Source organism: Urocitellus parryii, assembly GCF_045843805.1.
Source record: "Urocitellus parryii isolate mUroPar1 chromosome 13 unlocalized genomic scaffold, mUroPar1.hap1 SUPER_13_unloc_10, whole genome shotgun sequence".
Lineage (NCBI taxonomy): Eukaryota > Metazoa > Chordata > Mammalia > Rodentia > Sciuridae > Urocitellus > Urocitellus parryii.
Genome location: NW_027551762.1, coordinates 1,760,970 through 1,833,058, shown reverse-complemented (window position 1 = coordinate 1,833,058; position 72,089 = coordinate 1,760,970). Strand labels below are relative to the sequence as shown.

The 72,089-nt window shown below is 39.1% G+C and overlaps 4 pseudogenes; 2 read left to right on the top strand and 2 right to left on the bottom strand.

Annotated features, from left to right (window-relative positions):
- The first annotated feature begins 4,186 nt into the window (after nucleotides 1-4,186).
- LOC144251323 (NGFI-A-binding protein 1 pseudogene) lies at nucleotides 4,187-5,613 on the top strand (annotated as a pseudogene).
- Nucleotides 5,614-32,195: 26,582 nt separating this feature from the next.
- On the bottom strand, nucleotides 32,196-34,006 carry LOC144251324 (coiled-coil domain-containing protein 120 pseudogene; annotated as a pseudogene).
- Nucleotides 34,007-34,140: 134 nt separating this feature from the next.
- Nucleotides 34,141-67,870, bottom strand: LOC113178272 (guided entry of tail-anchored proteins factor 1 pseudogene; annotated as a pseudogene).
- LOC144251318 (PCI domain-containing protein 2 pseudogene) lies at nucleotides 67,758-69,272 on the top strand (annotated as a pseudogene).
- The last annotated feature ends 2,817 nt before the right edge of the window (nucleotides 69,273-72,089 follow it).

The window sequence follows — 72,089 nt, the reverse complement described above, 5'->3', positions numbered from 1 at the left end:
AACAAGTTTTGTAAAAGAGCAAGAGTTTATCCATGAGGTAGCCAAGTATGAAGATGGTAAATCTAAGTCTCACATCTGCCTCCTGGAGGATATAAGGCTTGGAGATATTTATGGGATAAAGAAGCAGAGTATTTAAGGCATGGGTGAAGGCCAAGTAACGCTTGGATTTCATTGGTGTAATCAATCGTCATGGCTCTCCTGAGATGCATGTTCAGAAAATGTCCCCATTAGCATGATCTGAGGATGGAGGTTTGGCTTCCTGACATCAATAGCCCCCACCCCACTCCCCATTGCACATCTGCACAGGCCCAGAGGAAACAATCCTTGCTTTCAACAAAAATAGCCTTCATAAGCCTGAAAAGTAATCTAGGTAACCATTATCATTACAACCCCTATGTCAAAACTCAACTCAAAGTGGATCATGGATCTTGGATTACTCCACAAAACCTGCATATACTAGATGAAAAAGTAGCCCCAATGCTCCAACATATTGAGGGCATTTTCAAAACTGATAAATTTAACTAAATAATAATATTTCAATAAAATGTAGCTAAATATATTAGAATTAAAATCAATAGCTATAAGAACAAACTGGGAGTCATCTAATGCAACACACAGAAAGATCCTGGAAACACATCCCAGACACACCTTTAGAGAGAAAGGTGCTTTCTATGAGCGTGAAACAGTTTCCCTTCAAAGCCTGCTGCTAGATGCTGGGTGTGTGCAGTGTACATCAGTCACTCCAGTCATTGTCCAAGTCTTGACTTGTGTCCTTGCTTCCAAGACACTGGTCAGGAGAAACTGAGCTAAGTACAAATTGAAACATGAACCTTCATAATTTTGAGTGTTATCCATTCATCAGCCCCTTGTTTATGAGATGATCTACTTCCATTTCCAGTAGGTGGGGTGCCATGGATTAAATGCTTGTGTCTCCCCTCCAACATTTATATGTTGAAGGCCTAATTCCCAAAGTCATAGCGTTAGGAATTTGAGACTCTGTGTAGGTAATCTGGCCACAGAGGTAAAACTCTCATGAATGAGCTTAGTCCTCATGAAGGAAAGAATCTGCTTCCCCTCTCTTTCTCTCTACTATTTGAGAAAAGCTTGGGTCTACAATCCAGATGACAGTCTTCACCAGAACCCAGTCATGCTGGTGCTCTGATCTTACACTTCCATCCTCTAGAAAGGTGAGAAATGTTTAAATATCTGTTGCTTCAGCTCCCCAGGATATGGTATTTGTTGCAGCAGCCTGAGCTGACTAAAGCAGGGGGCAATAACAGCACATCAAATAGACCACTTGAGGACAAAGTGTTGTAGGAGCCTCAGCTTGAGCCCACACGATTCTAAAGACAAGGGAGAGCAGAGCAGGGGTGCTAGCCAGGTGCTGATTTCATGGGTGACAGTTGCAGGGGAGACAATATTCTCTCAAACTGTTGCCCTATCTGCACCATACCCACCCTCACCCTCCAAGAGGGCCTTGGTGCCAAGGCTCTTGCAACTGTTCAAGTGTGAATGACAAGAGAACACTTTGTCCCCAGCAGGGAAGGAAAACCCAAGGTAGGTCACCTCTATGATAGGTCTTACTGGGGCTTTGCTTTCTGGTGGTGGCAAACCCACAGAACACTGCAGATGTGTTTTGCCCTGGAGCTCATCTTTTTTCTCTGCAATCAACTGATGCACCTTGCTTATTTTTGCTATTTTCTTAGTCTCTACAATTTTGGGACTTCTTCGGGTGATTTTTTTTTTTTTTAAAGAGAGAGTGAGAGAGGAGAGAAAGAGAGAGAGAGAGAGAGAGAGAGAATTTTTAATATTTATTTTTTAGTTCTCGGCAGACACAACATCTTTGTTGGTATGTGGTGCTGAGGATCGAACCCGGGCCGCAGAAACGCCAGGCGAGCGCGCTACCACTTGAGCCACATCCCCAGCCCCTCTTCGGGTGATTTTCAATGATTGAATCCATTTAGTTTTTTCTTTATCCACTTCCCTGTAAATCCTTTAAAAAAAAAAAAAACATTCTTTTTATACGTACATGATAACTATACATAATAATGGGATTTATTATGCAGTATTCATATATGCACATAATTTGATCAGTCTCATTCCTCAATACCTTCCCTTTCCCTCCCCTTCTTCTTCCCCTGATCTGCTTGCTCTACTGCCCTGATTTTCTTTCTATCATCATCATTAGTAGTGGTGGAAGTAGTAGTAGCAGTAGTAGTACATTATAATAAATATATAAACTAGATTCATCATGGTATATTCATACATGGATATATCATAATTTGGTAGACTTTGTTACCAAATACTTCCTCATGCCCTCTTCTTCTCCTCCTTCTCTATCCTTTTCCTTTACTCTGTTGGTCTCCCTTTTATTTCCCTGTGATTCCTTGTTTTATTTCTTTTTTTTTCAAATTTTTCATTTTCAAGTCCGTTTCTTCCTTTGCACTCCTACTGTGTGTCCCACCTCTACCTTTCAATTAGACTTCTGCAGTAATCAATTCATCCCAGTACATCCTAAGCATTGCTAAAGCAGACAAACTTTTGCATAATGTATGGTTTGATCGGCTTATTCCCCTGGTTCACACTGCAATGCCCCACACCATCTACCAGAGCCCTTCTAAATGCCTCAGTGCATGTGTCCAGCCCTCCATTTCATAATCTCTAGCATTCTTCCCAAACTGATTTGTCCTGCTTCTCAACCTAGTTCAAGGTCACCTAATTTAAGGGAGCCACAGTGGGGAGCAGGAACTCTTTAATTACCTCAATTTTATTTGCACTATTTTTTTTTTTTTTTTTTTTTTTTTTTTTTTTTACTTTTTGTGTTTTCTGGAGAAATTTTTTTTTAACTCTTGGAGAGAGCCCCCCCCCATTGGCATTTATTTTACAAAATGATGAGTTTAATTAGGTATCTATGCAAACAATTTGATTAAATTCACTTCTCAATGCCTCCCTCATCCTTCCTCCCCAATCCTCTTCCTATACTATCTAGGTCTCTCTTCTACTTTTATGGTGTCACCTCCACACACCCCGCTAGCTTACATATGAGAGAAAACATATAATATTTTCTCACAGTATGACTTATTTAACTCAAAATTATATTCTTCAGTTTCATCAGTTTCCCCGAAAATTGTAGAATTTTGTTCTTTATGACTAAATAATACTCCATTGTGATATATATATTTGTCTTTATCAATTCATCTGTTGATAGCCACCTAGGTGGACTCCATAACTTGACTAGTGAATTGTGCTGTGGCAAACATTTTATTTGTATGCATTTGTTTTTAAAGTATACTCACTTTAATTCTTCTGGATAAATTCCAAGGAATGATAGAACTTGATCATACAGTAGTTCTACTTTTAGCCTTTTGGGGACACTCCATACTGATTTCTACAGTGACTAAAATAATTTAAATTTTCACCAACTGTGTGTATGTGTTTCTTTTCCCCACATCTTCACCAACTTATTTGTTATTTGTATTTTTCATGCTTGCCACACTAAGAGGAGTGAGAAGGAATCTCAGTGTAGTTTTGATTAGCATTTTCCTGATTTGTTAAAGAAGTTGGACTTCTATGCATATTTCTTTTAATAAGTGCCTATTCAGTTCATCTGTACATGTATAGGCTGGGTTATTTTTTAATGTTGAGTTTTTTAAAAATTCTTTATTCAGGAATGGGGGAGGTAGGAAGAGGCCAAGCCCGGGCGTCACCCTCTCCCCTGCCCCGCGGCGGCCCACTGCCTGTATCTGAGTCACTTGGCCGCTAGAGGACCTGAGCCGGAGCCTGAGCCGCCAAAGTAGCAAGAACGGAATCTCCCAACCGGAGGGCGCTCTGGGGGTGCAGGCTAGGACGGAGGTGGGAGGGGGACCGGAAGGTGCAGCGCGCACAGGGAGGGCGAGGGAGGTGTCACCGCTGCCGCCGCCACCGCCGCCACCGCCACCGCAGCAGAAGGAGCGTCGTCTGGGCAGGCGGGTGGGCAGCAGCGGGCAGGAGCCAGCCCTGCGCGGGGAGACCGCGCCCACCACCTTCCCTCCCCCCTACCCCAAGACGGGAGCGGGGCGTCCAGGCCACCGCAGCCGCCTGAGGGAGAGCTGGGGACCGCCTCTTCGGAGTTGAGGCTGAGTTGTCCTCCTGGGAGAGTGCGCCAAGACTGCTGCAGCTGCGGGCCAAGTTAAACCCATCCACAGTAATGGCTGCAGCTTTACCCAGGACCCCTGGGAGAGTTGCAGCTATATAGAATACTGCAGAAAGGCAATCTCCTTTTTTGATGCCTTTATCCAACAAGGTGGCGATGATGTCCAGCAGCTCTGTAAAGCTGGAGAAGAGGAATTTTTGGAAATCACTGCCACTCCTTGGCATGGCTAGCAAGCTCCTTCATGTTAGAAGACTATAGAAGGCTTTGAGAGACTGGATTACAAACCCTGGCCTTTTCAATCAGCCACTGACTTCCCTTCCTGTCAGTAGTATACCTATCTAGAAAGTACCAGAGGGATCACCAAATTGCCTGGGAATATCCTGAAGTAGTAATGAAAGGAACCTCATTTAAAAATTCCCAAATGTGCTGCCACTACTTGTGTGCAGAGCTTGGGACAAGGGAAGTCAGATGTGATGGGAGGTTAGCACAACAGACTCTGGCAAGGCCACCATGCTACTGAGAGGGAACACAGTCTGACCCCAGCAGACCGTGGCTCTCCAGCTTTCTCCAAGGAAAGCAGTGAGGCACTGGATGCTGCTGCTGCCCTCTCTGTGGCTGAGTGTGTGGAGCGAATGGCCCCCACACTGACAAAAAGTGACTTGAATGAAGGGAAAGAGCTGCTAAAAACCAACAAGAAGTTGGCCAAAATGGTCATGTTTTTGAAATGAGTGATGATGATCCACAAAAAGAGGAGGAAATTCAAAAATACAGTGCAATGTATGGCAGATTTGATTCAAATAAAAAGGATGGGAAACATCTCACACTTCATGAGCTCACTGTTAACGAAGCAGCTGCCCAATTCTATGTGAAAGATAATGCCCAGCTTACAAGAAGAGATGAACTTTTTGCTCTGGCTAGGCGTATTTCTGGAGAAGTCACCTATAAATATACTTACAGATACATCAAGTCAACATGTAGTGAAAGAGATGAATTATCCCTAAAGAGAATTAAAGTAGAGGGTGTGTTTCCAGATTTCCAGGATTCTTTGCACACACTCTTTCAGCAGGCTAGAGCCAAGAGTGAAGAACACGCAGCCCTTAGTTCACAGCAGTCTGAAAAGGTGATGGCAAAGCAGATAGAGCTCCTCTGTGCCCAAGCTGGCTATGTTATGAGAGACTGCAGCATGCTGAGAGAAGACTGTCTACAGGGCTTTACCAGGCAGAGCTCAAAAGAGCAATCCTGATGGCTTGCCTTCTGATAACTCAGATGGACAAGGAAAGAGACCTTTGAATATCCAAATGCCTAATTTGCAGAACAGACAGCCCCATCATTTTGTGGTGAATGGGTAGCTGAGTCAACTTTACTCAAGTGAGGCCAAGTCCCACTCCTCAGAGAGCCTTGGGATTTTAAAAGACTATCCTCACTCAACTTCTACTTTGGAAAAGAAAGTCAACAAAACAGAACCTGAAGATTTGAGATAGCTCTGATTCTCCTACTGTTCTCTGGAAATGGCATCAGATTTAAGGATAATGCTCCATCATAGAAATAAGGCTTAATAGCCAATGTTGCCTCATTAAGCTCAGATTTCATAGCCAAAGCATAAGAACTCCTGCATCAGTCTGTGGGAACTGGGAAGAAAAAACAACAGCCACAAAAGAAAAGAATTTAGAGTTGCAATTTATATCACAAATATTGATCCATTCACATTCCTGTGTAAGTTATTTTATGTGGAAAGGTTACAAGTTAATATTGTAAGCATTCATTGTTTCAGAATGTACAATGTAATTGTGTAATTTATAAAGTAAAATCTAGATGTTGAGACCTGTTTGGTCCTAATAGATTTGGATATAGTTTATTTTATTTGAAATTTTATTGTCTGCTTTAAGTGTATTTAAGTGTAAATATTATTATCAGAGTTTAAAATCTTTACAGTCATAAAATAGAAAGCTTAAGTAATATAGTTATTGGCAAGGTTGCAATGATTATAGAAAAATTAAAAGCAAATTCTCATTTTAAGCCAAAGAAAATAGTGTGTATTTAATATTTAATGAAACTAATTTTACCAGGAAATGTATAGCATTTATTCAGTAACCTTTTTGCTGTTTTATTGAGTGAACATTTACACAATTAATTAGGGAAAAGTTAAAAAGAGAGCAATAAAGTAGAAAATCTCTCTTACCTAGTTGGCTCAGATTGGATTACAGAATTGCTGTTTAAGACATAACAAATATAGGAAGCTATTTCTTGGACAGATCTTAAAACAAGTGGACTAATGTGTAAAATCTTTGATTTAAACATTGGTATTTCAGAATGTGTTAAGTAGATTAAGATGTAGTACATTAACCCTAAATGTGATAAAGACGGTGACTTAACAAAGGCTATAATAGATTGTTAGATTTTGTATTCAGAAATTCTTCTCCATGTATAAGAGTCAGACTAGGTGGCTCTCACTGGAGAATGTCTTCCCACCCAACTGTCACAAGAGTGGAATCACTGATCCATATTTGCAGGCATATTTCTATGGAAGTTAAGTTGACAGCTTTATTATTTATTTTACAATTTTATTTGTGTACACCTTTCAGATTTTTGAATGCAGTTTTTTTTTTGTAAAATTCATTTTAACTTAAAAGTATATTTTTAATTTCCCTATTAGTAGACTGCGTGTTCATACACATTATTAAATGTTAATAATATATTGGCATACTTGTAAGGATTTCACATTTGAATCCATAGTGGGTATTAAAAAAAAAAAAAGGAAAATCCAATGTCGGCCAATATCCATTTTTTCTGCTGATTAAAGAGAAGATATTTGACAGTTTATATACTTATTACACATTCATCTAAACCCAGATATTGCTAAGAAGAGAATATGGACATGGAGTATATGTTTTTCTGTTTTTAGTTCTGCTTTAAATTATAACTGTGTAACAAATATTGTCATACTCTGTTATACTAAAATTTGTCAGCCAAATGTTAGATGAAATGTCTGCCCTATAGTCTCTGATCACTGTCACATATATAATTGCTTTTTTCATTTTGATTTGTAGAAGAGCTTTATGGTAGAAAACACCAGTAAACAACTTTTATACTATTAAAAGACTTTTTTTCCTTCCTAAATGCTTTACATGTACCCTGGTATTTTGCCAGCTGAAGAAGCTTTTTATGGACCTTGCAACTTCTTTGCTAACTTGAGGTTGATTATTTTATTATTCACTGCGTGTAGAACTAATGTGAGTACAATTTAAATAGAATTTTCAGTTTTTAATATTAGCCATAGCACTGGTTAGTATCTCAGTAGTTTCATGAAACATTTCCTGTATTCTAATATATTTTGAGAAATTTTGTGGTCTTTTTTTTTAATTGTGTCTTACAGTTCAAGTTTATAAATTTTAATAAGCAATCATTTTTAAAGATGCAATAATCTCCCAACTATTATTTATCCATCTTTCATGAACTCACAAACTGCATCTTTAAATCCATAAGTAAGAGTCCTTAATCATACTTTTCTGCTCTTTCAAGCTTAGTGATGAAGAAGCACAAAAATTTCAGTAGAAAACAGGCTTTATTTTGTAAACATTAATGTATTAAAAATAATATATATAATATACATATATTATTTTTATTTGAATTGTATATATGAATTGGATGTTATAACTAGTTTTCTTTTTTAATTGTGTTAGGGGTATTTTCACTGAACAAGGTTGATTGGTTACCTCAATATTACAGCCAAGATAGTCCAAGGGAGCATTAAAAAAAAAAAATCTTTATTCATTTGGGATATTTGTTTTCTGAAGAGTGGCTGGCAAAGATTTTCTGCCATTCTATAGGTTATCTTTTCACTCTACTAATTGTTTCCTTTGTTGTACAGAAGCCTTTAAATTTGATGTTAGTTGATTTATTGATTCTTTATCATATTTCCTGAGCGATTGGTGTTCTATTCAGGAAATCTTTGCCTATGCCTGTATGTTGAAGTGTTTCCCCAATTATTTCTTCCAATAGTTGCAGAGTTTGGATCTAGTATTTTGGCCTTCAATCAATTCTTAAGGCTAATATATCTGGATCTAGTTTTCTTCTATGTATGGATATGCAATATTTCCAGGACAACTTGTTAAATAGACTTTATATTCTCCAGTGTATATTTATGTTAGTTTTGTCAAGAGCCAAATGTCTATAGGCATGTGGAATTGCCTCTGTGTCTTCTCTTCTGTTCCTTTCCTCAATGTGTCTGTTCTTATGGCAGTACTCTGACTCTGTAGTATAATTTGAAATCAGGGACTGTGATGCCTCTAGCATTGCTCTTTTTGCTCAGTATTGTTATAAGTATTCTGAGAGTTTTGTTCTTCCATATGAGTTTTAGGACTGTTTTTTTTTTTTTGTTTTGTTTTGTTTTTAGTTCTGTAAAGAATGTCATTGGTATTTTGATAGGTATTACATTAAATCTGTAGATCACATTTGGTATTGTGGCCATTTTAATTATGTTAATTCTGACTATCCATAAACACGGGAGATCTTCATCTACTGTCTTATTTCTTTCTTTTCTGTTTTATAATTTTTATTGTAGAGGTCTTTCACTTTCTTGGTTATGCTTATTCCTACGTTTATTTAAAACTATTGTGATGGGAATTGTTTTCCTGAGTTTTTTCTCAGCCGATTTTACTATTCATGTACAGAAAATGTTTTGCATGCTGATTTTATGTTCTGTTACTTTGCTGAATTTCTTTTTATTGCATCTATAAGTCTTGTTGTGGAAATGTTAGGGTTTTCTAAGCATAAGATCATATTATCTGCACATAGGAATAATCTGAATTTTTCCATTTCTAATTGTATCCCATTTATTTCTATCTCTTGCCTAATTTCTAATTTTTGTTTGTATCTAGTATTGCTAGTAAAGTATGTAGGGCTTAAAAAAAAAGAAGCAGGAGGAAGTAAAAATAAATGAATAAAAAAGGGGAGGGAGAAAGGCTGTTATGCAGCAGCTAGTAGAAGAGAGGAAGAACCAGGGAGTGGTTCTACTTGTCATCCTAATTTTTCTTGTTTTCATCTTGTCATGGAGATTTAGTAAGTGTCTTGGAACAATATTGAATTTTTTTTAGCTTGTTTGTGTGTTACTTTAATATTTGAATTCAACTGGGATTTAGAAGACTATCAAAATATATGTGTCTTTTTGGTTTCAGGAAATTTGACCTGCCATTAAAAAAACAAAAAACAAAAACAGGGGTTGGGGGGCGGGGCAGAAGCAGATAATGACAGAAGAAACTGGAGGAGGAGGAACATAAGATGGCAAGGGATATAATTCAGTGGTTGAGTGCTTGCCTAGCATGAATAAGACTGTGGGTTCAATCCTCTGTATGGGGTGGGGAGAGAATGTTAAAAATTTTTTAAATAGAAATTAAAACATTTTATAAAATACATGTATTTGGATTAAAGTATGCACTATCAAATAATTGGGGGAAGAACCTATCAAACACAGGAGACAAAAAATGAACATGAGGGAGTACAACATTATTCCAAGACAAGCTATTTGAGATGGAAAGGTTTCTTACTGGGCTTTCCAGATTTGATTTCTGTCAAGTGTTTTTCTCTCTTCTCTACTTTGGGGGGTGTAGTAAATGCCCATGTCTCCTTAGCTTGTTCTTCAAGTTTCTCTGGGTACAGAGGTAGTAATAATACCAGCTGTCCCCATGATGGAACAAGGAGCTGTTTGTTTAGTTTATTCCCCCTTCAGCTCATCTTTCTCCTTTGAGAACTGCACAGAACTCAAGTCATGACATAAATATGGTCACAGACCTCAGTCCTTCCACTTCTGGAATGAACCTAACTGGGTTCTGTACTTCCTCAGCATGCCTGAGATTGACTAGCTCTCTGAAAAGTCAGAAGAAATGGCCCCTAATTGTGACAGAGTGGACAGGTCTCTCACTGCCTGGCTTGTGGACATGCCTATAGAAATGTGGCATACACTTGGGGTTATCTAAACAGCAATAGAGTTTCAGTGCATCGGGTGCAGTGGCAGAGGAATGGGACAGCCTGGCAACTGGGGAATGGGTTGCTGAAGAAAGGCTGGGTGTGTAGTGGTGGCCAAGAGCAGAGATACCTGCTGCTTTCTAGAGGCTGCACCTCCTGACAAAAGCAAAAAGTGGTGGCCTGGGGCAGAAGCAGAGGCATGGGACAACCTGGCAATGGGCACATGAGTTGGTGAAGAAAGGTTGGGTATGTGGTGGTGGCCAACAGCAGAAGTACTTGCCACTGGGCTGGGGATGTGGCTCAGCGGTGGCGCGCTCGCCTGGCATGCGTGCGGCCCGGGTTCGATCCTCAGCACCACATACCAACAAAGATGTTGTGTAAGCCGAGAACTAAAAAATAAATATTAAAAAATTTTCTCTCTCTCTCTCTCTCTCTCTCTCTCTCTCTCTCTCTCTCTCTCTCTCCTCTCTCACTCTCTCTTTAAAAAAAAAAAAAAAAGAAGTACTTGCCACTTTCTAGGGGCTGCAACTACTGGCAGAAGCAAAAAGTGGTGGCCTAGGGCAGAGACATGCAGCACACCATAGGTGCTGCACTCCCTGATAGTGTCATGCACTCTGTTCTGTTCCACCTCACTCAATGCAGAAGCCAGAAGGAGAGGAGGGGTTCAGGTGTCTTCATCTCATAGATAGTGATCCCACTACATAGGTTGCTCAGCTGGCTCATTTTAAAGGTGTTCCCTTTAAAAATATTCCCTTTAAAAATCCTTTTAAAAAATATTTGTTGTGATCTCTAGGTAGAAAGCCTTTCCCAAGCTCTAAGCTGAGGTATAGTCTCTACAAATGGGCTGCCTGCTTCTCTTTACTGGCAAATTCAGAGAATAGAACACTTCTTGCTCAACTTGTGTCTCTGTAACTCCTGCACCAGCTTAACTCTGTTTTTCTCTCTCTTCTACTGCTTTTTCTGAAGTAAGCTTGTCAGCTTTGCCTCTCCTTCTTTCTCCATGTTGTAGCCCTCTCCTTAGTCCTGCCCTGATGCTGCAGGTGCTGCTTCTGGGGTAACAAATACTTTTCTGTTTTGTGTTCCAGTGTCTAAAATCCTCTGATAGCTCAGTATTTTGAATCAGTGCATTCCCTCTCTCATCCACCTCTCCATTATGTGATTCTATCACTGCTTTGGTTCCAAACTGTGGAGTTGAAACCTGCAGCCTCCCTCACTTCCACCATCTTGATCCAGTCCTAAAGATAGTTTTGAGAGAATTCTCTAAGGGCTGCATCTTCAAAGCAATTTGAGACTCGTTTGCCTGCATGCACACATTGCTTCTATTAAAACTTATCTGTTAAACATTACTTGATCATGTCCAAGTCTTGGTGTGTGAAGACAACCAGGGAGCTTGGATGCCTGAAATATGAACTACCTCATGGACGTGTGGGCCAGAAGCATGTGGGAGGAGTAGGACATCAGTGGTTGGAAGGAAGCCAGCTAGAAAAGAATTGAACTAAAGAGGGTTTCATATAACATTGAAATCATAGATGTTCTTCTCTGTGGGCTAGAAAATGTTAAGCAAGGAGAATGTTACCAGATAATTATCAGAATAAAGGTAAGAAATAAATTACACACACACACAAACACACAATTAGCTAAGAAATTTGTGTGGGAGTTAAGTGGGCACAATGCCCAATCTATTTACATAAAACAAATAACATTTTGGGGACTGCTACAATTTGAAACCTAAAAGGCCCCTTCAAAGGCCCATATGTTAAAAGCTTGGTCCCCAAGTTGACATATTTGGAAAGTGGTGTAATCTTAAAAAGGTGGGGCCTTTTGAGAAGTCTTTAGATATTTGGAGTGTGCCCTGAAAAAGATTATAGGACCCTGGTATCATCCTCCTCCTCCTCCTCCTCCTCCTCCTCCTCCTCCTCCTCCTCCTCCTTCTTCTTCTTTCTCTCTCTCTCTCTCTCTCTCTCTCTCTCTCTCTCTCTCTCGTTGGTTTTAGTTGTAAATGAACACAATATCTTTATTTTATTTATTTATTTTTACGTGGTGCTTCACAGTACTTGGCAAATCCTCTACCATTGAGCCACAATACCAGCCCCTTTCTCTCTGTTTTTATTTCCAGGTCATGAGGGACCTGTTTTATTTCACCACCTGCTCCCATCAGTATGTGCTAATTCATCACAGTCCAAAACAATGATGTCAATGGATTATGGACAGGAACCTATGGCACTATGAGACAAAGGAAACTTTTTTTTTTTTTTTTTTTTTTGGTACAGAGGATTGAACCCAGGGGTGCTTAACCACTGAGTCACACCCCCAGCCATTTTTTTATTTTATTTTGAGACAGGGTCTCACTAAGTTGCTTAGGGCCTTGCTAAATTGCTGAGGCTGGCTTTGAACTCATGATCCTCCAGCCTCAGCCTCCCAAGTTACTGGGATTACAGGTATGTGAAAGACCCCCCCCCAAAGACCCCCAACCACTCAGTGAGGGAGCACACCAGGTCGTCCAGAGATCAGTTTATTCAGCATAGGCTACAGTAGAGATGGAAGGGTCTGCAACAGCAGCAGTGTGGTTTTAAGGACTTAAATCATCCCCCGAGGGAAGTGCGTGTGGTTATGACTGGCATACCTGTTGTTAGTTTTTTATTGGGCTCCTGGGCTGGTGATGGCCCTTTGGTGGGCTCTTTTGGTGGGCCCCTTCTCTTAGATAGGAAGAAGAAGCCAGAAGCCTAAGGCCCTAGGAGTGGTCGCCATTGTTGAATGGTGACCTGGTCCTGTTCTGGTTCCGTGCACCACCACACCCAGATAAAAGACATTTTTGATCATGGTAAGTTGAATTGCCTTGAGTATTTGCTTAGTAACATAAAGCTGACTAACAGAGGGACTGTGCATAGATTGTCTTCTACCTCTCCCTGTCATCCTTTATATTTTTTCTCAATATTTTTCCTCAGTCAGTGATTTTTCAGGATGATTCCCAGAGCCAAATGACCCATGCAGTTTGCCTTGTGGTCATGGAATGGGCCTGGATGACACAGACTTCACCTGATTCAGCTAGAAAAACTTCATGTTCATTTCCTTTTATACTTTTGAGTTCTGCAGAGTTTCAAGCTAAAAACAATCAGAAAAAAAATCAGTGGCCCTAGTGTTGAGAGCCACCAGAGTTCGGGAATAAAGACTTGCTGTTTGAACCAACAAGGCTATGTGGCAGCTAGGTTATTTTGTGCGCAGCCAGACTGCGGCACCCTAGGTGGTCCCATTCTACTTTGTTCTCTCAGTTACACAAGTGATTCTCAGGATCAAAAATTTGCATTTGTGTTGTAGAGAAAGATTTCTGATTCTTCAATTCACCTCAGGAAATTTTATTAAGGAATGAGATGAGTGTTCAAACGTGGAAACAGCAGTTGAAAAATGACTGGTTCTGTACCTCAAGGATGACTTACAAAATTGCTTTTCTTCCTGTTCAGCTAACCTTTTTTGATTCTACACTGGTAGCTCCAGGACAGAGAGCAAATGAACTCATTCTTCCAAGGAGTCAGGTGGGGCTTTCCAGACATGAAGCCCACTCTTCATCTGCTGCTCCCTGGAAACAGGTTGTTGCTTTTATGTATGCCAGTGATCCATTCCTTGCGTACCAATTACTGTTTTTGTTTGTGATACTGCACTAAAGGCATAAGGGATTAGCGGATGAGGCACACATCTGTGCAGTTCATTTGTGAGTTTTACTGCCCATGGGCAACTCCAAATCAATTTCAGGGATCAGTACTGACATTCATTCAACTATCAGAATGTACTTTTTAAATCAATCAAATTTCAAGTGCACATTTGAGGGGAAAAGTCTTCACCATGACATCATGGGTTCACCTTTACATGAAAAAAAAAATGTTGGAATTCAATATACAAAATGGATATTTAAAATAAACACACATCTTATAGTATAAAAGATATGCCTGCCATTTAAAAAACCCATTTGAGGTAGAGGTAAAAATTTTCAACATTCAAGTTATATATATTTACCAGAAAGTCATGTATGTTATAGTTAATATAATCAATAAGATATAACATAATTAGTATAATTCAATATTGCTTGTGACTTCTTTGAACATAAAATTGTGGAAATTTATACAAAATAAAACCAAACAAACAGTACTGATGATAAAAACCATAAGAGCTCCCATTTATTGAGCTCTTGTTCTTGTCAAGTGCTGTTCTAAGTACACACCTCTACGAAAAGTACCTATAATCAGGAGCAGCTTAACAGCTTGTATAATTATTCTATAAACAATGAGAGGGAAACAGAGGTTTTTTTTTGTTGTTGTTTGCTTTTTTTTTTTTTTTTTTTTTTGTATCTGGGATTGAACCCAAGGGCACTTAACCACTGTCACATCCCCAACCCTTTCTAAATATTTTATTTAGAGACAGGGTCTTGCTGGGTTGCTTAGGGCCTTGCTAAGATGCTGAGGCTGGCTTTGAATTTCTGATCCTCCTTGTCTCAGCAGACATGCACCACCACGCCCTGCCAGAGTGGCTTTTAAATTGCCAAATATACACAGCAAAATAACCATGTGCAAGAGCAACTGATAAGTTGTGGTATGTAGGTGTGAGACAGGATATGAGGAGCAGGCAAAAGACATGGGTCAAAGGTGGCTCTGAGGTTTAACATGGGGAAGTAGAGGGTACTGCAGCAGCTGCAGCAAGGTACAAAGCAAAAAGGAGTGATTTGGAAAATGAGGTTTATGTCACACAGATGACTGAGCTGATGCCAACTTTAGGGGAGAAGACATAAAACATTTCTAAGTTTATTTTTTAAAGTGTTTACTTAACAGGGAAGCAGTTTGTTTACTAATTGGCCAAATCAGAATTCTCTTCTTAAGATTTTTAATGAAAAAAAAAATGTCTAGGGGCCAGGGATGTGGCTCAAGCGGTAGCGCGCTCCCCTGGCATACAAAGATGTTGTGTCTGCTGAAAACTAAAAAATAAATATTAAAAAATTTCTCTCTCTCTTAAAAAAAAAAAAGAAGAGAAAAAAAAGTCTATTTTTACTCATTTAATAGAGCATGGCCTATGGATACATATTGAATAAATTTGCTAATGTGTTCAATTTATATTTAATTTGCAATATCTCATTCACTACAACTCTGAAGACTTCTCTAAGTACTTTTAAAAATTATATTAGCATAACTGAGTCAAAAATTTAGAAGTACTTTTTTTTTTTAGTACCGAGGATTAAACTGAAGGGTGCTTGAGCACTGAGCCACATCCTCAGCCCTATTTTGTATTTTATTTTGAGACAGAGTTTTACTGAGTTGCTTAGTGCCTTGCTTTTCCTGAAGCTGGCTTTGAATTCTTGTTCCTCTTGCCTCAGCCTCCTGAACTGCTGGGATTACAGGTGTGCACCACTGCACCTGACTAGATGTATTTTTTAATACATTTATTTATTTATTTATTATGTGGTGCAGATGATCGAAGACAGTGTCTCATATGCACTCTACAGTCCCTGGCTAGATGTTTTGTTGTTGTTGTTAGTTGTAATTGGCACAATATCTTTATTTATTTTTATGTGTTGCTGAGGAATTAACCCAGTACCTCACATGCACAAGGCATGTTCCCTACCACTGAGCTACAAGCCCCAGCCCCTAGATGTACTTTTAATGAAAGATCCTATGTGTAATGATCTTATGTTGTCTTCCATTATTGCTTTTTATGGCAATAATAGTCTATGGCATTTCTTACTAACTTTTTACTTCTCATTACCCTGTACCAAACTTTATTTATTTATTTATTTTTTAGTTGTAGATGGACATGACACCTTTATTTTATTTATTTATTTTTATGTGGTCCTGAGAATCAAACCCACTTGCTTTCTACTATTGAGCTGTAATCCCAGCCCCCTTGTATCCAAACTTAATTCAAGAAAATATAGCTTCTGGGACAGCACATTTTATTTTGAGGAGGTGAGGGATATATCAAAAAAGAGTTTCTCTAAAAGGTAGAAGTCAAGATTGACCAAGACATGCCTGCAAACCAGTTCTCAAGGTCACCTCTAAGACTTCTCTCTGCATCTAACTCCTAAGCTCTTTTTCTTGTCATTTACAAAGGAAAATTCAACCTTCACCTTTTGATATGGCCTTCAGTGCTGGCCAGCCTCAGCATGGGGTCTCAGAGGATGACTGGATGACAAGGAATTGGGGAGGAATAGCTGAGAAACAACACAGACAGAAAAGTGAAGGTGCTTAATCTGAATCTTATGTCTTGAATCATATATACTGTTCTTTTTGGAATGATTACAATACTTTGTGGTTACAAGGCAGGAAGCACAGAAGTTGTTATTCAAGGACATACAGTTTAATTTTTGAGTAAGCCTAATCAGACAAAAATAATCATTAATCCTAAGCAGCAGTAAGCACTTTTAACTTTCATTTCGTGTTCTGCCTTGAGCTGTTCTACTTAGCTAAGCTTAATAATATTTAGCTACAACACAGACATTTACCCTATCCCTCAAGCTGATTTATCATATTTCAAACCTGGACCTGCGCTGCGGTTATAGCAAGTGGTTAACTTGAAAGTATGGGCTACTATTTTTAATCACTCTAATGGCAAAAAATCACACCATTCAGCCCTGCTAGCTAGCTGGTCCCTGAGTCCAATACCATCTACTTATTTGTTTTCTAATGATTAACTTTTCCTCTCTAGTTTTTAAGCATCAAGGGGTCCTCCTATGTCTGATTTATTCCCAGTTACTTAAATCTCTATAGCGTACCCATTTATTATTAACATTTACAATCAACCCTACATTGGGATCATATTTTCCTGTCCAGGACCAAGGGGGCAAGGTGGGAGTTGGCTCTGGTCCAGGACTATGAGGGGGATACCAAAATCTACCTCCAATCATGTAGGCTGGCCATACGGCCCCATGACTATTGGCATAGGCCTATATTTTTTATTATTCTTTTCCTTATGACCTACTTTAGCAGGAAGGGTTTTTGGACTTTCAGGAGTAGTTACTTGAGGTTTATTTAGATTAACTTTGACAAGGTTTTCATAAACTTCCTTAACTATTTTTTCCTTAGAGAGTTTTGCTGTAATGCTTAACTTTTCATGAGAATCGGCTGAATTATTGCAGTTGTTGCAAGCTGACCGATTTTCCAGGATTGTTATGTTTTCCTGGAGAGTAATGTTAATTCGCCTAGACTCAAAGGTCATATGAGAGGTGAGTAATATTCCAATTACAATAAAAGCCAAACAAAAACCATTCAATTTCCAGAAACATGCTACACTCCCCCAGAGTTTTGTCGCCTTGTGCCATCCACCTCAGGAAGGTCTTGCCGTTTCATGAGTCAGGGGAGGGGGCAGCACTTCAGTACATGAGTAGTGAGTGATTTTGATGAAATTCCTAATTTTGTCTCCATCCAGCTTTCTAGAAACATCTGCATTTTTTTCCTTGGGGAAAAGAAGCATGTAAGATCAAGACACATTTCCCTTTGTCTATCTTCCTGCAGAGATTTCTGATGGACAATATGGCCCCAAGGGGAAAGCAGGGAGTAAATGAACTCTCCCTTCATTTCATTTTGTGAATTAATAAAAGTTACTAGTTCCCAGGGAAGTTTAACCGAATTCTTTCATGATTTCAAAAAAAAAAAAAAAATGAAAACAGTACAGATATCAATGAACAGGTGAATGAATTAAGAAACTGAGATATTCACACAATGAAACAGATATACACATAATAAAATACTCATTGATGAAAAGAATAAACTATTGATTCATGCAATGTAGATGAATCTTAAAATCTTAAATCCATTTTACTATGTGAAACAAAACAAAACAAAAAAACCCTCCAGACACTGAATGTGATCTATTTCACACATTCTGAACATGGAAATACTATAGTGATGGGGACCAGACCAGTGATTATCAGGACTTGGGGCCTGGGAAAGGTGTGGTGACAAATGCAAAGCCCAGTGGAAGTTTATAGCAATGCCACCATTATGTACCACAAGTTGGTAGTAGATACCTTCTCCTGTGCCTTGTTAAAGTCCATAGCTGTCCAACATACTAGTTCACAGCTGATCTATGTTAACTCTAAAATGACCTATGTTAATTCTAAATAAAGATTAGAGGGGTACAGAGATGACCAAAAAGGCATATAAACAATAACAAATGAACCTAATTATATCACTGATAAACCACATAACCACACAGACAGGTGAGGAAAAAAGTAATTAACCTAAGTAACTTAAAAGAATGTTGGACGGGATATTATAAAACCTAAGACAAAGGGAAATAAGAGCAAATATTGATATTTGCATGACTTGTTCTTTCAGCAAGTCCAGTTTCCAGCCTGTTGTGCCTGCTGAGGGCTTCCTTCCATCCCTGGCTCCCTGAGAGTCCTGGCTGGTCCTCCCTGGGATCACTGCCAGAATACCCCATTTGCCCTCACATGCTGCCATGGGCTTGTGAGAATCCCACCCAGTAAGGGTCACTCTTTCCCTGGAGGAGCTAGCTAATGCAGCCGCTTCATTGGTCAGAGTGCTTCATCTCTTAGCAGTTCCATTGAATCTTTCAAGGAGAGAATCCTTTTGTGTTTTAAGATGTTTCTAAGGAAAAAAATGCTGAATAAACTGTGGTTGGTGATGGACTTTATCACCACCCAGCACATGTGACCAGTGGCATTATTTTTTATTTTTTTTAAAGAGAGAAAGAGAATTTTAATATTTATTTATTTATTTATTTATTTATTTTGGCGGACACAACATCTTTCTTTGTATGTGGTGCTGAGGATCCAACCCAGGCCTCATGCACGCCAGGTGAGTGCACTACCGCTTGAGCCACATCCACAACCAACCAGGGGCATTATTGAACCAGAATAACTGAAAGTCAAGTGGTGTTGGGATTATGTGGAGAGAATAAAAATGTAAGCAAATGACTAATGATTGCACCTTGGTGAGTCACAGCCCACCTTGCTTTTCCACAACTCATTCTGTTTGTTGTGGTGAAACAACAATTAGTTCATTAGCACCCCACTGCTAGCTAGACTTGTCCTAACCAGGGAACTGCTGGGGCTTCTTAGAGGTTGGACTCTCACCTGCTCTGGTTTTAAATAATGAAAACAAACATGGTTTTCTCTTTCTGTTAGCTGGAGATTTGATGACTTTTCTTACTACAAAGACTCATAATTTCATACTTCACAGCATACAAATGTGTCTGCAGAGTAGACAACAAGCTATTGGTATTATTTATCCCAATCTCTGTTATTTATGCTGTTTACTTTCAACTAAACTGTATTTTAATAATCAAAAGCTATGATACACAAAGCAGATTAACTCTATTTGGTCCCACATCATGTTTGTTCATACGGTAATAGAAACAGTTGGAGTTATGAGTCTCATATTTTCCTCTTACCATCCTAATTTCTCCCATTTGGATGAGCTGATTTCTAATTTTCTAGTTACTCTATGAGAATGTCTGTTGTCTTCCAAAGTCACAGGCAAATGGCTAGTAATCATTTTCTCCAACAAGATCTAAACAATCAGTGGTCATTAAGGTTTAACGAAGGACTGATTAATTCCTTGTATGAGTGAATGGATAAATTAATAATGGAGGAATTATTTGTCTCTAAAGTGACCTCTGACATATCAAAGTTGTTTTAAATCTTTGTACTTCAGAGTGTGTATTTCTTGCAGTCTACTCTTCATTTAATCTGTATAGGTGATTATAACTTGTTAAATATATATAAAAAATTTTAAGCTATTTTAAACCATGCAGCAAAATTTTTATTGCAAAATAGTATCACAGACATAACAAAAAATAACTTAGGATGTTATCATCACATTATAGAATTCCTCCTGCTTGATAGGAAAAGAAAAGTAATCCTCTTTTTTTTTTTTCCATTTTTTCACGTCCCATAAGGAATCTGTAAACAATTTATTTATAAACAGAAAAAATACTTGGCTGGAAAGTTGTGAAGTGTACAATGTCACAGAGATTTGTGAATTGAGGTCCCTGTGTCCAGGATGGAAATGAAAGTAGATAGAAACTACCTCTTTTCAAGATAGAGGGCACTTTGAGCAAAAGGAAAGAACTTTTTTTTTTCTTTTTCTTTTTTGAAAAACTAATAGTTACAGATTACTGGAGAATTATGGATCACTGCATTTTGTGACCAGAAGACAAGTTCGGTGTTAGAAATTAAAGCTGAGGCCTTATCAAACAATCTGAGAGGACCCTTCTGCCCACAAGCATATCCCAGCACAGCATGGGGGCACCCTGCCAGCAACTAGGAAAAGTTTTCCATGTCAATGAAGCCAGATTTACAGATAGGTAAAATGTAGTTAGGTAAAATGGGTCTAATTTGGAGTAACATAAATAAAATGGAGGCCATTATTAAGAATGGAATCCAGGAAAGCAGAGCAGCACTTGGGGAAATTGAAGTGTTAATGTCCCGAAGGCCCAGAGCCCATCCTAAGGAAATGTTAATGAAGTAGCTCCCAGCAAACAGGGAGGTGCTAATCAAAGCTGCCCCAGGCCCTTCCTGCCCAGATTACTCCTCCAGCCCTCCTATCTCCCACCTTTTGGGCCTTCCCAATTGCATCCTATCACTGAAGGATAATGAGAAATAAGGGCAGGAGTGTGGGAAAGGTAAAAGAAGACCTTAACTTTAAAAGAGGGAAGAACTCCCCCTTCCATGGATTCCACTTTTTTTTTTCTTTTTCTTTTTTTATTTATTTCTTACATACATGACAATAGTGGAGTGCATTACATTCATAATTATCCGTTCACAGCACAATTTTTTGTAACTCTGTATATAAAGTATGTTCACACCAAATTATGCCATTATACATGAGCTCTCTCTCTCTCTCTCTCTCTCTTGCATACAATTCTTTATTCCACCTTTTGGGTCCCCTTCTTCCTCCAGGAGAAGTCTTTTCGGCTTTAATAAAGCTTCTACTCTCCACTCTAAACTTGCCTCGGTGTGCTTCTTTGGTGTTATACTTCAGCATTCCCCAAGGACTCGTCACAGGTAAACATCAACACCACAAACAATGTAGTTTTTAAAGGTGTTAGAAAGCCACAGAAACCAGAAAGACCAGGAGAAGTAGAATTTTCAACTATTATGGTCATTCCAGGGCAAGCTGGGGGCAACTGTTGTTCCCCAGTGAAGCCAGATTTAAAGTTAGGTAGTCAGTGTAGTTAGGTAAATCGGGTCTAATATCGAGTGAAATCTAAAATGGAGGCCATGCTGGGAATGACTCAGGAAAAACAGGACAACTCATGGAATGTTAATAAAGTTCCGAAAAGGCCCTAGGCCAAAGTCCACCTGGAAGAAATGTTAATGAACATCCCCCAACAGATTTGAAGACAGCCCATCCCAAAGAAATGTTAATGAAACCCAGGATACAGCCCCCAACAGTTTTGGAAATAGCTCATCCCAAAGAAATGTTAATGAACAGCAAACTTGACTCGGAAATGACCAGATTATTCCTTTGTCCCAAACCCTTCCAACCTACATTCCATTATTGAAAGAACTATAAAAAGGGGAGACAACTGCACTTCCGCGGATTCCACCTTTTGGGTCCCCTTCTTCCTCCGGGAGAAGTCTTTTCTTCTGTCCTTTAATAAATTTCTAATTTCTACTCTGACCTTGCCTCAGCGTGTGCTTCTTTGGTGTTATTCTTCAACATCGAGGAGCAAGAACTCACCGGTCAACAGCGGTAACACCAGGGTTTTTGCCAGTTCTGAGCACTGGCTGAGGAGCAGATCATGGCCCAGCCAAAGATCACTGGTAGGGAAGAGAAAATGGACAAAACTTTCAAAATAGGACTAGAGTCATAGCTGATGGTGATACTGTCGATTATCAGTGTTATGCTCGAATTCAGAATCTCCAAAAGACCACCAGAGACCAAGATCTATGTAAGCAGCAAAGAGGTGTTTATTGCAAGCTAGCTCGGTCCTCCCCGCCCACACACAGCAACTGGTGACACTGAGAGGCCCCAAGCCCAGGGTTTGCAGCAGTTTTATACATTCTTTGGAGAAGGCAGGGACTTCACATACATCATAGCATCTCTTAACAAATCATCACACACTGCGGGAAAATCAAATAACAACTCTAAAACATGATTAGCACATTCACTGGCGGGAACAAGTTGGGTAGGAGTGATTGGTCAGTACAAAAGGGGTATTCATTTGAACTGATTGGTTTAAGCCAAGAGGGGTGTACCTGCTGAACTACATGGTTTTCCAACACCATAAACTACTGGGAGGGTCATCTGGCATCCCAGGTATTTCCCTGTCTCATGCTGATTGGTGGCTGCTAGGGGGTTGCTATGGATCCCCACCTAGCCTGACTGAGTCAGGGACACCTGGGGCAGCAGATCTTTCCTGTTATTTGTAGATAACAACTTAGCACAGTGGGAATGTGCCTAGGAGTGCTCTGTGGGTTTTTCCAAGGACAAAGGTGATGTCCCTTCCTTGGACAGGCTTTGCTCTGAGGTAGAGGCTGGTTTTTCTTCAGTAAGTCCTACATCCTCACATGTTGAAGTTTGAACATTAGAGAAGCATGCCAACTAAAGCATATAAGCAGGGTTTATTTAAAAAGGGTTAACATAGACTTCTTCCAGGAGGGAGAAGGGGGGCATAGCGGGTATCCCAAGAAGCAAGCTGTTCTGCCCTTTTTATGTCTTAGGCTTCCTTTGTTCTCCTGCCCTTTTCCCCTAATCTTTCTCCTTCCTGTATACATGACTAGGCCTTGGAAATGCTGCTTAGTGGGCTGGCCAAAAATTGGGAAACAGGTGGGCTGAAGGGGAAAGGGCAGAATGGAGCAGCCTTAACAACATTAAGGCTCCCTGTAGGGAGGGATAATTCAGGGGACAGGTTACCCTGGCAATAAGCTGTAGCAGGGGCATGTTCTCAATAAGGATGCAGGAAGGGCTCTTAAGGAATTAATATTTCAATCCCTCAGGGAACAATTTCCAACTGCCAGACTCATTCAAAATTGGTCTCCTGGATCCAACCTAACTTGATTTACCTATCTATACTAACTGCCTGTTTGGCTTCAATGGAATAAAGTCTTTCTAGGTTCCCCCCCACCACCACCACCAGGGATTGAGCCCAGAGGCACTTAACAACTGATTGTTAACTACTGATTTTTTTTTCATTTATTTTATCTTCATATAGGGTCTCACTAAGTTGCTTAGGGCCTTACTTTGCTGAAACTGGCTGTGAACTTGACATCCTTCTGCCTCAGTCTCCTGAGCTACTGGTGATACCACTGGTTATTGGTCCTGCTTCCCCACATGTTGAAGTTTGAATATTAGAGAAGCATGCCAAGGCAAGCATATGAAGCAGGGTTTATTTAAAAAGGAGTAACATAGACTTCTCCCTCGAGGGAGAAGGGGGCCATAGCTGGTATCATGGTATTTCAAGAAATGAAGTGTTCTGCCTTTGTTATGCTTGAATTCAGGACCCCCAAAGACCACCAGAGACCAAGATCTATGTAAGCAGCAAAGAGGTGTTTATTGCAAGCTAGCTCGGTCCTCCGAGTGCACACACAGCAACTGGTGACGCTGAGAGGCCCCGAGCCCAGGGTTTGCAGCATTTTTATACATTTTTTGGAGAGGGCAGGGACTTCACATACATCATAGCAAATCATCACACACTTCGGGAAAATCAAATAACTCTAAAACATGATTAGCACATTCACTGGCGGGAACAAGTTGGGTAGGGGTGATTGGTCAGAACAAAAGGGGTATTCATTTGAACTGATTGGTTTAAGCCAAGAAGGGTGTACGTGCTGAACTACATGGTTTCCCAATATGTTATCAACCACCATAAACTACTGGGAGGGTCACCTGGCATCCCAGGTATTTCCCTGTCTCATGCTGATTGGTGGCTGCTAGGGGGTTGCTATGGATCTCCACCTAGCCTGACTGAGTCAGGGACACCTGGGGCAGCAGATCTCTCCTGTTATTTGTAGATAAACAACTTAGCAGGGTAGGAATGTGCCTAGGAGTGCTCTGTGGGTTTTTCCAAGGACAAAAGTCATGTCCCTTCCTTGGACAGGCTTTGCTCTGAGATAGAGGCTGGTTTTTCACCTTTTTTATATGTCCTAGGCTTCCTTTGCTCCCCAGCCTTTCCCTCCTTATCTTTCTCCTTCCTGGTATCACAAGAAGGGAGGGTGTTTTGCCTTTTTATATGTCCTTGGCTTCCTTTGTTCTCCTGCTCTCTTCCCCTATCTTTCTCCTTCCTGCTTAAGTGGCTAGGTCCAGGAGAAGTTCAGTAGGAAGGCCAAAAGGTGAAAAGCAGATGGACAGGGGGAAAGGCCAGATGGAGAAGCCCAAGACACATTAATTAACAACTTTTACAACTCCCTTTAGAGAGGGGCAATTCCTGGGACAGTTACCTTAGCAACGTGTACAGCAGGGGCAGGTTCTTGAGGAGGGTGGAGGAAGGGTCTGAAGGAATTAACATTTAAATCCCTCCATTCTCTGGATCTGACCCTTGCCTATCTGCCTCTCTAACTCTGGCTTCAAAGGGGGTGAGATTTCTTCCTGTCTTTGCGATGCTTTTTGTGGATTTCCCATAAAGTGCACTGCAGGCTAATTTAATGCTCATTAAACAATAAATGGGCTTCTTGGTCTTTGACTTTTATGAAGAAGTTTTCTGGGTTGTCAGATTATTTCATTTTTGAGTATTTCCCCGATGCTGAATGTAGGAATATTAGCCCCTGCTATTTATGCCTTAATAAAGGAAAGAAAACCTCAATAGTATAATTGATCATTGAGATCCTCTGAGAAAATACCTAGCACACTGTCAAACTGCAGGGTGGTGAAGAGGTGAGACAACATAACTGATAACCAAGACAAAAAGCAGCAGTAGAAACAGTCAAAGAGGAGCCAGCTATGGACTGTGATATAGAAGGACTTTAAAACAACTGATCTATAGGTTTAAGAAGAAGAGAAGAAATAGAAGATTTTTATGAGTACTAGAATTTATACAAATCAAATGGATACTCTAGAAATAAAAAAAATCCATAAAAAACTATAATAGTAGATGAGTTTAATATCAGATTTTTACTGGATTATAGAAAAAGAAGGCAGATGAATAAAAATATCTTAAATGAAACACAGAGAAAATAAAGAGAGAAAAAAACAAAATCATAAGAAACATGCTGGAAATGCCCAACATTTTTAAAGATATGTGTCTAGAGTTGCAATAGGAAAGAAGACAGATATTAAAGCAGAAGCAATACTTAAAGAATTTAAAGTGATAGTAGCTAAGAGTGCTCAAGAACAGATTAACAACTCTATGTAGAGACTTCTAGCTTGCCTTAAGTGGTTTTCAAAAATAATTAATACCTTAATATATAATGCTTCTTAGAAGTATTTTTGGCCAGGACCTCAAAAATACCTGATATCTTAATATTCTTAGAAGGAGACTTTGTCAAAAATCAATAACAAAAAAATCTTAAAAGCAGCATGCAAATAATTATTCAACATAATGATATATATTTTTGTGATCACTTTATCAAGTCATTTAAAATTTTATTTCAAACGGGACTGCCAAACTAAAGAACAATCATTATCTATTAGAAAGTCAGACTTACAGACTTCTAAAAGACATTTTTTCCTAATAAGTAAGACATTTGTAAGTTTGTTTCACCCATATGGATATGGAATTAAAGGGAGAATCAGTGGTGCAAAAGTGATTCCTTAGAGAGAGAAAAAGAAAAAATTTATAGCAAAGATGTTGTTAGATGGAAAAAAAATGTTATGCACAACTTGAAGTGGAGTCAGAGGCTGACTCTCCTGAAAAATTGGAGGGTTGGAGCTTTTTATCTCTCTGATTTATTTTGCAGTGCACCACTATAATTTATGCATTTTAAATTTTCACCAGACAAATTCCTCCTTAAATTGAATTGGGTATGAATATGAGTGTACCTTCAAAGAAGAGAGTCCTATGTAGCTAGTTTTCAATTTGAAATTATAAAAATATAAACTCTCTAAAGGCCATTGACTAACTCTTCTCTACATTACCCAGCCTCAGTAACAGAGATGTCTCACTCCTTTTCAGTCCTCAAATTTGGCATCCACATTTTCATAAAATCTGATGTATATTAATTTTGGGGGGGGGGGAATGGGGATTTGCTATAAGTAAACTACAATCACTGTTATGACACACATATCTTCACCATGACATCCTAAAAGTAAAGTTGGCAAGGTCAAAATTAGTTGGTTGAAAGTAGCGTGGACAAAACTGACATCAAGATGCCACCTCCCCCTTGCACTTGAGAGGCTTCATTTTTCCCTGAATTTTAAGTAACTAACACAACATATCAACTTCATAGCCCTTGACATGACTCTAAAAATGCTGAGAGCTCTTCCTGCCCACCTATCTCACTAAAAAAACCCAATACATTTTCCAATTTACTCTCTTTTAAGCAAACTTTTCAATTTCTGTATTTCTTTTGAATCTTTTTCAAAAAAATATTTGTGAAAGTCAAGAAACATTATTTTGCATTATAGATATGACAAGACTCAGGCAGAATACAATTGAAAATATGTCTATGTGTCTAACTACTTTGTTACTTTAGACAGTTAATTTTCTTGAGCTTCAATTTCTAAATCTGTTAATAAAAATATAAGACCCCTAAACCTGTGTGCCTATACTGAGGATTACATGAGATAGTACTTACAAAGCTTTTCATATGAAACTAATATGGAATAAGTGAGCATTTGTATTCCTATAGGACAGAATAGGAACCAGCTCTCATTCATTAACTCTTTATATAAATATATCTTATTTTGTGTTTGCATTCTAAATGCCTCGCTGTTTATATGACAGTTTCTGTATTTTAGCTCACCAATTCTATTGCTGCATTCCTGGACTCTCATAGGCTTAACTTGGTTTCATTGAGCTCTTTGGACTATTCAGTGACTCAGTGCCAGGTTTCAGTGGGTCGTGTTTGTAAAGACCTATCTGTGTATTACAAGTCTTATGACTGTGGCAGTGTGGGACAACAAATGGTTGAAGACTAGAACTGCCATTGAGGCATACCTTGGTGAGGGCCATGCCTCACCAAGGGTCACTCAGGAGTCCCCTAGGGTGAGGTTTCCATGCAGAGGAAGGGAGGGGAACTGTGGCCAAGCTCCTTTATGTGGTTTCTATGGGAAGGAACAGATATAGGAGAGGAAGCTGATTTAGGACGAGTTTGAATAATGCCAGTGGGCTCTGGGGCACAAGGACTGTCCCTAGTGGTCTGTTACCTGACCCTGGGGTGATGAGGGAAATAATAGCCCAGAGTATGATTGCTCAGAAAGGGAAGAGGTTGGTTATGGACTAAGTTGTGTGCTCAGGAAGGGAAATGGACAAGCCTCTGGCCAGGACCTCAAAACTGGCTCAAGACAGTGTTTCAGACATCCTAAAAGTATTCTACACTCTATTATGTGTATCCATGAGAGAGACAGTCTCATAACATGATGCAGGTAGCTCCTTGTGTGAAGGTAGGTTGCTGAGACATGGAACTCTGAGCATGTTGTGCAGCTGTGGCCTGGGGTCCTCTGGCTGATCCTTCACTTGGGAGGATATTGGCCAACAGTCACTATTACAATGTGCCACGTAGTTCCATAATGTCATTCAATTTCATGGGCTAGAGAAAGTAGCAGCAGTGTGAAGAAAGGATGCAGGTAGATCTTTACCTCAGAGGATATATAAATTTCTCTCTGGATCTTACATAGCTGGAACACTCAAAAGAGCATGGAGGCTGGAGGCATGATCTGTGAAACTCTCAGGCAAAAGTACTTGTTCATGAAGATGAAACTGTGTTGATATGATGGTGTCATTCCTGAGTGTCAGACAGCAAGCTGTTGTCTATATAGCTCCCCAGCAACAGGATCAAGAAAACTGCATTGATGAGTGGACTTTTAATCATATTGAAAGGAGCCACATGTGGTGATCTTTCCAAAGTAGCATGTAATTACCTACACAGTTTGGCTCTGACACTTACAAAGAGGCCTATGGAAGTGAGTGAAAGAATAAGAAAGAGAAAATTCAAACATCTGAGTCCCTTTATCTTAGTCCTCCAGGGCCTACCTATCTGGTAGGTACAATAGTCAATGAAATGGTTTAATTTTTCTTTCTTTCTAAATCAGAAGAAAAATGAAGCTGTCATAATGATGAATATATTGTAATAAATCAGGCCTGAGTTATATTTGTCTTTTTGCTGATGCAGTGATAAAGTATAATCTGTAATATTATTTAATTAAGAAAAATGTCCACATGGCAAAATTACCTGTTAAATTAGAGAGAATAATGTATTCCCCAAAGATGTCTGTGTGCTAGGTCTGGAATCTGGGTCTGGAATCTGTGACTCTGGTAAAAGGGACTTTACACAGCAAATTAAGAATCTTAAGGTAGAATGAAAATAGTGAATTATCCAGGGTGGTTCAATGTGATCACAAGAGTCCTTATAAGACAGAAACATGTCAGAAAGAAGAGAAGTGATGACAGATGCAAAGGGTGTAGTGACTTCCTTTGAAGGTGGAAGATCTGGTCATAAGTCAAGAAAAGCAGGTGGACTCTGAAAAAGGTGAGAAACAGCTTCTTCCCTGGAGCCTCCAGAAGGAAGGCAGCCTTGTGGACTTCTTGACTGAAGGTCAGAAAACTGGCTCCAGGATTCTGAACACTTAAACTGTAATATAAGAAATTTGTTTTAAGTCACTACGATCATGGCAATATGGTGCAGCCACGTTAGGAAATTTACACACCTGTGAAGTTATATAGCAGTGCTCTCATCATCTTGGGTAAATCCCTTAAACAACCTGACTTGTATTTCCTCCTCTGCCTAACAAGGAGATTGAGTATGCAAATGTCACTCACAAAGTTAGATTATTTCAGTGGTTTCACATGTAGAATAAACTAATGCTCCAGTTGGAGTTAGAAGAAGGAAATCATGCATCTGTGACAACCTGGTCATAGCCTGATCAAAATGTGTTCAGAAAATAATGTGAAAAAGAATCATAGAGTCCCCTTCAAAGCCCTTACAGACTTAAAAATGACAATGTCAGATTATTGAAACTGGAAACAAACTTGGAAAAAGTTCATATTTTATTGCATAATTATGTTTACCAATGCAAGTCTTTGAAGTATAATTACTATCTGTATGTAGAAAATGAGTTATGAGACCAGGCAGAATACTTGTCATCATACATGGTCATTAGAAGAAATTGTTTTGAAAGAGAGAGCACATTGTTTTGGATCAAAGATCTTAAATTATTACAAAATCAAATCCTTTAATTTTTTTTGGCTTGAGTGTGTGAAGCCTATCTGGTTTCACTTGATAAAATGAGAAATGTTTGCTTATTTAAATATATGTCCATATTTAAATATACACTTAAATATATTTATATTTTATACTTAAATATTTTATATTTAAATATATATTTAAATATATATTATATATTTTAAATATATATAAACACATATATTTATATACTTTCTACCCCTTTGGGGAAAAAATGGCTTCACTCAGTTTTCTCTGTAATCTCACTTTTTTCTCAGAATCAAGGTTGCACTGGGTTTTTGTCTTGATAAAACCAAAGACAAAGCATTCAGTGCATCAGGCTCTGTATCTGCCACATGAGCATCCATGATGCAGACAGACAGCAAGCTGAGCACAACATGTTTTCACAAGCAACTCAAACATCACCCTTTCATCACAGAAAAAAACAATAAAATGTATAATTGCTCTCTTTTAGTCATAAGTGGAGGTAAAAATCAAAACACACCAGCTGGAAATATTTTATTTGCTTCAGAAAAAACAATCCTCAATGTCAAAATAATTCTCAAATCTTGAAATTCAGGGCTATGAAAAACATTAAAAATAGCATTTTTAGGGGCTAGGGTTGTGACTCAGCAGTAGAGCACTCACCTCTCACGCATGAGACCCTGGGTTCGATCCTCAGCACCACATAAAAATGAATAAACAAAAATAAAGATATATTTTAAAAAAGAGCATTTTAAGTATCCCCCTCTTTTTTAAAAAATATTTTGTTCAGTTGTAGTTGAACACAATACCTTTATTTTATATATTTATTTATTTTTATATGGTGCTGAGGATCGAACCCAGCGTCTCTGTGGGGAGCCATTCTCACACGTGATCGGGTGCCTCCCTTTGAGGGTCCAAGGCACTTTGGCATAAGTCGAAGTTTTTCCCGACCCTTTCCTGATGAGAGAGCCCATCCGTGTGGGGGTGTGCCTGACCACTGACCCCGGGGACCCAATCGCTGACCCTGACCTTGGAGTGCAGCCCCCCCTCAACCTTCATTGGATGGAATTCTCCCCTGAATCTCTTGTTCCCTAATTAAAGGCTAGTCCCAGGCGTGCTCGCTCTCTCTCTCCTGCTAGCCCTGAGTAATCCTTGCTGCCCTGCTGGGCGGCTAGAGGAGCGAACCAGAGAGGGGAGCCGTCTCGGACCTAGCAATAGAATTAAGGTAATTGAGTCTTGTGTTTTTATTTCGATCTCGTCTAACTAACTTTATGCCTAAACCTCATTAATGAAACCACTGCGCAGGCCGCGTGGTAGAGTCTCGAACGTGCTACGCAAGTGCTCTGTGGCTGAGCCACAATCCCAGCCCAGTACCCCCACTTTTTTCTTTTCTTTCTTTTTTCTTTTTTTCAGTATACATATTTATTATAGAAATCTCCTTCCAGTATGGGTAGTGTCTTGGTCCCAGATCCACTGGTACAAAAAGAAAAGTTTTAACACTAGGTAAAAGCGGTAGGGGAACCCCCAACTCAGAAAGTCACAGACAGGTATCATAGAAAACACAGCTTGTGTTGTTTAAAAAGTAGTGAATGGAAGGAAAGCCAAGGAGGATGAGACAAGGCCTGTGGCCGTGGCCAGAGGTCATCTCAGGATTGTACTGGCATCTACCAAATACCAGGTTCAACCTCCAAAACATCCTAGGATACAACATACCCAACGGCTCTGCCCCTTGTTAGCCTCCTACAGGGCCTCCTGATTGGGGATGATCAGCACAGAGAGGGATAGAGTACCCCATCCAGAATTTAATCCTTCCAAATGTGGGCAGAAATCCAAACTGCCCTGGTTTGAGGGGTGGCAGGGATTTCTATTCACAACAGAGTCTCCTGACTACCCCCCAAAAGGATCCTAACACCCTATATGGGCCATTGTGGAGGGGGTGGACCTGAACAGAACAGGTTGAGCAGGGGGACAGGAATGAACCCAACCAGGATGAGCTCATAGTTTCCCTTTTATAAAATGCCTAGTATTGGGGCAAAGACAGTGAATACTAAAATCACAACTGTAAACAGAAATGGAGGAAGGGGATTGGAATCCCTATTGCATCATTCACTCTCCTTGAAGCTGGCTGAAGTCCCCCATTCCCCATTGTGAGAGAAGCAAGGTAGCAGACACATTCCTGGATCCTTGGGGAGCCAGGGACCTTGGAAGATCAGGTTGGCGCCCAGCCGAGCACTGAGAGCAACCACATCCCAGGGCTCAGTGAGGTCTGCTGTGTGTTCCCAGGACTGGAGCCATGCCCAGACCAACAAGGTGCAAATCAGAAGGGGTAAGACCAGTGTCGGTGGGGCCTGGGGGTCAGAACTGGAAGACTGGTTCCCCTATAGTGCAGATCACTTAAAGGAGCCTTTAGCTGGGGGCAGGGTGGGGTACAGGAAGTCTGGTAGTATCTTTAGAAGGGGACAGCAAGAATCTGGAGGACAGGGTGGGGAAGAAAGAAAAGAGAGAGGAAAGACAGACATGACCCAGAAAGAGAAAAAGAGTCTCATAAACGAGGCAAGCACAGGAAAGCAGGAAGAGAAAGGTGAGGGCATATGATGTCCCTTCCTCCCAGCACCCTGGCTTCAAGGCTCATTTCTAGCTAACCCGCACTCCTTCTATGATATGGTAAGGAACTACTACCAGTGCCCAAGATCCCCTTCTACCAGGACCCCAAGGACTAATGCAGGTCACACCTGGAAATGACCTGTGCCAACACTGCAGCTAGTTTCCTTGTGGTCCCAGTCATTAACTATCATGACTAGCTGATCCCTGGCCTGAATATCTTCACCAATTGCTTCAAGAGACCCCTACTCATCAGTAAAAGCACCCCCCATACCTGCTGGACACAGGGGGTGCATTGAAACTCCCGGAGTGCCACACTAGAGCCTGGCTGGGGGCCCTGTAAGGCCCGTGGCCCACTTAATAGCAGTGGGCATGGAGGAAGGATGGGTGTAGTGGGCCTCCATAAGGGAGTATAGGCCCAGCCCCTCCAGGGCAAGGTTCTTGTGGCCACTGCGCTCACCAGTCAGGGTGATACAGGTGGATAGGGACATCCATAGCAGAGGGTCCTGGTGCACCTCTGGACCCTCAGCAGCCTCCAGGGGCAGGCCACAGGGCTTGGAATGGGTAGCATGGGTGTGGGGGTTCTTGCTGCCAAGAAGGGGGCTGCTGCTGTCAGCTGCATACATAGGTGGTGGGCCAGGGAGCATGGCGAGGAGGAGCCCACCGGGTGGGAGAGTGGTCCTGGGACCTCAGCTGCAGGCAGCAGCTCCCCGCAGCCTGTCCCTGCGGGCAAGCCCCGGTTCAAGGAATAGTCCAAGAGCAAGTCCCCACATACAGGTGGGAGGGGGGCTTCCGCGGGAAGCAGGAGCAGCTGAGCTAGGTATGAGGACCCTGCTGTGCAAGAGGAGAAGGCAGGGGTGGTTGGGAGCGCTCATACAGCACCTCATTGCTCTGTCAGACTGGTGGGCCAGTGGCAGGGGGAGCCAGAGGAGCAGGCAGAGAGCCAGCTCCCCCAGCAGCATCCCAGTCCACCAGCAGGGCCTCAAAGCTGTTGCTGCAGCCAGTGAGAGCTGCAAAGAGGGAGGCGTGATCTGAAGCAGGGCGCGCCCGGGGGAAGCCCATCTGCGAGTCCTGGCTGCTAGACAGCTGTTGAGAATGGAGGCATTCAGGCTTGCAGAGCTGAGGGCCAGCGCCCCGAGTGGAAGGCACACTTCGCCCCTCAAAACTTTGGAGGCACTCCTGGGCAGGGAGCGTGTGGGGCTGATGGGGCTGGTCATAGAGTTCCTCCTGCTCTTCAGATCCCCATAAAGATCTAACGGAGGTGGTTTCCACGGGGTTCGCCGCTCAGGGCTCCCCCCAGATACTGCTTGCAGCTGGTCCCAAGCCTTTGGTGGCGAGGGGCGCTTTGCCAGAGAGAAGCAACCACGGGGTTCCTCATTATCATGGCTGGCCCCAGACTCTAAGAGGGAGCTGCTCTCAGAATGCAGAACTTCATCTTCTTGGCTGAGCTGAGCTAGGCATGTGCCCAGGCAGACTCCCTGGGTTCTCCTGCAGACAGCGGCAGTGGCTGCGGAGGGAAAACTGGGAGGCCAAGGCGGGCCCCGACGCCCCCCACTGCTCCTCCAACACATGCAGCCTCCTCAGTGCATCGGCCTGTAATTGGCGCCAGCATCGCAGCTGTTCACCACATAGCTCAGGGGCTGGGGCCAAGCATAGGGCAGCGGCTGCGGATCTGCTGTAGCACCTACACCTCCGGTTCCAGCTCCTCAACAAGGCTCGAGGAGTGGTGCGCTGGGTTAGGATGCAGTGGAGGGTAGGCACGGGCTGCCCCGGCCCACCGCGCACCAACTGGGGCGGTTCACCAAGTTTCAGGGGGCACTAAGGGGGCAGCTGGCCAGTAAGCTCCGCCTCCTGGAGACACACTTTTCAGAGATCCTGAAGTTTCAGGCTCAGGGCCTCTTGCAGGGCCCGCTGCCCGTCAACCAGCGCCTCCCTCTACCCCTCAGACGCTCTGAATTGGCCTGGGGGGGGCAGCCTCCCCGAAGGGGCTGCTGAGCAGTGAAGGTAGGAGAGCTGATCAGCTGACCTTTGACTTCCATCCCGGTGCTGTCAGGAGGCCGTGGCTGATGGTGGACAAGGCATTGGTTCTCTTCCCATTGAGTGGGAACACAGCAAGTGGGAAGCTGGGCAGACTTACAGGTGTAAGTCTGTAAGTCTACTTACTCAGAGGCCCATGGGCCACAGCCAGGAGTCTCACCTAGGGTCCTTGCACCGTGGCGTAGGCGGGGTCCGTGTAGGCCAGCAGGAATAGTGGGTGCCCCGTCCCTAGCTGAGCCCTGCTAGTCCCTAGACACGCGCCCACACCCCTTCCGCGCTCTTCTGGTGGGCCGCCTTCGGCCCCGCGACTGTTAGCTGTGGAGGCAAGAAGGGGGGCGTGCTGAGCATGGGAGAGGTGTACTGGCCCCTCCGCGGGCTGCGGACCCCCGACCCCCACCTTTAATTCAGTGCATCTGCTCTCAGCCGCACCACCACCTCCGCTGCTGAGCACTGAGTGGAGAGCCCGACCACTGCAGCAGCGGAGACGAAGTACCTCCTTTATAAAATTTTTAATATCCCAGAACTAGTGAAGTGTGGATAGAGCTAGTTTAGTTGTTTATCAAATACTTTTCTGATAAATATAATGTTCTGCAAGAAAGTTCAATCCGTGGACATCTAATTAATTTGTTCTTGAATTATAATCCTAGAAATAATGAATATTTGATAGTCAAGATGACTTTTAGGAGCCAGATAAAATTCCAATTTATAGTATTGCACTAACACTCAAAATTAAATAGACATAACAGTGAAAGAAAGTATTCTCTTAAAAGCAATGACATGCTTAAGTCAATGTCTTTGTAAATTTTAGAATTTCAGTTACGGAAGATTCTTTACTTAAATTTTCAGCACTAAAATATTTATAAGCAAAATCAGAAAAAAAAATGGGAAATTAATTTTAGTTTTTAGGATGTTGCAGTATTCTCTGGAAATGTTATTCTGCATTTACCAAGTTTCTTTTAATATGTGACATTTCTATGTGAATTACATGACAGGAAAACCGACAGAAATTAACACAGAAAAATGAACATTCACTTAAATGTCATTCTTGAAGACAGATCCTGAAAGATGAGTTTGTAGACAATGCTTAATAAATGTTCAACAAAATTATAGTAAATCATTAAGATGCTGAAATTAAGGGTCACACATTAGGGGCACCAAATGGTCCATCAGGTGACAGATGCATACTGCTCATCCGGGCTCAAGCAACAGTCCATATGAACCCAAACAGAAATTTACCAATTGCCCCCACCAATGGAAATCTTGTGGTAAAAACAAATAATTAGAGCTCATGCTCCCATGCAGTGATCAACAAATGGGAAAGATAACTTTAAGAGGATTTTTTTTTTTAAATTTTTTTAATATTTATTTTTTAATTCTCGGCGGACACAACATCTTCGTTGGTATGTGGTGCTGAGGATCGAACCCGGGCCGCACGCATGCCAGGCGAGCGCGCTACCGCTGAGCCACATCTCCAGCCCCAAAGAGGATTTTTTTAAGTTATTACAAACAACAAAACACTTTCAAGGTATTAAAAAGCATTTGAGAGAAAATTGTGAGATCCCGCATAAAAAGCAATATTTGAGCTCAGAATACAAATCTGGAGTCCAGAAAACCTAGGACTGTGGGAGCTGCACATCTGTAAGTGAGGCAGAGAGTAAATGAAGTAGTATGAAGCAGTACAAGTGGGTGGAAATCAAGTTAAAAGGCCTGTCATTACTGGTTAGCACATAATGTGTTAGAAAACTACCCAAGGTCAGAAAAGAACCATCTGACATGATGAAGTGATCCCTGACCCTGACACAGGGGCAAGAACAATGTCCATTTCTTCCATCAAGAATGGAAAACAGATGAACCATGATATATAGATGGCAAAGAATCATGCTTAATCCTGAGCAGTGGGGAAAAATTAACAGAGGATAAAGTGATTTTCAAGTAATTATTGTGTCCCAATCCAAAGTTCAATATTTGCATATTTATAGGAATACCACATTATCCAACACACACACAAAAAAAAAAAAAAAGAAAAAAGAAAAATTAAAACTGCCAAAAAAATCATCAGGTATGCAAACAAGGAGAAAATAGAAGGATAATCAGTAGAAAATACAATCAGTTAAAACTGACAAAAATTAGAAGATTATAGCATTACTGAAGAAGGCCATAAAAAACGTTACAATCAAGTAAAAAAAGATATCAAAAAAATACAAGGTGAAATTTCATAGGTAAAAACTAAAATAATATAAAATAATAAAAATACAGTGTTTATGACTAAGAGCAGATTTTAAAAATTAGCAGGAATGAAATAAACATCAAAAGAATGAATGTGAAGTCACAGTGGTAAATAATATTTGTGCAAGACAAATGTGATAATAGAAGCTTACCCAAAATATGCAAAGAACTGTTCAAGATCAACACAAACTTATACGCACAATGACAACAACCACCACCTGATTAAGTAATGAGCAAAATCATCTGAACAGACATTGTATCAGAGAAGATATATAGATGGCAAAGTAACATATGATAAGACATTCAACATTATTCATCAATGGGGAATTGCAAATTAAAATAAAATGAGGTACCACTATGCATTTATTGGAATGGCAAAAAATCCAAAACACAGATAAGACAAAATTCTGGGAGAGTGTAGAGCAACAGGTACTCTCGTTCTTTACTGGTGGGATTGCAAAGTGGTACAGTCATTCATCAGTTTGTCAGTTTATTACAAAAGTAAACTCCACCCATATAAATGTGACATTTTAGAGAAAATGCATAAATTTCATGAAAAATGAAACTATTACAACTCCCTCAAAAAGAAATAGGTAATTTTGAATGGTCCTACATCTATTGAGGAAATTTAATTCAGAACATCTAGCACCAAATAGTTGCACTGAAAAATTTTACCTAATGTTTAAAGAAATAACAACAGTCTACATAGTCTCTTTAGAAAATAAATAGGAAAGAAAGCTTCTGAATTAATTTCATAAAGCTAGTATTTTTCTGATGTCAAAAAGAGTATCTAAAGAAATCGATAGTCCTATAACTCTCATGGTCATAGATGTACTAATTGTTAACAAACATTGGCACTCAGAATTCAAAAAAATAATAAAAGAACTATATACCATGTCCAAATGGGGTTTTTCTAGTAATTTCACTCCTGGGCATTAATCTCAGTGATATTAAAATTTAATCCATGCAACAATTTGCACATGGTTGTTCACAGCAATTTTATTTGTAATAGCCTCAAAAAGGTAATAACCAAAATGTTTCTGAATAAGTGAATATATAAACTAAGGTACATCAATACCATAGAATACTACTCAGTCTTAAAAAGGGATGAACTATTGATACATCTAAATATTTTAATGGACCTCAAAGAAATTATGCTGAGTAACAAACAACAACTTCAAAGTTGTCATAAACTATACCTTTACACGATCATGTGCCACAGGACAACTTTTTAGTCAATAATAGATTGCATATATGATGGGGGCCACCTTCTAAAACCCACAATCCAGTTGGGCTAGGGAAGTGGGACAGGTTTCCAAGTGTTCAAAGAAGATACCCCAAGATGGGAAGTGAGATATAAGGTTTGTTGAGAAACACTTATAGGGAAGCTCTAGGGGTAACATCTGAACCTTGAGATGCTTTGCCAACTAACACCTCAGATCCTCCCAATGTAATTCCAGAAAAAAAGCATCTCTGTCCCTCTTGAGGCTTTGTTCAATGGCAGCTGGCTGACCTAGTGGACTTTCCTCTCCACAGAGCCCTCAGTTCTGCATCACTTACCACATGGAGAGGGGTTTTGTAAGCCAGGCTACAGAAGCAGTGAGAATACTAGTTGGGACAGGCATCACAAAGAGCATGGCATATACACAAGAAAGCAGCTTTCCACAAGTAACGCTAAAGTGAGCACATTCTTGTGAAACCCAAGTAAAAATAAGCATCCTTTAATATAATATGTACCCATGCTCATTCCCATTGTTCCCTTAACTTGGCCAAGATTTGGGGAATAGGGAAGGGTACTTCAGGAAATTGATGTTCTACCATCCTCCTTCTCTTCAAGAATAATACAAGTTGATGAAGGACACATGAAGTTGGACACCGAGGAATTATCAGGAAGCAAGTTCATTGGCTGCAGCCGGTTCAGAGTGGGATTTTCACATAAATCAATTCATCCCTCTGAACCCTGAGTCCAGACATATTTAGAACTTTTTACCCAGTGTGTAGGGGAATGGGGGTTCAGAGGCTCCCAATTTGCAGAAGTCTACATAATAGTAGTTTTTTGTTTATTTGTTTGTTTGTTTGTTTTCTTTTACAGTAGTGGATAACATACCCAGTCCTGAATACAAAAATAAACCAAGGACATTCACTGAGAAAATTAGTGCTTGGGAAAAGGAGAGTCCTGGGTTCCCCCAGCCCTGGTTTTCAAGGAACCTAATTATCACCATTCACTCTTTTGGATTGTAAAGGACTTTCCCCAGGATGGGAAACACCCCTGTTAAGGTTTGGCCCAAGGCTAGAAGCCAATATCCCTTATCACACTCTGCTTTTGTAAACACACCTTCAGCCTGAAAACTCACACAAACAATCACATATCATTTTAGACCATAAACTTATGATACTGTATAGCCTATAAATACTGTAAAAAACTAGAAAGGGGTGCTCAGAATCTGGAGTGCTGGTCTCTCCAGGCCCACCGCCAAATTTAGTTATTGCAAGAGAGCAATAGGAAATAGGAAGCCTAACCACATTTGAACTCTTTTGCAGAAATTCTTGCTGATAGTCTAAGAACAATTATGGTGAAAGTCTCTGGAGTATCTTAATTAAGATTGTGTAGAGGAGGGGGTGCCACTACATAGCCTAACTGTGGAGTAGGCTATAGCAGGTAGGTTTGTATTCACCCTGTGATGTTTGGGCAACAAATTTGCCTAACAAAGCATTTCTCAGAATGACCCATTTTATTAGGAAATACATGGCTATATTACATTCTATTAATTAATTAATTGATTAATTAAAATTCTGATTTTTATATATGATAGCAGGATGCATTACAATTCATATTACACATATAAAGCACAATTTTTCATATCTCTGGTTGTATCAAAGTATACAAAGTGAACAAATCCTAATAATATTAATGCTAATATTGCTGAGTAAAAAATGAGCCAGATGACATTCATTATTACAACTTTCATAGAATCAAGAACAAACTAAATAAAATAATAAATTACATACATATATTTTTATGAAGAAAAATACATTGCTTTTAATTCATGAATTCTAGGGTAACTTAACAGCATTTCATTAATTATGTTACTTTGTATTATAATATTAGTTTAATATCTGTATTTTAAATATGATAATAAAATGTTAATATTTTTGTTATATACTATTTGTATTATAATACTTTAGTTTAGATTTTTCTATAAAACTCAGGTTCTCCCTCATGCCAGATAAGGGCTTTCCTACACCCCCCAATTATATATATATATATATATATATATATATATATATATATATATATATATAATTTTTTTCAAATGCCAGATTTCTTTATTCTTAAAATGTGCACATTATAATTTCACTTAAATACAAAATGTCCACTTCTCTTGCAGGTAAGAAATTTTATTGATATGTCAATTCCATGTCAACTGGCTTCTTTTTTAATCAAAATCCTTCCATTAAAAATAAATAAACATTTAAATGACTGAACTGTTATATTCATTAGTCTCAATACATCTTACAATATTTAGAACTTTATAAAACCATCTCACAACTTGCGGCACTGTCTGAGCTGGACCCTCAGGGGTGAGGCTGCTAATGACAATAGACAGCATGGGAAAGGGTAAAGGAGGGTGCTTTGAACTGCAGTCCTGCTCTTTGCTCTTCCTAGCTGGCCTGGTTTCAACTGTGCCTGTGACACAAAGAATGAGCAGAATGAGTTGTTTTATCCATTTGCTGTTTCATTTTTATAGCAAACAAGACAACTGGGAATGTTTCACTGAAAAAATATTAGAAGAGCTAAATTTCCTTTGGGAATTTAAACTCAGGAAAAACAGTAGTGCTTATCAACTTGATAGGTAACAAACAGACTTGAGAGGTGGGTACATAAGGTTAAAGGGATAATTCTATAAGAAGGACCTCCTGTGTTAAACCCCACATGGTTTATTGCAGATAAAAAGCAATTTACCTGCAATTCTGTCTGATTTAAGTCAATAGGATATGTTACAGTCTGGGGCAAACAACCGGTTACCTAAAAGAGAATCTTCTCCTTGCCAAAAAGGTGAACACAAGTTACCCTGGGATGGGATGGATATGAACTTCACACACACCAGATTCCACAGTTCAGGGAAATATGATAATTAGAACCAGTCAGGGTAGGTCAGAATGATCCAGATTTGCCTTGAATTGATTAGGATGTTAAATCTCCCTTCCATGCACCGGTAAAACTATGTACAGTGGGGACTTGAAAGTCTGATGTCATCCTGGGTCATTCAAAAGTTAAGAGGTAGACCTGGCAGAACTCTCTGACAAATTCCCTGGGAACTCCAATGATACAGGAAGGTAGGAGGTACATACTGTCTGTCTCTTGTCTGAGAGGACCCACTCTCTCCTTTGAGAGTGCTGCCTTCTTTCCTTTTTCTTAGCTCTTCTAATAAACTCAAGTCTGCTACTCTGACATTTCTGAAACCTTTTTGGTATGATCACAAGAACCAGTAACCTAGGACAGCCTTGGCTGCCCTGTCTCCACAGTGGGCCCTTGGTCTATAACAACCTAATATTTTTACATTTTTGAAAATTTCCATAATACTGGTATCTAACTCAGTGCCTTCTACAGGCTGAGAAGGCTTTCTACCCCTGAGGCACATCATAACCTTACATTTTTTTTTTGTTATGGTAACAAATTTATTTTCTAAAAGATTTGTTTAGATGTAATTGACCAGCAATAAATTACATATTTTACAAGTATACAATTCAATACATTTTTAAATAAATAGAATTGTGTGGGCACCCAAACCAGGGAACCTGCCTGGATCACTGCTGGTTGGATGTGGACCTCCTGCCCATTTAAGAAATAAGCAAACAATGTAAAAAGGAAAGATGAATTCTATGCAGTTAGATGAATTCAGGGAAGCAGCTAGATTGTTTCTCTGCTGTTCACACAGAAGCTGTTACATTTCATAAGAACTAAAGCCAGGCAGGTGATGTGTATGTGTAGACTGAGTGGGGCTTTGTTTAGCCCACCCTTTGGTGCCTGGCCAGCATAGGGGTCAGGTAGCTTTTTGTTGTTGTTGTTGTTGTTTCATTTTCATTCTTAGCATGAGCAAATTCGAGATGCAGAAAAGCAGTTTGCAGGAAGTTGCTATTAATTTTAAATGGGATCTGGTTCAGAATCACACAGTATGGATTATTATTTTAGTTAGGTTTTCTTCATCCTGCATGATTATTCTGTGATTTTTCCCTGTTCTTGCACTTAATTCTAGTCCACTGTATAGTAGTTAACAATTTTTAAATTTTAATTTAACTTTGCTAAGTTGCCCAGGCTGACCTCAAACTCTTTTACTTGTTTCCAGTTCAGGGTTATTGCCAATAAACTCTTGCAATCAACCCTCCTTTAAACCTCAGCCATTCTAGTAGGTGTGTAGTTGTATCCATTGTGCATTTTGTTTGCATTTTCCCCATGACTATGAAGCCAAGAATCTTTTTGATGATGTTTTTTTTTTTTTTTAAAGAGAGAGTGAGAGAGGGGGGAGAGAGAGAGAGAGAGAGAGAGAGAGAGAGAGAGAGAGAGAGAGAGAGAGAGAGAGATTTCTTAGTTCTGGGTGGACACAACATCTTTGTTGGTATGTGGTGCTGAGGATCGAACCCGGGCCGCACACATGCCAGGCGAGCGCGCTACCGCTTGAGCCACATCCCCAGCCCCCCTTTTTGATGTTGATAGGCATTTTCATTTATTTTCTACTGTGAAGTGACTAAATCCTAGTAGCTTTTTAAAATGTTTGTTTGATTCCTATTATTGGATTCTAAGAGGTCTTCATATATTATTTTGCTATTGGCAAGTATTTTCTCTATTCATATCTACTATTTTTAGTCTCTTAATCATAAATGCTTCTGTCAAAGAGTAGAAATGTTAATTTTGGTAAATTCTAGTTTATGGATTTCCTTTCTTCTGTGTTTTATTATCTTGGAGTTCTATGTAAGAAATATTTGCTTACTTTAAGACTATAAAAATTTTTCCATGTTTCTTCTAGAAATAATATTATTTTATCTTTAATATTTAGACATATGATTCATTTCGAACCAATTTTTGTAAAAAGTCTGAGCTATGAGTCAAGGTTTTGAATTATTGTTTGGTTGCTTGGATGATTTTTTGCTTTTCTTTTTTTTGTTGTTGTCGTTCTGTCAGGGGTACTTAGTGGAATCTCAAACACACTCTAGTAGGTCTCAATATGACAATAAACTAAAGGACCAAGCACTTGTCTTTTCACAGTACAATTAGCTGAAATAATGATCTACTTATTAAATCATGAGGTACACAAGATTTAAGAATATGATCTTTTGAGAACAAGTGACAGAATTTAGCTGTACTGTGCTATGGTCACACACTGAGTTAACAGCCAATCCTCTCACCACTTGTCAGTTACAAATAGTTCACAGCAATAAGTGGCAACAAGGAAGGAAGCCACACAAGCACTTGCAAATATTTTAACTAAAAAAGTGCCTCAACAAATAGATTTAGCAGAATTATACTTTAGAGGTCAAATAAGTATCAATTTAAATGAACTTAATCAGACTCTCTACTTTGTTTTTTTAACATTGTTCCAGTCTACACAGCATAAATATTAAATGTTTATAATACATACTTAATTTGAAATGCCTTAAATACAAAACAATTCAATCACAAGACAATGCATTATGGTCTCATCAGTACATTTATACAACACTGTAATGAAAAACTAATAGCTCCAAGTAAGTAGATAATATATACTATGGAAATGTTCACCCAACAAATGACTTTAGACACAAAGAACACACAATGTCAATTAGTGTTATTCTTTCAGTTGTACTACATGAGACAAAAAACAAATGCTCAAGTTCTAGTAGTGATAATAAAATTAAACTACTTTCTAAAATGGATTAAGAAGTACTTAACTTGGGGCTGCTAACTCAGTAGTAGAGCACTTGCTTAGAATATGAAAGGCACTGGGTTCTATCCCCAGTGCCAAATAAAATAAAGACATTATGTCCATCCACAACTAAAAAATATAAATAAAAATATTTTAGAACAGTACTTAAGTTTTTAGAGAATTTTGATTTTTCCACTTGGCAACAGGACCACAATGTGCCAAGCGAGCAAATCAGGAGTAAGGCATGTAGACCCATATCCTGTTTCAAATCTGATTTTATGGTGGTTGATGTCACCAATGGTAGAATACTGGGATTCTTACAAGAATCTCACATAAAGCCCAAATACTATGAAATAGAATTCAATGAAAAAACGACCCCATGTACTTTGTATTTTTTGTTTTGTTTTTTAAGTGGCAATCAGATTTTTAACCGAAAATGAGAATCATTTTTAGAAGTCATATAGTAACCCCAGAAACACGGAGGCGGAGGTAGGAGATGGTAAGTTTGAGGTCAGCCTGGGCAACTTAGCAAAGTTAAATTAAAATTTAAAAATAAGGAAGACTGTGGCTGGCGTTCAGTGGTAAAGAGCCCTTGAGTTCAACCCCCAGTATAACAAAAAAAAAAAAAAAAAAATGTCCTACAGTGGTATTCATCTTCCTTTTCTCTGAAAGGGTGAAGTAGGAGGAGTGGCTACAACTTGTTACAGACTAAAATCCAACAAGTAATTCCAACACCACCTGCTATTCTAGTAGGGAAGGCTACCAGGTGGTCTAGTGGTGTTATTCATTTCCTCAGCACAACCTAGTCACGGGGACAAAATAATACTTCCAAGTGAATGGTTTCATCAAGGCAGCTTGCAATATGTAGAAAACAAAACTTAAAACCCATTTTATCTTGGCTAGTTGAGCTGTCCTGGGCTTTCACATGAGTCCATCATCTTGTTGATCTTCTTTTCCAGCCTGGCATATCTGGCAAACTCGTCCATTATGTTGACTGTGGAAAGCTCTTGCTGCATATCCTGGATCTCTGCCCTCATCTGCGACTCCTGCTCTGCATCCTTCTGCAGCACTCTGGTCTTCAAGGACAGAAGCAGGATCCGAAGGACACTGCACACAAACAGGAAACAGAGCACTGGCAGCGACGCCCAGCGGCGGGCCTCAGTCAAGCTCCTCCATTCTTCTCAGAGCTCCCTGCAGCCCACGCGCTTCTAGGAAAGCTGCAAGGGGACCTCCTCGGTAGGCGCGCCTGCACCAGCGCTGTGAATCCCACCTGCCGTCTTTCATTGAATGCTGTTTGTAAAATTTATTTCTACACATTTTATATTGTTGATACTTTATTGAATTGTTATAACTCATCGTAGACTATGGCTCAGCTCAGTAAGCACCCTATAAAATGTTGGAGGTTAATAGATACAACAAGGTAAGATCATAGATAAGTAATGTTAAGTTATCCTGGCTGTACTTAACAGAAGTTAGCCTTGGGCTGGGGTTGTGGTTCTATGGTGGAGCGCTTACCTAGCATGTGTGAGGCACTAGGTTCAGTTCTCCACACCGCATATAAATAAAGTCTACTGACAACTAAAACAAACAAACAAACAAACAAAAAAACCCAACAACAAAAACCTAGCCTGAGTGACTCCATTTTGAAGTTCCACCATAGTGACCTAGATGTAACCCTAGTTATATACTTATTTTTTTGTACAACTTGTTTTTGTACTAGATGTATTCGGAATAAGAATGTAGTTATATGCATTGGCTGGCTGATTGCTAACTTTAGCTTCTGTGTCCTTCTTGCTTGCTCGCACCTACATTTTAGAGGATGTGATTTTTTCCCCTTATGAACCCCATAGAACTTGGACCAGGCGCTGTTTCTGGCAGATACAGTTTGGGTCCTGCAGGGAGCAATTGCAAGCTGGCTAAATAAAGACTCTCCAGTTTGGACAAAATTCGGACTGAGAGTGTTTTCTGAGCGATTGGCTCACAACAGAATGACATCATTTTAAAATTTCTATTTATGAACGTTCATGTCTACCATATATACAATTGATTTTTTAAGTGTATGTTCTACAAGTTTTTAAAAGATTCAGTCTGATTTTTAATATAAGTGATCATGTTTTCTGCAAATAAAGTTAATTTAATTTTTTTTTCTTTTTCATTAGTATGCTTTTTAATATATATATTTTTTCTCCCTTCACTGAGTACATTAGCAGAACCTTTAGTAGCAAACGGAAAGAAATGGTATGGACAAAACGCCTTTTGTCCCTGAGGATGTGGTTAAGTATTCAGTCTGTTGTCACTAAGTATTATGTTTCTGGTAAGTTTTTAATAGATTCCCTTTGTCAGACTGAGGAACTTTTTTTTCTGTTCCTAGTTTGCCAAAACTTTTAAACAAAAGTTGATATTGGGTTATGGGAAAATACTTTTCTACATTTATTGAGGTGGTTTTATGACTATATGTGTATATGTATATTCATATCACATATATTTGTAATTTTAGATTATTAATATGGGAAATTACATTGATCAATTTTGGAATGTTAAATCAACATTGCATCAGTATGTAAAACTTTTGTATTTCATATGTTGTTGAATTTTCTTTGTCAAGTTTTGCTTAGAATTTGTGCATCCAAGATTAGAGTGCACTGCTGGGGGTAGGGGAATCATTAGGGAATTAGTGATCTTAGTTTGTACTATTCTCTTACAATGCTCTTTCCTGTTTTTTTTTTTTTAATATTTTTAAGAAGAATAATATCGGACTTATTAAATGAGTTGAAAAGCATTCCCTCTTCATCTTTCTTATAGTTTTGTGTAAAATTGCATTACTTCTTTTATAATTGAAATTCAATATTGTTGCCACTTGAGATTGGATTCTTATTGGTAGAAGGGTTTTTAACTAAAATTTCAATTTCTTTTATAAATACAAGACTATTAACCAAATCTATTTCTTCTTGAGTTCAGTTTTGATTTATTCATAACTTGGAAAGAATTTATTCATTTTATCATAGTTGTCAAATTTATCAGCATAAAGTAATTCATAATATTTTCTGAGTTTTTTTTTTTTACTTTACTTTTTCTTTTCTTTTTCTTTCTCTCTCTTTTTTTTTTTTTTTTTTTTTTTTTTTGAGGGGCACAGGGTTGGGTGCTTGGCATTGAACCCAGAGGTGCTTAACCACTGATCCACATCCCTAGCTCTTTTCATTTGTTATTTTGAAACAGAGTCTCACTAAGTTGCTTAGGGCCTTATTAAGTTGTTGAGGCTGGCCTCAAACTTGTGATTCCCCTGTTTCAGTCTCCTGAGCCACTGGGATCACAAGAATGTGCCACTAGGACCAGTTGACTTTTCTTTTAATATTCATAGAATATTTAGTGATATGTATTTCATTCCTAATATTGGTAACTTGTATCTATTCTTAAATTTCCTTGTCAATCTTCTAGAGATTTATCAAGGTTATTTTGTTTCTTCTAGGGCCAGCTTTTGTTTTTATAGATTACCCCCATTTTTAGAAGTGTTTTATTTAATTGATTTCTATGCTGATACTTCTTTTTTCTCCAACTTCATTCATTTCTTGTTTGTTTTTATTTTTGCTGCGTTAAGGTGAATGTCTTATCAATACAAACTAATTGGGCAGATAATACATGCAGTGACATATATCCACACCATACCCACCCTTCTACCTCACATACTTTCCCCTAATTTCAATTTTTTTTTTTTTTTATAGATTCAAGACTGTTGTATTAGTGTGGTACATTTGCTGCAATTAATGACCCCAAATTGGTCTACATTATTAGATGTACTCCATAACTTATATTGTTTCACTCTGAGTTACACAGTTATGTGGGTTTTGACAAATGGTATAATGATATATATCTACCATTACAATTTTCAGTAGAATGGATTCACCACCCTAAAAGCCCCTGTGCTTCACCTATTCATCCTTCTTCTCTTTCCTCCTAAATTCCTGGTAAACATTAGCTTTTCTAACTAACTGTACAGATTTACCTTTTCCAAAATGTCATATAGTTGGAACTTTCAAGTATATAGCCTTTTCAGACTACCATTCATTTACCAGTATACACTTATGATCCCTTCATATTTTTTTATGGATTGATACCTCATTAATTTTTATTGCTGAATAATATTCTGTTGTATGGATGAATTACCTTGAGTTCATCTATTAACCAGGACAAAGACATCTAGATTGCTTCCCATTTTGTGTGATTATGAACAAACCTTCCAGGCTTTTGTGTGAACATAAATTTTTGACTCATTAAGACAAATACTTAGGCATAAAATTGCTGGATTGTAAAGTAAAACTATGTTTGTCTTTTCAAGAAACTTCCAAAGTGAATGTACCATTTTTCATTCTGACCAAACACACATGAAAGTTCCTTTTACTTCATATTCTCAGTTGTATTTGATATTGTCATTTAAAAAAAATAGCCATTTTAATTGTGGCATAGTGGTATCATGTTGAAAATCCCTAATGACACATGGTATTATGTATTTTTTCATAAGCTTTTTTTCCTTGTGTAGATTTCCTTTGGTAAAATTGGTTTTCAGATTTTTTAAAGTCCATTTACTAATTGTGTTTTTTTCTTATTATTGTATTTTTGGAGTTACTTTTATATTTTGGATACAGGTTTTAATAAGATATTTGTTGTGAAAATATATTTTCCCAGTCTATGATTTGTTTCTGTATTCTTTCAACATTTTTTTTCAGAGCATTAGTTATTGATTGATTGATTAATTGATTGATTCATGCATTATTTGTGATGGTATCTCACTATGTTGCCCAGGATTATCTTGAATTACTGGACTCATGCACTCCTACCACCTCAGCCTCCCAGGTTCTTAAAGTTTTTCATTTTATCAAAGTTCCAGTTTACCAGTATTTTCTTTCATGGATTATATTTTTCTATTAAATTTTAAAAACCACTGTCAAATTCAAGGTCACCTAGACACTTTCTGATGTTATTTTATAAATGTCTTATGTTTAAATTTAGGTTTTCAAGTTTAACTCATAGAAGTAGTGAGTAAACTGATTGTTACCAGATACTGGCATCAAAACAGACAAGCCCTCCAGTGAAATACCATAGAAGACACAGAGATAAATCCCCATATTACAGTCATCTGATTCTTGACAAGATATCAGAAACATACATTGGAGAAAAGACAGCCTTTTTAACAAGTGGTTTTGAAAAAACTGGATGACATATGTAGAAGAATGAAATGAGAACCTCATTTTATATTTCAAAATAACTAAAAGTAAGTTTAAAATGTTTTACCACAAAAATATCAGATCAGTCAGTGACTAGATAGATATGTTAATGAGCTTGACCTTTTAATAATTCCATGTTGTAAACATATATGAAAAGATCATGTTACCCCATAAATATATATAATTATGAGTTTCCAATTTAAAACAATATTAAGAATGATAATAAAATTAGATATAATGTGCAGGTTGAGTAAATATTTATTGAAAGGAGCAAGGATTGTTTTAGTGTTATGGTTTGGATCTGAAATGTCCCTCAAAGGGCTGATGTGCTGAAAGCTTGGCCCCCAGTGCACCAAGTTGCAGAGGTGGGGCTTTTAGGCAATGATTGGATCCTGAGTTCTCTGACCTCATCAGAGGATTAATCCATTGATAGCTGAATAGACTTCTGGGAGGTGGGACATAGTTGGAGCTAGTAGGTCACTTGTGACCTAACTTGGAGATTATCTTCTCCATTGCCTGTTTCTCTGCCTCTCTTTCTCTGCTTCCTGGCTGCCCTGAACTGAACAGCTTTTCTTCATTAAATGCTTCCACCAAGATATTCTGCCTCACCTCAAGTTCAAGAAATGAAACCAGCCAACCAAAGACTTCAACTTCTGAAACTGTGAGCCAATGAGCCAAAATTAAATCTTTCCTTTTCTGATTTGTGTCAGGTAACAGCAATGAAAAACTGAATAACACAGATCATATCTAGATTCATTCATTCATTCTTTCTTTCTTTCTGTATGCTGCTGATGCTAGTTCTTCATCTCTCCTCTTCCTCTTCCTCCATTTTCAACCTATAAATATACAATGATTTTACTTGGTTTGGAAAGAGTATCTTTCCTGCATTGAATTTCCTTTGCTTTTTTGTAAAAGAACAGTAACTGTGTTTATGTGCTTTCATTTCTGGATTCTCTATTTTGTTCTATGGATCCATTTGCAAATCCTATACATGTTTTCTTATTCTCTAATGTTGTTGACCATATGGGTCTTTAGCCTTTGTATACAAACTTTAGAGTAAGTTTGTCAACTTCCGCAAAATAAGTTTTTGGTGTCTTCACTGAATTGTATTGGTATAGATCATTTTAAAAAGAAGTGACCTCTTGGCATCATTGATTTTTCTGATCTATGAGCATGGAACACCTCTTCATTTATTTAAATCTTCTTTGATTTTTTTCAATAGAGGTTTTAAATTTCCCTCATATAGACTCTGACTATATTTTAACAGATTATGTCAAAATATTCATTTTCTTGATACTAATGCAAATAGTATTTGCTAAAAGCCATAGCCAAGTAGTAGGATTCATGGCATTTTTGGTTGAAAGGTGACACCAGCAAGCCATTGAGATGATATGATTATGTTAAGATCTGCATTCATATGGATATTAGACCCCTGCTGTCCACCTTGGTCTGCTAAGGGACTCCTGGAGAGTTCCCATTGGTTGGGGAAGTGCGGTAGGAGGGAATTCCGGAGGAGGGATTTCCTGTTGGAGTGGGTGCCCGGGAGAACACCGCATGTGTGGGTCAGCATATTTCCCGAGAGCATACAGGGCATTGGCAGGAGTTTCAAAATAAAGTTTGTTCCTGTTTGAGTGGCTCCTGATTTGGTGCCCAGCCAGACTGTGGCAAGTATTGTGTTTTTAATTTCATATTCCCATTGTTCTTTGAGGGTATATAGGAAAGTAGTTGACTTTGTATAGTAACTTTATATCATGCAACATTGTATAATCACTTCTTAATTACAGAAGTTTTTCCGCATGAATCTTTGAGATTTCCTACATAAAAAAAAAATCAAGTCATCTGTGAATAAAAGCATTTAATTTCTTTATTCCAATTTTGTATACCTTTTATTTATTTATTTTTAATTTTGTTGTTTTACTGCATTAGCTAAGAATCCAGGAACATTCATGGGGCATTCATGCAATCTTCCTGATAATAGGAACAATCATTCAGTTGTTCATATTATGTATTACCGTTGGGTCCCTTGTTTTGTTTTTGATAGATTTTTAAATCAGGTTGAGGAATTTCCATGGTATTCCTAGTTTCCTGAAAGTTTTAGTCATGAATGAGCATTGAAGTCTGTCAGATGCATTTTCTGGACCTGTTTATATGATCAAATGATTTGTCTTCTTTAGTTTGATTGATGAGTTACTTACTTTAACTGTATTTTGAATGTTGAGCTAGCCTTGCACACCTGGAGCAAATATCACTTGGTCTTAATGTAGAATTGTTATTATGTATTGCTAGATTCTGTTTGCTAATACTTTTGTTGAGAATTTTTAAAAATCATATGTTCCTGAAAGATATTGGTCAGCACATATTTTTTTCTATTTATGACTTTTTCTTGTTTTGGCATACAGCCCCATGAAATGATTTGGGAAATGTTCTATGTTCTTCTATTTCTGAGAGAGAATATAAATCATTGTCTTCATTTTTTCCTTGAATTCTTGGTATAATTCATCAGTGAAATTTTCTGCACCTGGTGTTTTCTTTATTAGAAGGTTGTTGACTATTCACTTTTTTTTTTCTTTTTAGATATAAACCAAACCTACTTAACATTATCTATTTCTGGTTTTGTGAATGCTGTAGACTGAGATAGTATCTCTTTAAAATGTATTAGTTGAAACATTGTCTCTTATGTGATAGTATTAGGAGGTAGGACCTTTGAGAGGCAGTTAATTTCTGAAGGTAGACTCTCATGAATGGGATTAGTGCTTTGATAAAAGAGGCCACAGGAGTCCTCACCCCTTCTGCCATGTGAGAACACATTCATCCATCAGACACTGAAACTGCTGATGGTTTGCATTGATTTTTGAACCTACTCATCCTCCAGTAAGATGAGAAATAAGTTTCTGGTCAATTCAAAATAATATCAATCTACCCGGTTTGTGCTTTTCCATTATATAGCATAATGAATATATAAAGACACTGAGTGTTGATATTTTGTGTCTTTCAAGGAATCAGTGCATTTTAAAATTCATAAGCATACATAATTTTCATAATATTCTTGTTAACCTTTTAATGTCTATTACATCAGTGGTAATGAAATTCTTTTATTTCTGACATTAGTAGTTTTAAAATCTTTTACGTCTGTTTTTTTCTCCTCTTATTCTTCTTCCTCCTCTACTCCCTTTTCCTTCTCTCTTTGCTGTTTCCCCTTCTCTTTCAGTTACCTTGGCTTGAGTTTTATCAATTTTATTGATCTTTTCAAAAATTAGCTTTGAATTTTGTTGACCTTTTGATATTGCTTTCCTTTTAAAAAACTTCATTGATTCTTGTTCTATTTTTTTCTGCTTTATTTAGGCTCTTTCTCTATTTTTCTAAGGTGGAGGTTTAAATTATTAATAGTATATTTTTCCAGTGCTAAACTCTTACTTCTAAGTACTGTTTCCTCAAATTTTAACCAAATGTTTTAATTTTCAAAATGCTTTCTAATTTCTCTTGAGACTTTGGCTCATGTGCTATTTAGAAGTATATTGCTTGATCTTCAATATTTTAGGAATTTTGGTGTATTATTCTGTTATAGTTTTCTACTTTACTCTGTTGTTGTCCAAGGACACGTTCTGTGTGATCATTATTCTTTTAATTTTTTTAGTTATGTTTTATATCCTAGCATGTAATCTATCTTGGTTGGAGTTCTATGTGAGCTTGAGAAGAATGTGAATTGTGCTGTTGTTGGATGAAGTAGTCTATAGATGTCAGTTATTTCCAGTTAATGAGCAAGCATCACTCATCATACTTGGCCTCTTTAGACTGAAATATATGGAAATGTTATTCTCTTGAGAGTGGGAAACATAGGATAAACTAGCCAGGAAAGTGGGTGTGTAGCTCTTCCTCCTCAGCATTGCCAGTAGCCAGCCAGGTTTAAGATTTGCTGTCCCTGCCTGCACTTCCCTGTATTACCACCAGAGCAGCCTGGACCTAGGGGCTCTGCAGGTGTGTGGGGCAAGGAGTGCAAAATGGCAGATGAGTGGATGTGTCTGCAGGTTCCACCTTCGCCCCACATCAGAGAGGAGAGAAAAGGCAGGGAGGCTGTGCGACAAGAGACCTCTGTATCGAGTGAGATATTGGATGTGGGGTGGAGGAGCCGCCGAGAATGTGGAAGTGAACCCTGTCCCTGGAACCTTGCTCTCCTAGGATGCTCGCTCTTTTGAATTCTCAGACCTGCAGCACAGGAGTGGCGGGAGTACTTGTGAGTACAGCAGATCTTTTTAAACTTATATCGAAAACTTAGAAATTGTGTTGTTATTGTTAATAAATATTGACAAATGTAATCGCTGGTTTGTTTCTGAAAATGAAGCTTTAAAAGTATCTTGAAATCCCACCGCTAAAATAGGGTGGATTAAAATTGTTTTTCCTCGAATCTAAAACATAAGAAGCATGTTTTGACTTTTGTGAACCTAAATGTAGGCTGCTGTTTTGCATATTCTTTGAGTAAGTGCAAGTTCTAGTGAAACCTAAAATTAGGGCTAGAATATTGACAGGTGAGATGAGGTGAGTGAACATAATAGGAGCTTGTAAGTGCCATCACTTACACCATTTCATTACAAATGAGTTTCATAGGAACTACTTAAGAAAAAGTTGTAGCCATCGAACTGGCTCTGTCCTGCATAGTGTAGATCCTTGCATTTGGTACTCTGAAGAGTGAGGTGGACCAGAGAACTCTGGCACTACACTGGCAGGCACAGCAGCAGAGTATAGGAATAAAACTGGATTTTCCTGGCATGTTCTGGGAAACTTCCAGCTCCTCTCTCAAGAGGGCTTTTGCTTAGTAGAAAAATGATTTGTCATTCAGGTTGTTTTAAATGTTCAAATGCTTGTGTTTTGTGATTTGTTCTGCTTCTGATTTTTGTGGGTTCAAGGTAGTTACGTTGATTGCTCTGCTCTGGATTAATGCTATGATATGCTAGCCAAATTGTTTCAGCAGACCTCAAGGTTTTTTTTTTTTTTTTTTTTTTTTTTTTTTTTTTTTTTTTGAGAGAGAGAGAGAGAGGAGAGAATTTTTTAATATTTTTTTTTTTTGGTGGACACAACATCTTTATTTGTATGTGGTGCTGAGGGTTGAACCCAGCGCCACCACATGCATGCCAGGCAATCGCACTACTGCTTGAGCCACATCCCCCGCCCAACCTCAAGGTATTTTAATCTGACAATTAAAAAAAAATTTAAAAATCTTGATCACAGGGCTTTTCTTTTTCTTGAGGAATTTTAAAAACATCTCTCATGTCCTTCACTCCCTCCCTGCATCCCTCATTAAAAAACATTTTTTTTTTAATTAGTTGTGACTGGGCCTGGTGGTGCACTCCTGTAATCCCAGTGTCTCAGGAGGCTGAGTCAGGAGGATCATGAATTCAAAGCCAGCATCAGCAACAGTGAAGCGCTTAGCAACTCAGTGAGATGCTGTCTTTAAATAAAATACAAAATAGGGCTGGGGATGTGGCTCAATGGTTGAGTATCCCTAAGTTTAATCCTTCAGTACCATTCCCTACCCTATACTCCCCCAAAAGAAAGCAAGTTGTGGGCAGGAGGACAAATTAATGTGACTTTCAAGAAATTCACTTTACTGCAATGTATCCAGATTAAGCTTTGTCATCATGGGAAAGTTTAGCCTGAAAGGAAAAGCATTGCAAAGTTAACCCTTCCACCATTCATCCCTCTGTGCCAACTGGCTTAATGATTTCATTTCACTCATTTAAGGCCATACTGTATGTGAGTCCCTGAAACAAATGAACATGCAAATACCGACCTGAATTTCAGACACAATTTTAACTTAGCTTTGTGTAACCACCTCCATGAATTAATTAAAATGAGGCATTTACATGAAACCCAGTCATTAAGTCCTGCAAGAAAGCACTATCATTTTGCTAAGAGATTTAAAAATAACCAGACTAATTAATTTGCTTGTAGAAATGAATTACCAGATAATTCCACACACAGTCACTGAAGTACAATTAAAAAATAAGTCACTGGAGGTCACTATAACTTGGAGGAAATGTGGCTTCAGAAACCTTTGCCATGAGAGGAGCAGAGGGCTTTGCTGCCTCTCCCGTTTCCTTAGTTTTAATTTCATGATGTTGATGTTGTAAGCAGTTTTACTCTTTGTTTTTCATTGGTATTGCATTCCCTGGAACCCAAGAAAATGCCCCCTCTGACCCTGAGCATTCTTGCTAAGGAGTCACAGTGCAGGTGCTCTGTGGGGAGGGGCAGTACACCTGCCTGCAGTAGATGTGTTTCTAAGCTCAGCTCTCTGTGGCTCTCTGGCTGACTCTGTAAATATCAGTGCTAGCTTTCATGTATTACGTCTTTTTATTTTGTTGTATTTAGTATTCAAATTAATGTTAAAAATAAATTTGCATTGCCACAACCATTTTAGATAATAAGGTCAATCTCCACAGGGAAGAGATGGCTGTAATGGTTCTTCAAATGTCAAGATTATATTTAAATGGCTTGTGGCTTTAAAGGTTCACAGAGACTAGAAAAAAATACAATTGATAATTCCTTACGGCTCCTATTATGATAGTATGACTTGTGGGAGTAGAAATGGAGAATAAATGTTATTAATCTCATTAGGTAAGATAGATAAGTTAATAGATAAGCCAATATTTCTTTGTTTTCTGTGTATTTGGGAAGTACTTGTTGTATGTGTGTACAACTAAGGTACTTAAAACTTGTATTTGAAATCTGTTATTACCAAGTCATAAAGAGTTTATTCTCATGTCTGTGCTATCCTGTGAGAAATTAAATTAGTTAATTAATTAATTAATTTTGCTGTACTTAGGATTGAACCACAGGGCACTTTACCACTGAGCTATATCCCCGCCCCGCCCTTTTTATTTATTTATTTCTTAGATGGGGCCTCCCTAAGTTGATTAGTGCCTTGCTGATTTGCTGAGGTTGGCTTCAAACTTGCCATCCTCCTGCCTCAGCCTCCTGTTTGTGAGAAATTTTAAAGAGGAATTTGCTGGCAGGGTAGAAAATTAGGTTCCAATACAAAGCCATGGACCTCAGTGTTGCTCAATGCTTTTACTGGCTAACCTTCATTTCCTTAAGAAGTGCTTTAAGAACTTAAATAGTCCTTTCCTGTAGACTTTATGACTAAACTGAAATGTTCTTGAGCACCAACATGAAAGTAATGAGAAGTACAAAGATATCTTAAAAAAATGCATAGATCTTTTTCCCATACAGACTGAATGCTGGTTCTCAGGAGGAAACCATTCTTCCTTATGGGTCAGCTTGCATGAGGTTTGGTCATTCGAGCAGCTCTTTCAGAACAGGACTTGCTGGAAGTTGCACTCTCAGAGATCATGCACATTTTGACATGATCTTTTTAATCAGAAGCAGATTTTGAGTCAGGAGAATTTTGCACAGAGGGTAAAATGTTTCTAGAAAGCCTGTACCATTGGCTTGTGCTTTACTTTTTCCTCCTCCCTTCCTCTTCACTCCTCTCCCTTTCTCTCTCTTTTCTTTTCCTCTATACTCATTCTGTCCCTGAGGTTAAACCAAGTTGCGTGGACTGCAACTATATATAATCTATGACACAGGATCTATTATTTTAAAAGTATGAGCAACTGCCTGGGCTGCCTTCTAAAACTCTTTTAGTCAAGATGAGAGTGTTTTATGTGGGAAATTCTTGAAGGGAACTCTAGGGGAAATTTGAACACAGATTCTGAGTTAGAGCTCTGTTTTCTGTATGAGCAGTTGTCATTTCCTTTACTTCCTCCTAGGAGGCACAAGTGGAGGAAGAAGGTAACTTTCTGTTTTATCATTTCCCCCGTGAATCTGCCATTTATTATTTTCTGGGTATTTGGAGGAAAAAGAGGGAGAATAATAAAATGTCCATGTTTTGACTGTTTATCCAGTGCTTTAAATCTGTCTCTTGGACTGTCACTCTGAAGTATAGGGTTCACTCTTCTCCCATGTAGCAACTACACAGTTGGAATCTAACAGCTGCATCATTCGCTCCATGTAGGTAAAGCACAAACTCTACCTGACAGCTTCTGTGCCTCCACTACTCTAAGGAGGATTGAAGTACATATTAGCAATTTCATTCCTTGATGGTGATATCTGAGGAGTGACCACACTTACAGATCCAGGGAGTCAATTCAGTGAGTAGGTCTGACTTGGAATCTCTGCACCTGTAATTTTTTCTCCAGAAGCTTCCTTTTGCTTTCTTCCCCAATCAAAAGTGCCCTTCATATTCCAAGAAAAAAAATTCTGGGTCACTATAGGTAGGACATACACTTTGAGTCACTCTCCTAAGAGTGATAATGTTTATTTTCAACCATTGATGTCTTCCTTCCTCTCCACTAAGTTCAAAAAATCGCTCATGGAAACGTCCCTGCCCATGACTGGAGGTGCAGACCAAGTCTATTTTGTTGGCCTACATGAGAAGCAAACCCATGATGTTCAAGTAATATGCTTGACCTGAGGAATCTCCATATTGATACCTTGATTTGAAGATTTGTACACTGTCTTCATTGAAGCCTCGTGGAAAGCATTACTTTATATCATATTTGGTGATAGTGATTAATCCTACAAGTTCCTGCACAGTATTACCAGTTTCAAGTATAAATATCCACAGTGTCATCTAATAGCAACACAACTGTAGTGTATAAGTTATTCTTTTCTGAGAACACAATCAACCTTAAATACTTGGTATAAATCATGGGCATGTAGAACGGAGGCTCTGAACAGTCTCCCATATAACATCATGAGCATTTATTAAAAAATTGTTCAGTAGTGTCTTTGTTAAACTCTCTAAGAGTTTTCTCTCAGTAGTCAAGTCATTTAGTAGACATGGATTGTTTGTCCTTATTTGATATTTGCTGTGTATACTCTTTATTGCTATAGGAACATGTTCAATCTCAAGTAACCCTATGAGTGCTAAGAGGATCAATATAGTCTATAAAGCCTTGGATAACAGGGTCTAAACTCCTGCCGATATTTTAACTGAGTCAGCCTCTTCTTTCCTCAGTAGCATGCTTGTTGTTTGCCTATAGTGAGTTGGATCTGCACCAACCTGGTATGTGTAGGAAGGCCCCCTGTGAATGGGAAGCCATGCATTGATGTAGGCATTGGGGAAATAGCCCTGGAAACAGGAATCAGTGTCTTTATGGGCATTTGAACTTGGAGTTTTTAAAAAAGAACTTTTGACAAACTAGTAAAAAGTTTGGTATTCATAGTATGTGAACACATTTCCCAGAAATATGAAGACTAGGATGTGTTTGCATACTTACAGAAAACAATAGCATTTTATTTAATAAAAGTTCATGTGACTGCTAAGCCCAGAGTGCCAAGTGAGGAGAGATCCAGGCTTGGTGGGGTCTGAAGCTTGTGGAATTGTAGGGGATTCTTTAAGCAAAAGCAAACTAAATGACCATAAGGACCCATTCTCAGTGCCCCTGCCAGGCCTGTAGGGTATTATGAGGAGAACTCAGGCCTCATGGATCTCAAGGAAAATCTTCTTCTCTGTGTGAGTTGTTTGGGAAAAGTGAGATCAAATCATTCCAAAGTACCTGATAAAGGACAGAAAACTGTCCTTAAATAAGTAAATGTTAGGGCTGGGGATGTGGCTCAAGTGGTAGCGTGCTCGCCTGGCATGCACGGTGTGATGGGTTTGATCCTCAGCACAACATAAAAATAAAATAGAGATGTTGGGTCCACTGAATACTAAAAAATAAATATTAAAAAATAAGTAAATGTTAAAAATGTGATATATATACACAATGAAAGTTTACTCAGCAATAAAAGAGAATAAAATCATGGCATTTGCAGGTAAATGGATGGAGTTGGAGAAGATAATGCTAAGTGAAGTCAGCCAATCACCAAAAAACAAATGCCAAATATTTTCTCTGATATAAGGAGGCTGACTCATAGTGGGGTAGGGAGGGGGAGCATGGGAGGAATAGATGAACTCTAGATAGGACAGAAGGGTGGGAGGGAAAGGGAGATGGCAGGGGCTTAGCAAGGATGGTTGAATGTGATGGGCATCATTATCCAAAGTACATGTATGAAGACACAAATTGGGTGTCAACCTACTTTATATACAAACAGAGATATGAAAAATTGTGGTATATATGGGTAATAAAAATTGTAATGCATTCTGCTGCCATGTATTTAAAAAAAATAAAATCAATAAAAATAAGTAAATGTTGTGGTGAATTTTCCCTTTAAATCAAAAAGGGAATATAAAATACAATATTCGTAGGTAATTGTGACTCGAAGTGTATGTCCTACCTATATTGATCTAGTTTTTTTTCTTGGGATATGAAGGGCACTTTTGACTGGGGAAGAAAGCAATATAATATATACACTTTTGAATATAAAAGTGTAAAATAGCTTAAATGATTTGAAAGTAATTGATCTAGGGTTTAGCTGTAGCCTCAGGTTTCTAAATAACAACAATGAATTGAACTTTAGGATATTTCCCTCATTTATTTTTTTTAGAACTTTTGAAGGGTTATTTCAACACAGAAAGTTCTTTTGTGTGTCTTGTAAATTTTACACATTTCTACCTGCCTCTGGGACCCACTGATAATCCAATTGCCTTAGGCCTGTGCTGTTAGTATTGAATAGCTTTTTAAAAACTGCATTATACATTTCTGTATATTTCTGAAAGGCATAAAACCAACTATAATAAATATTTCTCCAAAATATAGATATGTGTTTTTCCTAGTTTCAATTCTAAAGCATAAAATTATGTGCTTTAAATGTTTTTTCAAATCACTGCTTAAGAAAATTCTGTATCACTTTTTTTTTTTATTGGTCGTTCATAACATTACATAGTTCTTAATACATCATATTACACGGTTGATTCACGTGGATTATGAACTCCCGCTTTTACCCCGTATACAAATTGCTGTATCACATCAGTTTCCCTTCCATTGATTGACATATTGCCTTTCTAGTGTCTGATGTATTCTGCTGTCTGTCCTATTCTCTACTATCCCCCCTCCCCTCCCCTCCCCTCCCCTCCCCTTTTCTCTCTCTACCCCTTCTACTGTAAATCATTTCTTCCATTTGTATTATCTTGTCTTGCCCCTCCTTTCCTCTTATATGACATTTTGTTTTAAAAACTGCCAAAGAGTGTGATAGTGTGACCTCTCAGTCTTCTACAAAGGCATTGTTTAACAGGTGTTACCGCTGTTTACCAGTGAGAGTCCTTGCTTCCCCCGAATGCTGAGGTATAACACCAGAGAAGCAAGCTGAGGCAAGTGTAGAGTGGAAAGTAGAAGCTTTATTAAAGGACAGCAGAAAAGTCTTCTCCACAGAGGAAGAAGGGGACCCAAAAGGCAGAATCCGTGGAAGGGGGAGGTCTTCCCTTTTTTTTTTTTTTTTTTTTTTTTTAGAGAGAGTGAGAGAGGAGAGAGAGAGAGAGAGAATTTTTAATATTTATTTTTTAGTTCTCGGCGGACACAACATCTTTGTTGGTATGTGGTGCTGAGGATTGAACCCGGGCAGCACGCATGCCAGGCGAGCGTGCTACTGCTTGAGCCACATCCCCAGCCCAAGGTCTTCCCTTTTTTATAGCTAAGGTCTTCTTTTACCTTTCCCACACTCCTGTCCTTTCTTTCCCTTTATCTTTCAGTGGTAGAATGCAGGTGGGAAGGCCCAAAAGGTGGGAGATAGGTGGGCTGGAGGATTAATCTGGGCAAGAAGGGTCTGGGGTAGCTTTTGATTAGTATTTTCCTGTTTGCTGGGAGCTATTTCATTAACAGTTCCTTAGAATGGGTTCCGGGCCTTGGGGACATTAACATTTCTTTTTTTTTTTTTTTTTCCCCGCATGTACAAAGATGTTTGTTTATTCAGCTGCCAAGGTGGAAAAAGGCTTCCTTTTTGGAGTGAATAGCAAAAATGCATTCACAAGCAAGGCACTTTTACACACACACACACACACACACACACACACACAAACATGTTATGGATACATAAACAACACATTTTAATTTTCAGATTTCTTTCCTACCTCCTCCAATCTTTACCCCTAAAAAAAAGGAAAACAGATTTTGTAACGTTTTAAAAACCAATTTCACAGAACATCTATATAGGAACAGTTTCTGATACATTCAGTTATACTAACAGTATGATATAGGTCCAGGTCAATAATTACCATGAACAAGTTTTTTTTTCCCCTACTTACTATAATACTCTTATTTTCCCCCTTAAGACAGGATAACTAAAGCTCAGTAGAAATACTTATTAGGGGAATCGCATGGAAATGGAAGGCGATCCTCAGGGTTATACAAAATAACATTTCAATTTCCCCAAGTATTGCTCTGGTTTCCTGGACTCCATTCTCAATAATGCCCTCTGTTTTATTTATCTTACTCGATATTAGACCCGATTTACCTAACTACACTAACTACCTATCTGTAAATCTGGCTTCACAGGTACACATTATTTCTTAATTATCTAGGATAATACTCCCATAGCTCTCTTACTTGTTTACTATTTGATTATAATTGAAACACTGGAATGTTACCTGCTAAATTGATGAGTGCAGTTTTGCAGATAGGAAAGATAAAGATGTTAGTGTCCTCTAGGACATTAATTAGTTTTTATGTAATCTAGCCATCTCTTTCTCACGTCCTCTCAAAAATGCCTGTAAATTTCTACTTCCTCAAAAATGTACTTTCCCTGGATCATTTGTTGATGAGCTTACAAAACTTTCTGTATTTGCTTAAGAGTCAAACACTTTAATTCTTTTTTAGTGTTTGAAAATGGTGCTATGACATAGGCATTGAACATATTATTGTGTGATCATAAGGCTCCTTAGTTCAGTTGTCCCTTTATACTGTATATCCTTTCTTGTCCATTAGAAACTTTAATCTTCAATAATGGAATAGGGAACTAGCTTGGAAAAGAGGTAAAAATGTCATTAGATTCAAAATATTGGGTATTTTCAATATATTATAGTGAAAACTAATAGAAGCATAAAACATTTGACTTTCAAAAATTGTTATTTGTATTAGTGTATTATAATAGTGGAATTTATTATGCCATATTTATATATGCATATATCATAATTTGATTAGTCTCATTCATTCCCCAATACCTTTCCTTCTATTCCTTCCCTTCCTCACCCATCCACTTACTTTATTCTACTGATCTCTCTTCTATTATTATTATTTTTTGTTAGTGCATTATAATTGTACATGTCAGAGAGATTCACTTTGATTTATTCATGGAGGGACATAACTAATTTGGTAGATTTCATTACCCATGACTTCCCCATGCCCTTTTCTCCTCTCTTCCTCTCTATTCCTTTCTTCTACTCTATTGGTTCCTGTCTGTTTTCATGAGATCCCTTTTTTATTCCTTTTTCCCCCCTCTCTTGCTTCACATATGAGAGAGAACATTTTACCCTTGGACTGTGTGAATCTGGCTTCACATATTTTATTTAGCATGGTGTTCTTTAGTTCCATCCATTTAACTAACAAATGACATAATTTCAATCTTCTTTATGGCTGAGTAAAAACTCCATTGTATTCATTTATTCATCTGTTGAGCACTTGGGCTGATTCCACAATTTGAACTAAATCAGTATACTATAGTGAATACCAATGATTATAGCAGTGCAATTCACAAAACACTTAGCATTTTAATTAGATTAAAATTAGAAATTGCATTCTTATTATATGCTCATTAATATCACAGCAATAAAAAATTTCTTCCAAGATTATAAATCGAAAGTGGGGGAAAATGTATACTATCTCTTATCTGTGCTGTAGCATTCATTAATTTTTTCCTGTATACACTTTAGGATAAGGTATACTTGCACATATAAGATGTGCAGGGAGGCAGGGTCAATTATATCTAACTCATGAAAAAAAAAACTTGGATAAAGTTTGGTTTTTGACTAACAAACATAACATTTTTGTATTTCATTGGGAGGTAATTATGAATGTGTCTGATATTTAAAATTATGAAACTTTCTAAATATTTTTTAGGATGTGACTTTCAGAAACTGTATTGCTTGTGGTTCCATCACCTGATTTAGTGGTTTTATTCTCTGGAGAGGAATTGTAATGCCATGTGATTTTTTGGGGACTGGTGGACATTGGACTCTGTTTCCATAGCCCTGGGTGGGTTCCTGGAACTTTGGCTAAAGCTTCAGTCTTCTTTGTAAGTCCCATTATTTGGGATATTCAAGACCCAACAGAAAATTTCTCTAATATGTGAACAAGCAGTGGAACCACTGATTGGAGTCCTGCAGGTTTGATTTCTTGCCAGAAGACTTAGAGCAGGTGCTGCCTGAAGGACTCAGACTCTGTAAGTCCTTCATTATGTTACCATCTAAATCCTTGGTTTGCCTGAGCGGTTGCTAAAGTTAAATTGAATACAGTGTTTCTAGGATTAGTGAACTGTTGGGAAAAGTGGTGAAATTATCACTGCTGTCAACAGAAATTCACTAGGGGAGAATTCAAGATAAAAAGGAAGGCTCATAGTTTATTGGTTAGTCCAAGCAGCAAAAACAAAACAATGAAAACCTGAGAGCTTCTGGGACCATTAATTTTGGCATCTGAGGCAATGAAGCATGTATCCACGTGAAGGCCACGAAGTTTAGCTATGGCTCTTTCAGCAATGCACATGCCCAGTGGGCATGTCACAGTCAGGAATGGCTCTCAGGCTGGGTTCTGAGTTCAGGTCCAATTAGCTAGTTGGATCCTTTTTGGGGATTCTGCTGTGTGCCTGTGCACCTGTGCACTTGTCTGTGTGTCCTGAGGAGATGATGGGTGGAGAACACTGAAGAGAGAATCACTTCAGTCCACAGGGAGATCAGGTAGAATTTGATTGGGTTCAGGAAGATAGTAAGTTTTCAGTGTATATTTGCTCAGGAAGTATGAATGAAATGTGAATTATTCTTTCTCCTAAAATATCTAGCAAAATCCAAAGATCTGGCTTTCCTTGTTTGAACTGGGTTGCATGTTTTTACCCAGTGATTGTGACTAGAGAATTTGGGCTTTCAACTGCCCAAGGGTGGAGCCAGAAATTGATTTGTAACTTGAATCTTGACCAGGTGCTCACCTAAATCACCTTGCCAATAAATTAAAATGCACCAACTCTTTAACTAATTAGCTTAACATCTATACTATTAAAAGTATTTGGTTTTAGGTTCATATACAGATGGTTGTTTGTGTGCCTGCCCCTCATGTTACATGCTAAACTTACCGAAAATAGAAATACATTTCTTTTTGTGGTGGTCAGCTGATAGCACTTAATAAGAGCTTACCAAGTACCTGAAGAAGTTAGTACAGTCATGTGCCCATAATGATGTTTTGGTTGGTGATGACCAAATATGCTGGTCTCAAAAGATTCTATTTGAACTGAAATAATAAACAATTGTTAAAATTGACTACATATTCAGTACAGTAACATGCTGTATAGGTGTGTATCCTAGGAGCAATAGGCTATACCATATGGCTTAGGTGTGCAGTGGGCTAGGCAATCTAGGTTGTATAAATGCACTCTATGATGTTTACACAATGTTGAAATTACCTAACATCTCTAAGAATGGGTCCCTGTCATTAAGTGATGCATGACAGATCCTTAAATATGCTCCTTAAACAGGCCCTGGACACATGGACTGCTTGTTATCTGACTGGTATTTCTCAAGAATATGTGATCCCAGGCCACCAGTGCTCACAATAGAAACATATGCATTAAATGCATAAGGAAACAAACTACTTCACAGCAGGGCCCATGGAAATAACAAACTATAGGCTGAGATCAAAATGAATGTATTTGTTGGAAATAGATTTAGAATGTCAAAATGTTTCTATGTCTATAGAAATAGAAGATAGGAATAATGAACAGAATAAGTAACTTATTTCTTTCAGTTTCCTTCATATAAAGAAACAATCTTTACATGAAAATGATCAAGCAGAATTGAAAAAGAATAGTATGTGCACATGAAAAAGTGAATTACTGAAATAAAGGATTCAGTGAATTCTGAAACAGCAGATTAGATATAGGTGGAGAAAGACTCAGTATATTGGAAGACAGATCTGAAATAAATAACAGAGAAACAAAGAGAAAGAAAATATGAAAGACGGGTTAAGGGGCAAAATGGAGAGTGACAAGATCCATGCATCTGATCTGGGTTCTGCGAGAGGAGGAAAGACTTAACAGATTGTAAGGGTCCGGCGAACGTTGGAGGAAGAGACCACTAAGAGACTGGCTCATGCAATCAGCAAAAGGGGATTTATTGAGAATCCAGCATGCTGGGGCTCTGTGCTCACTCAAGAAAGGAGAGCAGCCCAGAGCCCAGAGCAGAGGTTAAGCAGTGCTTAAGTACACTTTTTGGGTAGGGCGAGGGCTTTGCATACATCAGAACAAATCATCATGAGGCGCGGGAAAATTGAACAACTCTCATACATGATTAGCACATTCATTGGCGGGAACAGGTTGGGCGGGGGTGATTGGTCATTCCTAAAGAGGGGATACATTCAAACTAATTGGTTTGGGCCCTGAATGCCTACGTGCCAAACTGCACAGGGTCCTTGGTTATTAAACAACTAAATGGTCAGTACCAGGCATTGTCTTAACTGCCTCAGGAATTTCAGGTTCTGTGTGCAGTTCAGAAACTTTACAATACCTAGTCCTTTACTTTTTAACTCAGGCTTTGCAGCTTAGAAACTTTACCCTTTCAAGATGATCTATGGGAATTCTAATTCAAGCAGGTCACCAACCTTAGGAGTCAGGAAGACTTTGAAATTTGTAGGAATAAAAATAAAACAGTGCACACCACCAACACCACCATATGTGAATCATCCAACACCAGAAGTACAAAGAGAAGCTCTAGAAAGCAGCCAGGGGTAGGAATAACAAACAACATTGAGACCATTGAGCTCTCAGAGTTCTAACAGGGAATAAATGAAAAACCAGCCTCTACCTCAGAGCAAAGCCCATCCAAGGAAGGGACATGACCTTTGTCCTTGGAAAGACCCACAGAGCACTCCTAGGCACATTCCCATATGGGAAGTCGTTGTCGCACATGATTGGGTACCTGCCTGACTGGGTGTGAGGAGTTCTGGCCAAGCTGTGTCAGAACTAATCCCCACTCTTTTTAGGTGCGAGAGTGTGGGGGTGTGACTGACCATTGACCCTGAGACCAATCACTGACCCTGACCTTGGAATGCTGTCCCCCTCGACCTTCATTGGATGGAATTTTCCCCTGAATTTCTTGTTCCCCAATAAAAGGCCACTCTCTGGCGTGCCCTGCCTCTCTCTCTCCTGCTAGTCTCTTGTGTAAACCTTGCTACCCCACTGGGTGGCTGGAGGCAGGAGCCAGAGGGGGGGTCATCTCTGACCTGTCAAAGAAAAAGGTAAATTGAGTTTATGTGTGTTTATTTTGATCTCACTAGTTAACTTCTATTCTTAGAACCTCTAGTATGAAGGTACCATGCTGGTCATGTGGCAGATTCCCATCCTGCTGAGTTGTTTACCTACAAATAACAGGAGAGATCTGCTGTGCCAGATGTCCCTGACTCAGTCAGGCTAGGTGGAGATCCATAGCAACCCCCTAGCAGCCACCAATCAGCATGAGACAGGGAAATACCTGGGATGCCAGATGATCCTCCCAGTAGTTTATGTGGTTGATAATGTGTTGGGAAACCACGAAGCTCAGCATGTACACCCATCTTGGCTTAAACCAATCAGTTCAGATGAATCCCCCTCTTGTAGTAAACAATCACCCCTACCCAACTTGTTTCCACCAGTGAATGTGCTAATCATGTTTTAGGGTTGTTTTATGATTTTCCTGTGGTATGTGATGATTTGCTAAGAAATGCTATGATGTATGTGAAGTCCCTGCCTTCTCCAAAGAATGTATAAAACTGCCGCAAACCCTGGGCTCGGGGCCTCACCAGTTGCTGTGTGTCCACAGAGGACTGAGCTAGCTTGCAGTAAACACCTCTTTGCTGCTTATATCGATCTTGGTCTCTGGTGGTCTTTTGGGGGTCCCGAATTCGAGCATAACATAAACACCAAGGATTATAGACTTAGCTTTCAAGAGTGGTGGGGACACAGTCATTTGCAGAAAAGTAAAATCTTTAATACTTCAGAGGATGCAAGACCACCAACCCATCACTAAGGAAGTTCTAATGGATGGGGGTGTGGCAGGAAAGGAAGCAATTATAGGGGCAGGTGTGAGTAGTTAGAATCCAGAGCTGTTACACAAATGATGCTCCTGAAAATCTAATTGCAAAGTCGAAACAATAGTAAAGGTGTATGTACAACATCTGTGTGCAGTTGGTGGAATTAAAGGAAAGAAGACAAATCTAAGCGAACAACTGGAAATAAATGTAGAAAGGTAGTCTCAGTTAAAGCATTCATGGTTCTTACATTATTGGTGAAGGAAGTTGAAATTTGTTTATTTTTATGTTTAACTGTTAGGCAGAATCAGCATAAAATTTCAAGGAGGATCACTGAATAGAAATATATATATATATATATATATATATATATATATATATATATATATATATATAGAGAGAGAGAGAGAGAGAGAGAGAGAGAGAGAGAGAGAGGAGAGAGAGAGAGAGAGAGAGAAGGGAGGGTGGGGGAGATTTTAGTCTATTCAAAGAAAAAGGAAGATAGCAGAAGTAAAATAATTGGTTAAGCTGGGTGAGGTGGTGCACGCCTGTAATCCCAGCTGCTCAGGAGGCTGAGGCAGGAGGATCAAGAGTTCAAAGCCAGCCTCAGCAACTTAGTGAGGCCCTAAGCAACTCAGTGAGATCCTGTCTCTAAATAAAATACAAAAAGGACTGGGGATGTAGCTCAGTGGTTAAGCACCCCTGGTTTAATCCTCAGTACCAAAAAAAAAAAAGAAAAGAACTGGTTACAATGGACATATAGGAAATAATTAAAAGAAAGGATAAGGACACAAGAGATTTTAATAAACTATTTCCCCAGTTTGATTTTTATGGTTTATATATAACAATTGATAAATATTATGCAGCCTCAATTACTTAAGAAATACTTACATCTATCCTTGTTCATAAAGTCCACTTCATACATTTCAGAGAATTAGTAACATTAAAATCTTAGAAAAACTTCCTGAAACTGGTAAAAGATAATGTGTTCTTATTATAAAACTCTTGTTATGCTGAAATAGATAAATGAAAAATTTAAAAAAAAATAACAAAAACACCTAGAAACATCAAGGTCACATTTTAAACCACCAAAGATAGTGATATAAACCTATTTGCTGTGAAGGAATGAGAACTAGTTTGCCTTTAGCAGAACAATGATACCAGAAGCAAAAAGAAATGCAGAAACAGTACATAGTAAGGGAAGAGAACTTTGTAATTTTTTAAGACCCCATGGACTAGGGGTGTAGCTCAGTGGTAAGATCACTTACCTGACGTGGTGGAGGTCCGCGGCCGCGGCCGCTGCCGTGGCGCACATCACGATCAACCAGTACCTGCAGCAGGTGTATGAAGCGATCGACACCAGAGATGGAGCATCCTGTGCAGAGCTGGTATCTTTCAAGCACCCTCATGTTGCAAACCCACGGCTGCAGATGGCTTCTCCAGAAGACAAATGTCAACAAGTTTTGGAACCCTCTTATGATGAAATGTTTGCGGCTCATTTGAGGTGCACCTATGCTGTGGGGAACCATGACTTCATAGAGGCATATAAATGCCAGACGGTGATAGTCCAATCATTTCTGCGGGCATTTCAGGCCCACAAAGAAGAAAACTGGGCTCTACCAGTCATGTATGCGGTAGCCCTGGACCTCCGTGTGTTCGCCAACAACGCAGATCAGCAGTTGGTGAAGAAAGGAAAGAGCAAAGTTGGGGATATGTTGGAAAAAGCTGCTGAGCTACTGATGAGCTGCTTTCGGGTCTGTGCCAGTGACACTCGTGCTGGCATAGAGGACTCTAAGAAGTGGGGGATGCTGTTCCTGGTGAATCAGTTGTTTAAGATCTACTTTAAGATCAACAAACTCCATTTGTGTAAACCCCTGATTAGAGCCATCGACAGCTCCAACCTGAGAGACGATTACAGCACTGCCCAGAGGGTGACGTACAAGTACTACGTTGGACGCAAGGCCATGTTCGACAGTGACTTTAAGCAAGCTGAGGAGTACCTGTCATTCTCCTTTGAACACTGCCATCGCTCCAGCCAGAAGAACAAGAGGATGATCCTGATCTACCTGCTCCCCTTGAAGATGCTGTTGGGCCACATGCCGACGGTGGAGCTCTTGAGGAAGTACCACCTCATGCAGTTTGCCAACGTGACCCGAGCTGTGAGCGAGGGCAACCTGCTCCTGCTCAACGAGGCGCTGGCGAGGCACGAGACCTTCTTCATCCGCTGTGGCATCTTCCTCATCCTCGAGAAGCTCAAGATCATCACCTACCGGAACCTCTTCAAGAAAGTGTATCTGCTGCTCAGAACACACCAGCTGTCTCTGGAGGCCTTCCTGGTCGCCCTAAAGTTCATGCACGTGGAGGACGTGGACATCGATGAGGTGCAGTGCATCCTGGCCAACCTGATATACATGGGTCACATTAAAGGCTACATATCCCATCAGCATCAGAAGCTAGTTGTCAACAAGCAAAACCCATTCCCTCCGCTGTCGACCGTGTGCTGAGGCTTGCAGGACCTCTGGGCAGAGAGTGGCTCTCATCTGCTGCTGTCTTGGGCTGCAGTCAGGTCTGGGCTGCACAGTTCTCTGCAGCTGGAACCTTCTGGGTGCCTTCCCAGGGTGCTAAGACCAGTTTGCCCACACCCTGAGCATCCTGAGCCCCTTGGCGCTCTGTGAGCGGTGGCAGTGTTGGGGCTCCTGAGGGAGGCCTGGGGCCCGCAGCTCGCTCTGCTTCCCCAGTGTTGTCACAGAGGCCATCTTTGTGACTTTTTGTAGCTCTTTCTATAAAAAGGATATTTTGAGTTGTTATCTTCTAAGATATGTCTATTTTTATTAAATCTGAATCTTCATGTGATTGAAAAAAAAAAAAAAAGATCACTTACCTGGCAAGCATAAAGCCCTAGGTTTGATCCCCTGCACCACAGTAATGAAAACCCAAATCAAAAAACCATAATGTCACTGAAGGGAATCTGAGGAGATCCTGAAAGGGAGATCTTTTTTTTTTTTTTTTTTTTTAATTGTTGGTCGTTCAAAACATTACATAGTTCTTAATACATCATATTTCACAGTTTGATTCAAGTGGGTTATGAACTCCCAATTTTACCCCGTATACAGATTGCTGTATCACATCAATTACCCTTCCATTGATTGACAAATTGCCTTTCTAGTGTCTGATGTATTCTGCTGTCTGTCCTATTCTCTACTATCCCCCCTCCCCTCCCCTCCCCTTTTCTCTCTCTACCCCTTCTACTGTAAATCATTTCTTCCATTTGTATTATCTTGTCTTACCCCTCCTTTCCTCTTATATGACATTTTGTATAACCCTGAGGATCGCCTTCCATTTCCATGCGGTTTCCCTTCTCACTCCCTATCCCTCCCACCTCTCATTCCTGTTTAATGTAAATCTTCTTCTCAAACTTTCGTCCCTACCCTGTCCTTGTTTACTCCCCTTATATCAAAGGGGTCATTTGGTATTTATTTTTTAAAGATTGACTAGCTTCACTTAGCATAATCTGCTCTAATGCCATCCATTTCCCTCCAAATTCTATGATTTTGTCATTTTTTAATGCAGAGTAATACTCCATTGTGTATAAATGCCACATTTTTTTTATCCATTCATCTATTGAAGGGCATCTAGGCTGATTCCACAATCTTGCTATTGTGAATTGTGCTGCTATGAACATCGATGTAGCAGTGTCCCTGTATTATGCTCTTATTAGGTCTTTAGGGAATAGACCGAGAAGGGGAATAGCTGGGTCAAATGGTGGTTCCATTCCCAGCTTTCCAAGAAATCTCCATACTGCTTTCCAAATTGGCTGCACCAATTTGCAGTCCCACCAGCAATGAACAAGAGTGCCCTTTTCCCCGCATCCTCTCCAGCACTTGTTGACTTTCTAATGGCTGCCAATCTTACTGGGGTGAGATGGTATCTTAGGGTGGTTTTGATTTGCATTTCTCTGACTGCTAGCGATGGTGAGCATTTTTTCATGTACTTGTTGATTGATTGTATGTCCTCCTCTGAGAAGTGTCTGTTCAGGTCCTTGGCCCATTTGTTGATAGGGTTATTTGTTGTCTTATTGTCTAATTTTTTGAGTTCTTTGTATATTCTGGTTATTAGGGCTCTATCTGAAGTGTGTGGAGTAAAGATTTGTTCCCAGGATGTAGGCTCCCTGTTTATCTCTCTTATTGTTTCTTTTGCTGAGAAAAAAACTTTTTAGTTTGAGTAAGTCCCATTTGTTGATTCTAGTTGTTAACTTTTGCGCTATGGGTGTCCTATTGAGGAATTTGGAGCCCGATCCCACAGTATGTAGATCATAACCTACTTTTTCTTCTATCAGATGCCGTGTCTCTGATTTAATATCAAGCTCCTTGATCCATTTTGAGTTAACTTTTGTGCATGGCGAGAGATAGGGATTCAGATTCATTTTGATGCAAATGGATTTCCAGTTTTCCCAGCACCATTTGTTGAAGATGCTATCCTTCCTCCATTGCATGCTTTTAGCCCCTTTATCAAATATAAGATAGTTGTAGTTTTGTGGGTTGGTTACTGTGTCCTCTATTCTGTACCATTGGTCCACCCGCCTGTTTTGGTACCAGCACCATGCTGTTTTAGTTACTATTGCTCTGTAGTATAGTTTGAAGTCTGGTATCGCTATACCGCCAGATTCACACTTCCTGCTTAGCATTGTTTTTGCTATTCTGGGTCTTTTATTATTCCATATGAATTTCATGATTGCTTTCTCTATTTCTACAAGAAATGCTGCTGGGATTTTGATTGGCATTGCATTAAACTTATAGAGAACTTTTGGTAATATTGCAATCTTAATGATGTTGGTTCTGCCTATCCATGAGCAGGGTATATTTTTCCATCTTCTAAGGTCTTCTTCTATATCTGAAAGGGAGATCTTAACTCAGGATGACTGGGTCCTTGACAAACTTTGCAGAAAAGAATTTCAAAACATGTCAGAGAGAGGGAGAAGCAGAGATTTATTCAGGAAAGCAAGGAATCCATATTCAGGAAGAATGTGGCTGTCAAGGGATTGAGATACACCTTTTGGGAACTCAGGCTCTTGGAAAAAAAGCTGGGTTGGAGGAAAACTGACCAGACAGTGAAGGTATGAGGAAATTTATCACAAGACTTTGAGTTTAAAGTAGTCTCCCTTTTCTTCCTTTGTCTCCTTTCTACCTATCTTTTATTTATTCTATCTCAATAAGATATTATTCAGAAATACGTACTACCTACTCACTACCTATAAACTTAATGGAAAAGAAAAGGAAAGATGTGCTTCACAAAGAAGAGAGAATGAATCCACAGAAAATGAAGTGAAAAAACTCTTATCAATAGTATGAAAAACAAATTAATAAAACAGTAAAATTTGATAAGATCTAAATTAGTAGATATTGAACAGTATCTGAAAATCTCAATTGTTATAAAAATAGGGAGTGAGATCAACAGGTGGGGAAGATAAGGAAGGAGAATGTTCTTATTTATGTTCTTCAGGAACAAAGTGGATTTTAACCTTAAACATTTATTTAAAAAAAATTGAGATTTGGTTTTGTGTCAAAGAGAAGAATGCTCAGTAGAAAATAAATGTGATATTTTGCATGCTGTTAATTGTGAGACTTATTT